The sequence below is a fragment of the Cannabis sativa genome, chromosome 3, assembly GCF_029168945.1.
Source record: "Cannabis sativa cultivar Pink pepper isolate KNU-18-1 chromosome 3, ASM2916894v1, whole genome shotgun sequence".
Taxonomy (NCBI): Eukaryota; Viridiplantae; Streptophyta; class Magnoliopsida; order Rosales; family Cannabaceae; genus Cannabis; species Cannabis sativa.
This window is the reverse complement of record NC_083603.1, coordinates 48,632,644-48,704,732: the sequence shown is the minus strand read 5'-3', so window position 1 is coordinate 48,704,732 and position 72,089 is coordinate 48,632,644. Positions and strand designations below refer to the sequence as shown.

Genomic DNA, 72,089 nt, shown 5'->3' with positions numbered 1-72,089 from the left:
ATTCAAAACGACGACTCAAAAAATAATATTAAAAAATTAAAAAAATCAGATTTCATTTATTCATATATTAGTTTTTTTATTTATATACAAATAATACAAGAAAAATCACACTAAAAAAATATTATAAAATAGTTGTTAATTTTTATGGTCCATATCAGAGTTATAAAAGCATAAACAAAATTTTGGTAAAATAATTTTTATCCAATATGAATCATAAGCACAAGGATCTCAACATAATAATATGGATTAAATCGAATCTACTAAAAGAAATTCAATTACCTCTTGATGCCTATCAGGGTATCCTTGATTCTTTTATATAACAATTGAACATCCAATCTAAGAACTTGATTTAAGAATCCACACTTTGATTTTTCAAGTAGCCTTAACACTCATGAATAGAGTGAGCTATTAGATTTTATAGGATGAATAGAAGTATTACAGTGTGTAATCAACTCATGAGACACTATAATGAAATTAGGATTAATTATCTCACACACACTTGGAATAGTGTGTACACGTGTGAGACAAGAGAGAGAGAGAGAGAGAGAGAGAGAGAGAGAGAGAGAGAGAGAGAGAGAGAGAGAGAGAGAGAGAGAGAGAGGAGTGAGAAAAATATTAATCTTATTTTCTCTCTAATTGCCTATGTTTATTTCTTTGTTTATTGGCTTACTAATTTATTGTTTTAAAACTGTTGTTATTTATGATACTATATATTTTAGGCTAATTAGGATTTTTTTACCCCCTGAACTTTGACATGTACAAAATCATGCCCCCTGAACTTTTAAGGTCGTTAAAAATGCCCCCTGAACTATTGAGATCATTGGATTTAAGGACTTTTTTTCAATTTTAGTAAAAAAGTCTAACATGGATGAAAGTTCAAGGGCCATAATTTAGTACATGTCAAAGTTCAGGGGACATAATTTGGTAGATATCAAAGTCTGGGGAGCATGATTTAGTACATAAACAATCACTGGAATAGTAAAATTGAATGAAATTAGACAAAAGTCCTTAAATCCAACAATCTCAATAGTTCAAGGGGGCATTTTTAACGACCTTAAAAGTTCAGGGGACATGATTTGGTACATGTCAAAGTTCAAGAGACAAAAATCTTAATTAGCCTATATTTTATATAATGTTATAAATAAAGTCTTTTAATCTTTTATTTAAAATAAAAAATAAATATCTAATTTGATTTGAATTCAAATCAAATCAAAATAATTATATATATATATCTAATAACTTACTATTACTATCAAAATATCAATAGATCTTTTATTTTAATAATTATCCTTTTAATTAAATAATTATCTAATAATGTATTTAATTAATAATTAAAAGATAATTAACTTAATTTAATTTAAATTATTTTAACCAAAAAAAAATAATAAATCAAATTAATCATGGACCTTTATATGTCACCCTATACGTACACGTGTAAAACGAGTCTACACATGTAGGCCATATTTATGTTAGCGCTCCCACTCAATTGTACTACCGTGTTCCCAAAATGTATGTATTACCCTGACCAAAAAGTAGGCTTAACTAACAAATCAAAGAACACGAATAACACTCTTGAGATTGAGCCTAACCATATCAGGATTTCGATCATGTGATCTAGGATCAACTTAGTGATATGGAATTGAATAGATATTTACGGTAAGTTTCATAATTCTATTTCAAAGTTCAATATCGGTCCCTTCCGATGCATACTCCATGCATCCAACCTGAGCTTTACTTTAAACAATGTTCTGGAAAGAACATAGCATTTCTCCAAATGAAAGTAAACTCTGTTGTAGATTGTCATATCAGTGAAACCCAGTGTTCTGATAAATCTAGGAATACTTTATTCACACAGTCACGTTTACTTTCCACTGTGTTGACAACACAATAAACATGATCAATTATGTGAAAGGGATTTGGATGAATTTATAAATCAAGTAGACAAACAATTGATTAAGTGAACCAAAACATACACAAATGAATGCAAAATACTTCTGTTACTTTATTGATATTGAATATTCTGGATTACATTGAAATAGAGTTTTATTTAGGGCATAAAACCCAACAGCGTCTATATGGTGGAACATATAGAGCATTCTATTAACTGAGAGTGCAATTCTAAGTTCTATGCGTGGATTCAACGAAGAATTAATAAGTTAGTGAATTTTAGTAATAAATTCTTGATCTACTTATTGGAAGCTCGGTTATATAGACCCATGGTCCCCACACTAGTTGAGATAATATTGCTTGTAAGACTCATGTAATTGGTTTTGATTAATCAATTATAATTCTCAAATTAGACTATGTGTATTTGTGAATTTTTCACTAAGTAAGGGCAAAATTGTAAAGAAAGAGTTTTAAGGGCATATTTGTTAATTATGATACTTTGTATGGTTCAATTAATAAATATGATAAATGACAATATTATTTAATGATTATTTATAGTTATTAAATAGTTAGAATTGGCATTTAAATGGTTGAATTTGAAAATTGGCATTTTTGAGAAAATCAGATGCAAAATTGAGAAAACTGCAAAATCCAAGTAAGGCCCATTAATGTACATGGCCGGCCACTTAGTTTGAATTTTTAAACTGATATTTTCATTATTTTAATGCCAAATAATTCAAACCTAACCCTAGTGGAATGCTATAAATAGATAGTGAAGGCTTCAGGAAAATTACACTAAAATTTTCTACTTTTTCATTCAGAAAAAACTGAGCCTTCTCTCTCCCTATCTTTGGTCGAACCCACTCTCTCTTTCTTCTTCATTGAAATTTCTAAATTCTTAGTGTAAGAGTAGTGCCCACACACAGCAAGTGATACCTCAATCATAGTGAGGAAGATCGTGAAGAAAGACTTTCAGCATCAAAGATTCAGAGAAAGAGATAATGCTCTGCTACAGAAAGGAATCAAGGGCTAGATATCTGAACGGAATGAGTCATATTATTTTGCTGCACCCAATGTAAGGTTTCCTAAACTTTATATGTGTTTATTTCATCGTTTTAGAAAGTTCATATTTAGGTTGTTAATAAACATACGTGTGAGTAGATCTAAGATCCTGGTAAAATAATTTCCAAAAACTAGCCTCAGAGCCATGGTAATTGATTTACTTGCAAGAAATTTGGACTTTAAAACGATTGTTTGTTTGTTTTTGGATGGTATCATGTTGCATTGAGTGTTATTTGATGGTTGATTGGTGTTTGTGAATTTTCGTTAAAAATAATTGAATATCTGTTTCTGGAATTATTTTTATTGGATAGTATGGAAAAAATTAAGCAAGTTACTTTTTTACAGAACTCAATTTCGATTTAATTTGAATTAGTTATGATTTTTTGAAGATTCGAAAAAATCGAAGTTGTGCTGAAATTCTCATGCGCGCGCGAAAACTGTCCGTACAGCTCACAATTTTTTCGTTTTTCTTCGTTTTTTCATGCTTTTTCATGGAATTAACTTCCGATTTTTTGTGTAGTTCTGTATTTATACTATTACTATTCCTAATTCAATTCTAATTATCATTATGAATTAATTTAATATTTTTTAAATTTAATTCAAGATATTAGTGTAATTTGAATTTTAAAATAGTTAGTATCTATCTTATTTGCTTAATAATCTATCTTATTTTTAAATTTGATTATATCTTATCTTATTTTTAAATTTAAGGTCAGATTTTAGATATTTTAAATTATTTTTTTTTAAATAATTTGACCTTATTTAAATTTAAAATAAGATAACTATAATCATGTAATTTTAAAAAGATGTAAGATATTTTGCTAACTTTTAAATTTTATTATTTTATTTATTTAAATTACATTTAAAATCTGAAAAAGATATTCATTTATCTTTTTAATTTTTTATTTAATTTTTATTTATAAAATAACATTTAAATTTTAAAAGTAGTTAGCAAATTTTAAAATGATATTTAGGTTGGTTGAAACCTAATTTTTAAAATTGTAGGTTTAATTTTAAATTTAATTTTTTTTTTTAAATTTCGAATTTTTCAAATTTTTTTAAAATTTTTGAAAATTATTTTTTTATTTAATTAATTGTTTTCGAAATTAATTATTTAATTTAAAATTAAATAAATCCTACATCCAACTATCCAGCTAACCTTGTTGCAGGAGTTTGTGCTTTAGCTTATGTGTAAGTTTTAAAAACCTATTATTGCTTGATTGCAAATAGCCATGGTTAACTTGTTGATAGATCTAATGATCTGATTTTAACTCATGGCTCCCTTGGTCAAGTTAATAATTTGTAACAGGTATATTTACAATCTTCTTTCATCTGTATATGACCTAGCAACATGATAGGAACCATCCAAAGTGTGCCTGTGTGAGCCTATGTGTTTAATTTCATTATAGATGCATATAGGTTGCTGTTGCTAAATAAAATGTCATAGTTCTTGATAGATTTTATTTAGGCCCATTTAGTTTTTGGGCTTAGTCAATTAATAGCAGTTGTTCATTTTAAGGTTAAATTCCTCTCTTTTGGGCCTTGTGTGAGAGTTGGGAGCCATAGTAGTGGGTACGACATACTGAACTCAAAGACCCCTCACATGAACCACCCCAATTGTGAAGGCCCATTTGCCTGATTTGAATAACTGTACTAGGTTAATTAAACTAGTTTAACCTAATAAAATTGATTAGCAACATAATTAATTTCATTTATTTTGAAATTAATTTAAGAAATTATAGTTTAAAGAATTTTTTTTTTATTCTAAGCTAAACTATATGTATTTTCTTGTATTTAATTAAATATAGAATTATAACCATCTAGATTCTTTCTGAAGCTTAATTTAAATTTTTCATTATATATTCCTATTTAAGTTGATATTTAGTTATCTCTAACTAACCAACTTAAATCTGAATATCTTTTGGATTTAAAATTTCAAAATTAAGTTGAGGAATTTTAGGCATTGGTTATTAAGATTCTTTAGATTTTTTTTAAGTTAATATCTTTTCGAATATTAACTTAAAATGGAATATTTTATATATTTTTTTAAGTTAATATCTTTTCGAATATTAACTTAAAATGGAATATTTTCAAATTAAGTGGTTATAACTTAATTTTTGATATTTAATTAAATTTAAATTTGAAAATATTTAAGTTTTAGATTTTTTCTAATACAACCTAAATTAGATATTTTTTCAAATTTTGTGAAAAAAAAAAATACTTAGTCAAATAAGATATTTTCTAAATAGTTATTTCTACACTACTTATTATTTCTAATATTAAATAGGAAAATATTATACATTGTGAAATTAATTATTTAAATAATTAATTTTGGTACAATTTATTTTAAGTATATTTTTTCCTAGTATTAAACTAGAGATTAATAATTAAGCATTCTCTACACTTAATTATTTATTTCTTGAATTTAATACATTTAATTAATTTGAAAATTAAATATCTAAGTTGATTTTCATCATGATACTTAAATATTTTTTTCATGACACTTAATTAAATAGAAAATTATTTTTAGTTGAAATTTATTTTTTCAACTAAATTTAAATAATTTTCAAAATATATTTTTTCTTTATTTTATTAATCAAATTTTGAAATTGCATTTCTTAAATGCTGGAATTTCGAATTTTATTTGAAAAATAGATTAAAGTTGTAAATTATTTATTTTAATTTTGGACCAACTTAAATCAATGATTTTTTCATTTAATGATTAATTAAAATAAATGAAGTAAAATATATTTTTTCTTTATTTTATTAATCAATTTTCGAAATTACATTTCATAATGCAAGATGATTTTGAATCTATCTTGAAAAATAGATTAAGTTGTAAATTAATTATTTATTTTAATTAATTCTTTGATCAACTTAAATCAATGATTTTTTCATTTATTGATTAATTTAAAATAAATTGAATTAAAGTATATTATTAGAAATTGAATTAATTAGTCAAAGGAAAATCTAGATAGGTGATATTTTTGCTTGAAGTATTTTTCTAGTGTATTTAATTAAATAGAAAATTAATATTTAAGTTGATTTTCATCATGATACTTAAATATTTGAAATTTTTCTTATATATATTTAATTAAATAGGAAAATTATATTTTTTGTTGTAAATTAATTTTATTAATTAATTTTGGGCCAACACTAAATTAGAATAATTTTTCCAGGATTAATTTTTTATTTTAACATGCATTTTCGAAAATTGTGTCCTTGAATACTTTAATTTTTCGAAATGCAAAATATATTTATAGAAAATTAAATTTGAGTTGTAAATTAATTTAAATAAATTTTGTAACAACTTAAATTGAATATTTTTCTAACTATTTATTGGAAATTATTACTAAGATGGAAATAATTCATGTTATTTCATATCCATCTAAGTAAAATTTATAAATATTAAATTAAAATTTATATTTAGAATTTTTCATTCTAAATTGGAAATTTTAATTAAATAAATATATATTTAAAATAAATAGATTAAATAAAGAGAATCAAAGAAAATACAACTCTCTTTAAATAATGAGCTTTATTATTAAGATATTCGATCTCCATTGTGGGTTTTACACCGCGTTTGTTTTAGTGAGTAATCCTCCCTAATGGAGGAACGTTCATTAGCAATTTCGCATCGTTTAATCTCGAATGATAAGTAGTTTGTAAGTGTTTTGTAAGGTATGGATCACCCTAATGGTGGCGACCATACTTGACTTGCAAATTATGAAACAATGGTGGAAGCTCATAAGATAGAATTGCCTTGACTCTCGCCTAAACGGGACAACGCTGAATTCCAATCTTGATCGAATAAAAGGTTGCTAGAATGTTTAACATTTTAGATGAGCTGACAACTCTATTCAATGGATGGTAGCTTTGACTCTCGCCTAAACGGGACACTGATATCAGTTTGTTGAAAACCTTGGAAATTATTTAGGATTGTATGTTTTAGTATTTTCACTTGTCATTCCTACTTGCTATATGTTTAATAATTTCTAAATTGTGTATGAATTTATATTGAACCATGTTATTTTCTGTTATTAAGTTGTAGTTTAATTTCGAATCTTCATTGTTGGTCTAACTTGGCTTGTTTATCTAATGAGATAAATCCCTAGTGGATTTTCACCATTAGACATACATAATAGTGTTAGATCTCGAAAGATAAATATTGTATATGCGACATCTAGCTTTTCATCACTTGATGACACCTTAGACTAGTATTTTTACGATATGAAATAAGAAGATTGTATAAATAAGATTACTTTGACTTTCGCTAATCGAAGCATCGTTGGATTCTTATTTTAAACGAAATTATCCTAATTCCTCTTAGCTTATTCATTTCGAATTAGCTCAATAACATATCATTGGATAAATGGTCTATAAATCATTTCATGTCATTCTATATTTTCTCTTAAGAAATTAAATGACGCATATGATTATAATCCCAAAATTCTATTCCCAATTGATATAAATCTTCAATCTTAGAAATCTCCTACTTGTATGGGCAAATCTGACTTAGAGTTTGTATTAGTAGTGCTGGTCCAAGATAGAATTACTCATTATATTTGGTATAAATTTAAGTCTTTGACTTTAATTTTAGATTCCAAATAGAAATTTTCTTATATTTCTAATTCCAGAAGACAATACAGTTACACTTTCTCAAGTGTTTAATATCCATCTTCTATTAATGGATTAAAACTGTATGGAATATGAGTTAGGTATTCTGTGACCATGATCCACTTGCACTATTCTAAGAACTCTTTGATATAACTATACCTAAGTCATCAAAAGACTCAACCACATTTTTCATTAATCTATGGCATTTGTATCTTGTTCATAGTGGATTTGACAAGATCAATCTCTGCAAAGAGTTAATATGCCTATATCAACTGAAAGCTGTTCATCTCATTCGTAGATGGATGTACATTCAGGGGTGGATATGAGTTTTTCGTTGTATTCTTAAAACGACAACTCTAGATTATACCTTATGCAAAGAAATTTGAAATGTTTGAAAATTTCATAAATTTCTAGCAGTGGTTAAAACCATTAAGGTAAGTGGTTAAGGATCTTGCGAACTGATAGGGGTGGAGAAATAATTAGTAGATATGCAGTTCAAAGATCATTAAATTGATTTTTGAATTATATCCAAACTTACCTCCCCAGAAATTTCGATTTGCATATTGATGATTAATTACTAGTCGTTGCCTAAATCCTTCTATGGTAATACAATTTCAGAATGATGTAATGGTTGTATACTTAATGTAAATCATTACTAGATTCATGGATGACCTAATCAAAATCTTAAGAAAAGCTAGAACTGTTAACCATTGTTTGTTAGCTATTCTAAGTGATTAGGGGTGGACCATCCCATTGTCAATAGATAAGAAAGTGTTTGTTCAAACAAATACTACTTTTCTAAGATAATGACTAAGTCTGAAAACAAGTAGCAAATAAAGGAGATATTTTTCTTGATTCCAAATGTGTTCTATCATCTTATATAACATATGATGATCCCACTGCCTCTGTTGTCTTGTCACAACCAAAGAGGTTAATACCATTTAGTTTTCTTCGACATAATTCACGGTACCTTGTCGTAGTGGGAGAGTTTCTAGGAACTCACCTTCTTATGACTTGGGAGACACTAGTGATTAAAATCCATTGTGAGTTTAAACAAGTAATGGATTGTCAAGATGAGAAACTAAGAAGAAAAGCCAATAGAACTATGGTTTAATCCATTCACATGGAGCAACCTAAACTTTCTATTACAAGGACATAAAAGGAAATTTTCGTTTATAAGTCTATTCAATAGACTTAACAAACTTCCTGTTCCTAGTATTATAGGTTTGAGTTTATCTAAACCTATGGCTTGTGGTATACCTGGTAATTACTTACTCTAATGCAAGCAACAACTTACTTTAGTAAGATGCTGAAGCATTTTCTTTCTAATGGCAATCTATAGAAGCTTCACAACTTCTTAAACATAGATTTTATTTATCTAAGGGAAAGTTTCAACTATTCCAGAAAAGATAAAGCCGTGAAAGAATTTCTTAAATCAACAGTGAGAGGTCTTAGATATGCTTTTGTATGCCTTAGACCAGACACCTGCTGTTGAGTGGGAGTAATGAGTAGGTATCAGATTAATCCAGGAGAAGAACATTGGAAGACAATCAAGTAAATCCTAAGATGAAGAAGATGAACTATATGTTAGTCTATAAGGGTGTGTTTAAAACTCTTAGACTACACCACATCAGATTTCGAAATTTTTCTTTGTGCTAGAAAATCTTTCTGATAAGATGGTGGTTACTCTGGGGGTGGAATAGTGATTTTGGAGAAGTGTAAAAACCTATCTGAAGTCTCTAGGTCTACCAGAAAGGGACTGAATGTTAAAGTTGCAGGAAAGGTACTTATTCAGTCTAAGGAAAGTTCTATACATCTTTGGCACCATTCCAAATTGCCTTAAACTACTAGTGTTAATTTCCTGATTAACCAAAAGTAGTTGCCAAAGGTATAGAATCCAGTATCCCAAGAGAGTAGGCATATAGAGAGGAATTTCACATTATCAATGATTTTGTGATTAAAGGAAGAGTAATGGTGGAGAAATGGTTGTGTTTAATTCAACCTTTCAGATCCTATTACGAGGAGTTTACTACTACTACACTTGATTTGTATATCAAGGTGTTGAGATTATTTGAAACGCACTTTTTGTTTTATATTAGTGCAAGTGGGAGTTTGTTGGGTTTTATGCCCTAAATAAAACTCATTTCAATATAATCAGATTTACTTATTAATATAGATCAGAAATAATATTTAATGTTGCATGGTTCACATGATTTATTTCATGATTATATGTACATAATATACAAATTCATCTGAAACCCTTTTCACATACTTGATCTTATTTATTGTGCCGTCAACACATTGGAAAGTAAACATGAGTATGTGAATAAAGTTTCCTAGATTTATCAGACATAGGGTTTTACTGATATGATAATCTACAACAGAGTTTACTTGCATTTGGAGAAGTGTTATGTTCTTTCCAGAGCATTGGTTAAAGTAAAGCTCAGGTTGGATGCATGGAGTATGCATCGGAAGGGACCGATATTGAACTTTGAAATAGATTTATGAAACTTACCGTAAATATCTATTCAATTCAATATCACTAAGTTGATCCTAGATCACATGATCGAAATCCTGATATGGTTAGGCTCAATCTCAAGAGTGTTATTCGTGTTCTTTGATTTGTTAGTTAAACCTACTTTTTGGTCAGGGTAATACATACATTTTGGGAGCACGGTAGTACAATTGAGTGGGAGCGCTAACATAAATATAGAATCTATAGCTTCTATCTGGCGAATAGTAAGCAAAGGGTGATTTCCTTCGAGCTTAACCAAACGAGATAAATAATTGAGTACTCATTTTACTTAGTTGAAATATCATTTATACAGGGTTAAGTGTTTTAAGGATAAAATACATTGTAGGGTGTTACGGTAATTGAGTCCCTTTACAGTGTAAATCATCCATATAGAGGATCATTGATCACATTAGGATTATAACAATGGATAACTAATGATGTGTCTATATGGTGGAACATATAGAGCATTCTATATATTGAGGTTTTATGCCCTAAATAAAACTCATTTCAATATAATCAGATTTACTTATTAATATAGATCAGAAATAACATTTAATGTTGCATGGTTCACATGATTTATTTCATGATTATATGTACATAATGTATAAATTCATCTGAAACCCTTTTCACATACTTGATCCTGTTTATTGTGCCGTCAACACATTGGAAAGTAAACATGACTATGTGAATAAAGTTTCCTAGATTTATCAGACATAGGATTTTACTGATATGATAATCTACAACAGAGTTTACTTGCATTTGGAGAAGTGCTATGTTCTTTCCAGAGCATTGGTTAAAGTAAAGCTCAGGTTGGATGCATGGAGTATGCATCGGAAGGGACCGATATTGAACTTTGACTTAGATTTATTAAACTTACTGTAATATCTATTCAAGTCAATATCGCCTAGTTGATTCTAGATCAAATGATCTTAATCCTGTTGTGATTAGGCTCAATCTCAGGAGGCTATTCGTGTTCTTTAATTTGTTAGTTAAGCCTACTTTTAGGTCAGGGTGATACGTACATTTTGGGAACACGGTAGTGCAATTGAGTGGGAGCGCTAGCATAAACATGGAATCTATAACTTCTATCTGGCGAATAGTAAGCAAAGGATGATCTCCTTCGAGCTTGACCAAACGAACATAATGTTGGGTTTTATGCCCTAAATAAAACTCATTTCATATAATCAAATTTACTTATTAATAAAGATCAGAAATAACATTTTTATGTTGCATGGTTCACATGATTTATTTCATGATTATAGGTATATAATGTATGAATTCTTGTTAAGTCCAGAACATATGAGTTGGTTAAAGATTACAGTGTTGTCAGCACAGTGGAATATAATCTTTATTATATGTTCAAAAGTAGATTCCCTGATTTGTCAGAACACTGGATTTAGACTGACATGGTATAATCAGCGATAGGTATTCTTACACCTTGGAAAAGTGTTATGTCCTTTCCAGGACATTGGCAAAGTTTACCAGTATCGGATGCATGGAGTATGCATTGGAATGGACCGATATTGAACTTTGAATTAGATTTTGAAACTTACCGTAAACATCTATTCAATTCAATATCATAAGTTGATCCTAGATCACATGATCGAAATCCTGATATGGTTAGGCTCAATTTCAAGAGTATTATTCGTGTTCTTTGATTTGTTAGTTAAGCCTAATTTTTAGTCTGGGCAATACGTACATTTTGGGAACACGGTAGTGCAATTGAGTGGGGGAGCATAAATATGGAATCTATAGCTTCTATTTGGCAAATAGAAGTAAATGATGATTTCCTTCGAGCTTAACCAAACGAAGATAAATGGTGGAGATCTCATTTCACTTAGGTGAAATATCATTTATACAGGGTTAAGTGTTTTAAGGATAAAATACATTGTAGGGTGTTACGGTAATTTAATTCCTGTACAGTGTAAATCATCTATATAGAGGATCATTGATCACATTAGGGTTATAACAATGGATAACTAATGACGTGTCTATATCGTGGAACATATAGAGCGTTTCTATATGACTGAGAGTGCAATTCCAAGTTCTAAGTGTGGATTCAATGAGGAATTAATAAGTTAGGGAATTTACTTGGTAAATTCGGTTCGACTTATTGGAAGCTCGGTTATATAGACCCATGGTCCCCATACTAGTTGAGGCCATACTGCTTGTAAGACTCAGTTAATTGATTTTAATTAATCAATTATAATTCTAAAAGTTAGACTATGTCTACTTTATGAATTCTCACAGTTTAAGGATGAAATCGTAAAGAAAAGGGTTTCTAGGTTTAATTATTAATTAAGAGACTTTGTATGTCTAATTAATAATTATTTTAAATGACAATATTATTTAATAATCTATTTTAGTTATTAAATAATTAGTTTTGGCATTTAAATGATTAGAATTGGAAAAATGACATTTTTGGAGAAATAGAAATAAAATTGAGGAAACTGCAAAATCCAAGTGAAGCCCATTTCCCTCTATGGGCCGAGCACTCCCTTTGTGTTTCCCAATTATTATTTTTATTTTTTAATTGCCATGTAATTGCTAATCAAAGCCTAGCTATAATAGGAAAGTGGTGGATCACACTAAATAAGGCAGTTGATTGATTACACAGTAATTAAGGAAACTGTTTTATTTGGAAAGTTGTGCTCTCCCTTCTCCCTATATATAGCAGCCCTTGTTCTCTTCTCTTGCACATGTCTTTGTATGCTATCAGCCACGAAATTAAGAGAGAAAAGAGAGAGAATTTTCGAAATCCTTGTGAGATGAGTAGTGCCCACACACATCAAGTGGTATCTCAATCATAGTATGGAAGACTATGGAATTTCTGCATCAAAGAAGGAGAAAAGAAGATCCAGGTTCAGATCTTGGTGATGCTCTGCTACAGAAAGGAATCAAGGGCTAGAGATCTGAACGGAAGGAGTCATATTATTCCGCTGCACCCACTGTAAGGTTTTCTAACTTTATATGTGTTTATTTTCATTGTTTTAGAATTCATATTAGGTTGTTAATCCAACATACTTGTTAGTAAATCTAGATCCTGGTAAAATAATTTCCAACAACTGGTACCAGAGCCATGGTAATGATTTACTTTCATGTAATATGAATTAAAACGATGATTGCATGTTTCTTTGTTGATTTGGATGGTTTCATGTTGGTTTATGTGCTTATGTGATGAATGTTAATGTTGTACGAAATTTTTTCATGAAATATATTTTTTCAATTTTTGAAAATGTTTTATTTGGATTCCTTGTGAAAAATTAAGCAATTTTATTTTTTATGGAACTCGATTCCGATAAAAATTGAGAAAGATATGAATTTTGGAAGATTGGAAATCATGGTTGCTGCATGCAGCCTTTCCTCGCAGTTCCCACAAATTGCGATTTTTTTAGGTTTTTTCCCCAAAAATCCAATTTTTTCATGGGATTGTTTCCCAAAATTTATTTTTCCAATTTTAAATATTTCTAAATTGAAATGTTTCCAATTTTAAATATTTTCAATTTGGAATTTTTTCTAATTTTAAATATTTCTATTTTGGATTGTTTCCAATTTTTAAATATTTCCTATTATGGTCAGATTTAAAAATTTGTTAACTTCTTTAATATTTATTTATTATTTAATTATAAGATTAGATATTTTGATATTTAAGATATTTTAAATTAAAAGATAACTTTGTCTTTTTATTTAAAATATTATATTAAAATTATCTTACATGACAAATTAAATAATTAATAAATTTGAAATTAACATAGATATTTTTATAGATATACTTACCATAATGTTTTCAAATTCAAAAATTTGTTATTTTGTTAAATATTTAATTATTTATAAATTATAAGTATAAAAATGATATTTTTTTCTGTATATATCATTTTTTCCTTATTAGAAATTTATAAATCATATCTTAAATATTTAAATAACATAGATATTTTTGTAGAGATTTGAATGTTGCTTAATTTGAGATATTTTGACATATAATTATTGTAATTATTATCTAACCAAATCTATTTTAAAATTGGTTTATTTTATTAAATTATAAGATCTGAAAGTGATATTGGAGATTCTTTCCTTTTAAATCATTGATCTTATTAGATATTTAATTTAATTTGATTCAAATAAACCTAGATATTTTAAAATTAGTTTCCTTTATTTGGTTAGTTTAAGAATAATAATTTAATTATATTAATATCTTGATTCACATCTGTTACATGGACAATGTTTGTTTATAGTGTTTATTCAAAACTTTTTAACAAACCTATTATTTATCTGGTCTAAATTGCTATGATTAACTTGTTGACAGATCATGATCCAATGATCTGATTTTAATCATAGTCCAATTGACGATAGATCTTATAAATAATTTGTAACAGGTAAATTTTGTACTTCTTTCATCTGTGTAAACCTAGTAACATGATAGGGTCCATCCAAATCATTTGACCTGTTTGAGCCTATATGTTTGCTTTTGGGCTTAGATACATATAGGGAGCCCATTTAAGTTTTTACTAAGTAAATGGACTAGGTTGCTAAAATAAATTTTGACATAAGGAAATTTATTTAGGCCCAATTAGATTTGGGCTTATTCAATGAATAATAATTGTTTATTTTAAGGTTAAATTCCTCTCTTTTGGGCCTTGTGTGAGAGTTGGGGGCCATAGAAGTGGGTACGACATACTGAACCCAGCTCCCCCTCACATGAACTACCCCAATTGTGAAGGCCCATTTGCCTTATTTAAATAATTGTATTAGGTTAATTATATTAGTCTAACCTAATTAAAATTGAATTAGCAACATAATTAACTTTTAAAATATATGAAATTTATTTTTCATTGTAATATTTTAAAGTTAATTTTAGAAAAACACTTAGTCAATGATATATTCTAGACAGTTATTTCTAGTACTAGTTATTATTTCTAATATTAAATAGGAAAATATCATTGATTGTGAAATTAATTGTCTCTTAATTAATTTTGGTACAATCTAAGTTTAGAATATTTTCCTAGTATTAAACTAGAATTAATAATTAATTTTCCTCTTTACTTAATTATTTATTTCTTGAATTTAATACATTTAATTAAATTGAAAATTTCAATATCTAAATTGATTTTCATCATGATACTTTAATATTGTTATTTTCATGTTATTTAATTAAAGTTGAAAATTATTTTAAGTTTGGAATCTTATTTCAGAATAACTTAAGTTTGAATAATTTTCAGAATATATTTTATTTTATTTTATTAATCATTTCCCAAAATTTCGAAATTACATTTCTTTAATGTAGAAATTTCGAATTTTATTTGAAAAATAGATTAAAGTTGAAAATTATTTATTTAATTTTGGACCAACTTAAATTAGTAACTTTTTCATTTGATGGTTAATTAAAATAAATGAACTAAAATATATTATAATTAGAAATTGGATTAATTAGTCTATGAAAAGTCTAGATAGTTATTATCTGTTTTGCTTGAAGTATTTTTCTAGTGTATTTAATTAAATAGAAATTAATATTTAAGTTGATTTTTTAATCATGATACTTAAATATTTGAAATTTTTCTTAGATATTTAATTAAATAGGAAAATTATATTTTTTGTTGAAAATTAATTTTTATTAATTTTGGGCCAACATAAAATTAGAGTAATTTTCCAGGATTTATTTTATTTTATTTTAAAGCATTTTCGAAATGCAATATATATTTATAGAAAATTAAATTTGAGTTGTAAATTAATTTAAATTAATTTTGAAACAACTTAAATTGAATAATTTTCTAAATATTTATGGAAATTATTACTAAGATGGAAATAATTCACGTTATTTTCATATCCATCTAAGTATAATTTATAAATATTAAATTAAAATTTATATTTGGAATTTTTCATTCTAAATTGGAAATTTTAATTAAATAAATATATATTTAAAATAAATGGATTAAAATAAATATTAGAAGAAAATACAACCTTCATTAAATAATGAGCTTTATTATTAGGATATTCGATCTCCATTGTTGGTTTTACATAGCTATTGTTTTAGTGAGTAATCCTCCCTAATGGAGGAACGTTCATTAGCAAGTTAGCACCGTTTAATCTCGAAAGATAAGTAATCTTGTAAGTTTTTTTTATATAGTTTATGACCACCCTAATGGTGGCGACTGTATAAGACTTGCAAGAATATGAAACAATGGTGGAAGCTCATAAGATAGAATAGCCTTGACTCTCGCCTAAACGGGACAACGCGGATTTCAATCTTGATCGAATAAAAGGTTGCCAGAATGTTGATCATTTTAGATGAGCTGACAACTCTATTCAATGAATGGTAGCTTTGACTCTCGCCTAAACGGGACACTGATATCAGTTTGTTGAAAACCTTGGAAATTATTTAGGATTGTATGTTTTAGTATTTTCACTTGTCATTCCTACTTGCTATGTGCTTCATAATTTCTGAATTGTGTATGAATTTGTATTGAACCATGTTATTTTCTGTTATTAAATTGTAGTTTAATTTCGAATCTTCATTGTTGGTCTAACTTGTTTTGTTTTTCTAATGAGATAAATCCCTAATGGATTTTACCATTAGACTAACATAATAGTGTTAGATCTCGAAAGATAAATATTGTATATGCAACATCTAGCTGTTCATCAATTGATGACACCTTAGACTAGTGTTTTACAATATGAAACAAGAAGATTGTATAAATAAGATTACTTTGACTCTCGCTAATCGGAGCATGGTTGGATTCTTATTTAAAACAAAATTATCCTAATTCCTCTTAGCTTATTCATTTCGAATTAGCTTAATGACATATCATTGGATGAATGGTCTATAAATCATATAAAGTCTTATTTTCTCTTAAGAAATTAGATGACGCATATGATTATATTCCCGGAATTCTATCCCTAAATGATATAAATCCTCAATCTTAGATATCTCCTACTTGTATAGGCAAATCATAGAGTTAGATTAGTAGTGGTGGTCCAAGAGAGAATCACTAATTATACAGTTACACTTTCACAAGTGTTTAATAACCATTTTCTATCAATGGATTCAAACTGTATGAGTTTAGTATTCTGTGACCAGAATCCACTTGCACTATTCTAAGAACTGTTTGATGTAACTAAAGTAAGTCATCAAAAGATTCAACCACATATTTTATAAATCTAAGGCATTTGTATCTTGTTCATAGTGGTTTTGACAAGATCATTCTCTGCAAAGAGTTAATATGCCTATATCCACTGAAAGTAATTTCATCTCATTCGCAGATGGATGTACATTCAGGGGTGGATATGAGTTTTCGTTGTATTCTTAAAACGATCACTCTAGATTTTACCTTATGCAAAAGAAATTTGAAATGTTTGAAAATTTTCATGAATTTCTAGCAATGGTGAAGGTAAGTGGTTAAAGATCTTGCGAACTGATAGGGGTGGAGAAAAAGTTAGTAGATATGCAGTTCAAAGATCATTAATTTGATTTTGAATTATATCCAAACTTACCTTCCCAGAAATTCGAGTTGCATATTGATGATTAGTTACTAGTCGTTGCCTAAATCCTTCTATGGTAATTTCAGAATGATGTAATGGTTGTATACTTAATGTAAATCATTACTAGATTCATGTATCACCCAATCGAAATCTTAAGAAAAGCTAGAACTGCTAACCCTGGTTTGCATGTTTGTTAGCTATTCTAAGTGATTAGGGGTGGAGCATCCCATAGTCATTAGATAAGAAAGTGTTTGTTTAAACAAATACTACTTTTCTAAGAAAAAGACTAAGTCTGAAAATAAAGTAGCAAATAAAGGAGATATTTTTTCTTGATTCCATAAGTGTTCTATCATCTTATTCGTTGCAAGATGATCCCACTGCCTTTGTTGTCTTAACACAACTGAAGAGGTCTATACCATTTAGTTTTCTTAAGACATAATTCACGGTACCTTGTCGCAGTGGGAGAGTTTCAAGGAACTTTACCTTCTTATAACTTGGAAGATACTAGTGATTAAAATCCATTGTGAGTTTAAACAAGTAATGGATTGTCAAGATAAGAAACTAAGAAGAAAGCCAATAGAACTATGGTTTGATCCATTCACATGGAGTAACCTAAAGTTTTCTATTACAAGGACATGAAAGGAAATTTTCGTTAATAAGTCTATTCAATGGACTTAACAAAACTTCCTGTTCCTAGTATTATAGGTTTGAGTTTATCTAAACCTATGGCTTATGGTATACCTGGAAATTACTTACTCTAATGCAAGCAACTTACTTTAGTAAGATGCTGGAGCATTTTTCTTTCCAATGGAAATCTATAGAAGCTTCACAACTTCTTAGACATAGATTTTATTTATCTAAGGAAAAGTCTCAACTATTCCAGAGAAGATAAAGCCATGAAAGAATTTCTTGAATCAACAGTGAGAGGTCTCAGATATGCTTTAGTATGCCTTAGACCAGACACCTGCTGTTGGGTGGAAGTAATGAGTAAGTATCAGATTAATCCAGGAGAGGAACATTGGAAGACAATCAAGTAAATTTTAAGATTAAGAAGAGGAACTATATGTTAGTCAATAAGGGTGTTTTTGAAACTCTTAGACTACACCACATCAGATTTCAAGACTTGCCTTTGTGCTAGAAAGTCTTCTGATGAGATGGTGATTACTTTGGGGGTGGAGTAGTGATTTTGGAGAAGTGTAAAAACCTATCTGAAATCTCTTGGTCTACCAGAAAGAGACTGAATGTTAAAAGTTGCAGGAAAGATACTTTTTCAGTCTAAGGAAAGTTCTATACATTTGTGGCAGTGTTCCAACTTGCCTTAACTACTAGGGTTACTTCCTGTATAACAAAAGAGTAGTTGCCCAAAAGTATAGAATCCAGTATCCCAAAAGAGTAGACATATAGAGAGGAATTTCACATTATCAAGGATTTTGTGATTAAGGAAGAGTAATGGTGGAGAAGAGGTTGTGTTTAATTCAACCTGTCAGATCCCATTACGAGGAGTTTACTACTATTACACTTGATTGATATATCAAGGTGTTAATGATTATTTGAAATGCACTTTTTGTTATATATTAGTGCAAGTGGGAGTTTGTTGGGTTTTATGCCCTAAATAAAACTCATTTCATATAATCAAATTTACTTATTAATAAAGATCAGAAATAACATTTTTATGTTGCATGGTTCACATGATTTATTTCATGATTATAGGTATATAATGTATGAATTCTTTTTAAGTCCAGAACATATGAGTTGGTTAAAGATTATAGTGTTGTCAGCACAGTGGAATATAATCTTTAGTATATGTTCAAAAGTAGATTCCCTGATTTGTCAGAACACTGGATTTAGACTGACATGGTATAATCAGCGATAGGTATTCTTACACCTTGGAAAAGTGTTATGTCCTTTCCAGGACATTGGCAAAGTTTACCAGTATCGGATGCATGGAGTATGCATTGGAATGGACCGATATTAAACTTTGAATTAGATTTTGAAACTTACCGTAAACATCTATTCAATTCAATATCATAAGTTGATCCTAGATCACATGATCGAAATCCTGATATGGTTAGGCTCAATTTCAAGAGTATTATTCGTGTTCTTTGATTTGTTAGTTAAGCCTAATTTTTAGTCTGGGCAATACGTACATTTTGGGAATACGGTAGTGCAATTGAGTGGGGGAGCATAAATATGGAATCTATAGCTTCTATTTGGCAAATAGAAGTAAAGGATGATTTCCTTCGAGCTTAACCAAACGAAGATAAATGGTGGAGATCTCATTTCACTTAGGTGAAATATCATTTATACAAGGTTAAGTGTTTTAAGGATAAAATACATTGTAGGGTGTTACGGTAATTTAATTCCTGTACAGTGTAAATCATCTATATAGAGGATCATTGATCACATTAGGGTTATAACAATGGATAACTAATGACGTGTCTATATCGTGGAACATATAGAGCGTTTCTATATGACTGAGAGTGCAATTCCAAGTTCTAAGTGTTGATTCAATGAGGAATTAATAAGTTAGGGAATTTACTTGGTAAATTCGGTTCGACTTATTGGAAGCTCGGTTATATAGACCCATGGTCCCCATACTAGTTGAGGCCATACTGCTTGTAAGACTCAGTTAATTGATTTTAATTAATCAATTATAATTCTAAAAGTTAGACTATGTCTACTTTATGAATTCTCACAGTTTAAGGATGAAATCGTAGAAAAGGGTTTCTATGTTTAATTATTAATTAAGAGACTTTGTATGTCTAATTAATAATTATTTTAAATGACAATATTATTTAATAATCTATTTTAGTTATTAAATAATTAGTTTTGGCATTTAAATGATTAGAATTGGAAAAATGGCATTTTTGGAGAAATAGAAATAAAATTGAGGAAACTGCAAAATCCAAGTGAGGCCCATTTCCCTCTATGGGCCGAGCACTCCCTTTGTGTTTCCCAATTATTATTTTTATTTTTTAATTGCCATGTAATTGCTAATCAAAGCCTAGCTATAATAGGAAAGTGGTGGATCACACTAAATAAGGCAGTTGATTGATTACACAGTAATTAAGGAAACTGTTTTATTTGGAAAGTTGTGCTCTCCCTTCTCCCTATATATAGCAGCCCTTGTTCTCTTCTCTTGCACATGTCTTTGTATGCTATCAGCCACGAAATTAAGAGAGAAAAGAGAGAGAATTTTCGAAATCCTTGTGAGATGAGTAGTGCCCACACACATCAAGTGGTATCTCAATCATAGTATGGAAGACTATGGAATTTCTGCATCAAAGAAGGAGAAAAGAAGATCCAGGTTCAGATCTTGGTGATGCTCTACTACAGAAAGGAATCAAGGGCTAGAGATCTGAACGGAAGGAGTCATATTATTCCGCTGCACCCACTGTAAGGTTTTCTAACTTTATATGTGTTTATTTTCATTGTTTTAGAATTCATATTAGGTTGTTAATCCAACATACTTGTTAGTAAATCTAGATACTGGTAAAATAATTTCCAACACATAAATGGTGGAGTACCCATTTCACATAAGCTGAAATATCATTTATACGGAGTCAAGTGTTTTAAGGATAAAATACATTGTAGGGTGTAACGGTAATCTAATCCTTTTACAGTGTAGATCATTCATATAGAGGATCATTGATCACATTAGGATTATAACAATGGATAACTTATGATGCGTCTATATGGTGGAACATATAGAGCATTCTATTAACTGAGAGTGCAATTCTAAGTTCTATGCGTGGATTCAACGAAGAATTAATAAGTTAGTGAATTTTAGTAATAAATTCTTGATCTACTTATTGGAAGCTCGGTTATATAGACCCATGGTCCCCGCACTAGTTGAGATAATATTGCTTGTAAGACTCATGTAATTGGTTTTGATTAATCAATTATAATTCTCAAATTAGACTATGTCTATTTGTGAATTTTTCACTAAGTAAGGGCGAAATTGTAAAGAAAGAGTTTTAGGGGCATATTTGTTAATTATGATACTTTGTATGGTTCAATTAATAAATATGATAAATGACAATATTATTTAATAATTATTTATTGTTATTAAATAGTTAGAATTGGCATTTAAATGGTTGAATTTAAAAATTGGCGTTTTTGAGAAAATCAGATGAAGAATTGAGAAAACTACAAAATCCAAGTAAGGCCCATTAATGTACATGGCCGGCCACTTGGTTTGAATTTTTAAACTGATATTTTCATTATTTTAATGCCAAATAATTCAAACCTAACCCTATTGGAATGCTATAAATAGATAGTGAAGGCTTCAGGAAAATTACACTAAAATTTTCTACTTTTTCATTCAGAAAAAACTGAGCCTTCTCTCTCCCTATCTTTGGCCGAACCCACTCTCTCTTTCTTCTTCATTGAAATTTCGAAATTCTTAGTGTAAGAGTAGTGCCCACACACAACAAGTGATACCTCAATCATAGTGAGGAAGATCGTGAAGAAAGACTTTCAACAAGAAGGAGTTTCAGCATCAAAGATTCAGAGAAAGAGATCCAGGTTCAGATATTGATAATGCTCTGCTACAGAAAGGAATCAAGGGCTAGATATCTGAACGGAAGGAGTCATATTATTCCGCTGCACCCAATGTAAGGTTTCCTAAACTTTATATGTGTTTATTTCATCGTTTTAGAAAGTTCATATTTAGGGTGTTAATAAACATACTTGTGAGTAGATCTAAGATCCTGGTAAAATAATTTCCAACAATACTGTGTTAAACTTATCAAAATTTAATACATCAATTAATTTTTTACTTATAAAAAAATTAAACCTCTAATAAAGTCAACAAAAATAATTAACATATTTAATATAAATTAAGTGGCGTTTGGTAACACTTTTTTAATCAGTAATCTGTTTTTAAAATTGGAAAAGTGAAAATATTTTTTAAAAACATGTTCAAGAAAACTGTTTTCACTTTTTAATTTTTTAATTGATAATCAAAATTTTAAAAACAAAAGAAAATTACTTTCAATATTTTTTTAAACAGTTTTTTTTTTCTTAATTAATATTTTGGACTCCGACTAGGTTCGGACCCAAATCCCCCCACAGTCTTGGCACTAAACCCGACCTCTAACCTGAACTTGAATTCGATCCCGAACCTAGACCCGACTTAAATAAAATCAAAAAAATAAAAATGAAAATGAACTTTACAGAACACACTTTTGTTTTCTGTTTTTAAAATTGAAAAACAAAAATAGTTACAAAATGCATTTTTGTTTTTCAAAAAAAAAAAAAAAATTAAATACAAAAATTTTACTTTCATTTTGTGATTAAAAAATTAAAAAATAATAGTGTTACCAAATAGCACTAATTAATTGATGTGTTAAACTTTGATAGATTTAATAAGTATGAAACACTAATTTTTAATAGAAGTTCTTAATTCGTTCATATGTCCCCATAATTGAAAAGAGCATTGCTATTAGGTACCAGTGGTGCTTAGCACTTTCTCGATATGTCGCGTTGCGATTGGCTAACGATACTTCCTAATAGCTATTATATTAAATTATATGAGACTCAATACTTAATTAGACCAATAGCGATATTGACAGGTAGGGTTAGCATTTCTCAATTGAAAAATAAGAAGATCCAATGCGATTTTTTTTTCTTTTTTTTTTTATCTTTAAAATGAAAAGTGATACAAAATGAGGGTAATCTGAATATTTACGTCATTATTGGAATTAAATGGACAAAAAAAAGGTGTCCAAATGTAAATTTTCCTTCTTTTTACCCTCATCTACTTTCTTTCTTTCTTTCTTTCTTCACTCTCTGGATATAGCTCACCCAAAACCCATAAACCCATGACCCCTTTCCGCCCACAAACCCCATTTCTTTCGTCTTCTTCTTCTCCTGCCTCCGATGACCCATTTCCGGCCATCCTTCTTCCCCGTGCAAACCCCGAAACCCACCTTCCATCCTCTCCCTCCTCTCTCCCTCCATCTGTCTCTTCCACTCTCGGTCTTCCTTGTTCTTTCAATTTTGCATGTGGCGTGGATCATGAGCTCTGCCTGAGGAAATTCTGGTAAGCCCTAAATATCTCCATAGCTATGTATATATATATTTTATGTTATCATGATTGGTGAATTGTCTCTGATTTTATATTCTTGGGTACTGATTGGTGAATATTTTTATCTTATTAATGCTAAAGGGTTGAGTTACATATTCCATGTTTTTATAAGGCTTTGCATTTTATTTTATATATTCATTGAGTAATTCTGTGTATTGTGTGTGCTTGGGAAAGATAAGTTTCTGGATTTTCGAATTTCTGGGATTGTTTGGCTGCTGGGGAAATGCAGGAAAAAGAAGAAGAAATATATATATTTGTGTGAGTATATACATAGAGAGAGTAGAAGATGAGGAAAAAATTAAAATGAATTTATAATGATTTTTTAAAATATAAAATAAAAAAAAATCTACACCACTGAGTCACTTGGCTATCTCCATACCTTTCTAAATAGAATTCGCACCACAAAAATTTATATATATAAAAAATATTCTTCATTCATTATTTAACACGCACAAAAAAAACCAAAAAAAAAGAGAATAGTGACAGTACACACCAAGTACAGTGTAGTTGCACACGTATTTGGTGGAATGATGGTCTCAATGTTAGAGAGGAAAGGTTGAAAATATCATCAAATATGATGCATGATTGGAGTTGGTATTAACGGAGCTATACTTATTATTGCAGCACAATACTTAGGCCAACTCCAACGCTGCACTATATTTGGTTATTTGGTGTTGGTGTCCACTTTTTCTCTCTAATGTTGACACTATGTTTGGCCCAAATATAGCGTGTAGCTATAGTATATCCCATATTTGGTGTGCTGTAGCCGCACTATCACTTTTCATTTTTTTTTTTATATATTCTTATATTATATTTAGTAGTATTTTTTAAATATATATTATTATATGATTATTAAGTAATGTAATAATAGAAGTATCTTTTTTTTTTTTGTAAGTTGTAGTATTGTGGTTAGAATGGAAAGATAACATCTTGGTGTTGGTGCAACATCATATTTGGTGACATGGTTGGACATAGCCTCATAGAATCAAAATTGTTAGATAGTACAATTGGTTATTGACAGTGTAGCCCTGGCCATACATTATTTTGCCAGAATTTCACCGTTTCAAATCTGCAGTACCAATAAAAAATGGTTGTAAAAGATTCATTTTTTTTTTGTTATAAAAGATAATAGAATATTTACGGCACAAGTACTTATTTATGATAATAAGCGGCATGAATCTAATATTTACCGCACAAGTAATTAATGTTAGTAAAACAGTAAGTTTGTTCAATTCTGTTAATATATATTTTGTTAATGTATTGTTTGGTACATGTGTAAGGTTCAAATTAAAACCAATTTAACTAGGGATTTCAATAAAAGAAATTAAAAATGTGATTTAATATGGACCTTATATGTGTACCATTCAACATACTAACAGAATCTATACTAATAGACGAACTTATTTTAGCCGCTAAAAAACTTATTGGTTCTATGCCGATTTTTTTTTTGAACAAAAATATCCCAATGAGAATTGAATGAACAAAAACCAGTCAATGTGCAATTGAAAGACCCCCCAGATTGATATATAAGTTGGATCTTTTCAGTTTTCCCTGTGAGAACAAAAACGGTTACAAAAAAGAATTTTTTTAAAAGGATACAGTTTGAATGGCTCTGAACTTGTTATGCCCTGCTGAAGTGAAGGTTCTATCCGTTTTGGACTCCATCAAGTCCACCTGCTTCCCTAAGCTGTGTCCAGGTTTTGCTTCCATTCTTGATATTCTCTATTTGGCTACTCAGAAAGTACGAGGGAGATTACATAAAATCAAGGCTCTTATTTTTTTTAGTGGGGAAGCATTAAGTTATGAGCTCAGCTGAAGAGGGATGAGTGGTTTTGTCAATGCTTTCTGAAATATGACAAAGAAAATAAAGAGCAAAAATGTCAAGTTTTGTGATTTTTTTTTCCTTTTCTTTTAGTTTGAAGCTATTAACTTCTTGCTTATACTAAAGAATTCTTGTCCCAACAAACTAAACTGTGTTTTGTGTCCAAGTTTTCATTGTTTAGTATAGATTTTAGAAGTGATTCTTATGTTGCTTAAAACACGTAATTGATTCTTATGTTGCCTATATTTAATATGATTATTACCAGCATTATTTGGGTTTGAACCCCAATGAGGGTATTATTTATGGTGTTTTGATGTAGTTGATACCTTAGATTTTCTGTTTTTGTTTATGCTGCTCCCAGACTATGACAGCTTGAGTTTATGCCATTCTCTTATTCGTTTTCTTTAGGTGGAAGTAGTTTCCATAGAAAGGATTGCAGAGTACCACTTAGAAGAAGAGTTCATTGTTCGGTGCAGCAACCTCCTCCAGCTTGGCCAGGAAGAGCTATTCCAGAGGAAGGTCTCTGTAATTGGAATGTCCCAAAGCCTGTTTCAATTCTAGGCTCCACTGGCTCTATAGGGACTCAGGTACAAAATCAAACCAAAAGACTAAGGAAAGAAAAAGAGTGAATTTTGTCTGTGTGATTAACCTGGGAATCATGGTTTAAAGGTCCTATCTGAATGCCCTTAGTCAAAAATAGTTCCTGTTTCAGAATATGACATATTAAAGGCCTAGTCATAAACTTTATATGGGAAAAGGATTCACAAAAACAATTTGTAAAGATTTAAGTTGTGAAAAAAAAAAGATGGGTCCTTTCATTACCCCAATCATGTTTTAGAGTTACTTGTATAAATATTTTTTTAGCAACAAATGAAACATAACTTTTATTAGCCAGGTTTCTGTAACTTGACTCCAGTCAGAGCTACCTATTTCAAGAGAGTTTGAGTTCTCTTTCTTCAGTTCAGGTCTTTTTTGTTTGAAAACAGAAGACATTTTCTGTATTTGATTTTAACAGTATTTGGTTTCTTGCCTTATTATTATTATTATCTCTTCATACATTCCTTGTAACTAGAGTATGTTGATTTTCAGACACTGAACATTGTGGCAGAGAATCCAGATAAATTCAGAGTAGTGGGACTTGCAGCTGGTTCCAATGTAACCCTTCTTGCCGAACAGGTATTCTGTTAACCTGACCTAAATTCACAGATCATAACTATGATCGTTAGTGTATGAAGATTTAAAGGTTCAAATTCAAAAACTTCCCATATATATGTTAGTTTCATCATTTTGACAGGTGAAGAGATTCAAGCCTCAAATAGTTGCTCTTAGAAATGAATCATTAATTGGTGAACTAAAAGAGGCCTTAGCTGATGTGGAAGAAATGCCCGAAATTATTCCTGGGGAACAAGGAGTCATTGAGGTGATCTTGTCTCTAACAGTCTGATGATAAAATACATCTTTTCTTCTAGATTATTATTATTTTTTTATTATTATTAATGCCATTCTATCAGCATAAATATTTCTAACAGCATAAATATTTCTATTTTTAGGTTGCCCGGCACCCAGATACAGTCACAGTGGTTACAGGAATAGTAGGTTGTGCTGGATTAAAGGTAAGTCCATAAAGGTTTAGATGCACACTATTTTTATAGTATGATATCGTATATATGTAGAATCAACTGAAGTGTTCTTCCTATTAGCTTTATATTTTTTTACCTTTTTTGAGGAGGTTTATTTAAGATGTGGCCAGCATATTTCTGGTACTATTACCAGTTGAAGTATATCTTGCTTTTTCTTTTTTCTTAGCCTACAGTTGCTGCAATTGAGGCAGGTAAATACATAGCTTTAGCCAATAAAGAGACCCTGATTGCTGGAGGTCCATTCATCCTTCCTCTAGCTCACAAGCATAACATAAAAATTCTTCCTGCCGATTCAGAACATTCAGCAGTATTTCAGGTACATATACAAACAAATTTCAATGGATCTTGTCTACCCTATTCATTATTTCTCTCACATCCATTAGACTATGTTGTCAATATGTGAAGCATTGGTAAATGTCAGGACCAATATTTTCATGGCATTGTCATCATTGTGCCACATGTTTTCACTATAGTTCATTAGAAGTGAAGGTTAACGAAATCTGTTTTCTTCAGTGTATCCAGGGTTTGCCTGATGGTGCACTACGGCGTGTCATTTTGACAGCATCTGGGGGAGCTTTCAGGTGTGAAATAAGTATTTTAATTGAATTTGGTAGCGGAATATTAAAATTGTTTTAGGCCGTTGATAGGACACGGACTTTACTACGGGCTACTGCATCAGCATTTAAGTTATATATTGATTTGGTGCTATGATTTACATTTTGAAGTTAAAAAACTTGCATAAATTATTTTTTTAAAAAAACATGCTTGTAGATTGTCTTATTTTCTTTGAATAAGAAAGTTAAAACTTAAAATTCCATAATCTCTTGTCTCGTGTACAAGATCTATGTGTATTATCCTTTTCAAAATTCTTTGGACATGATTAGTCATTAAACAAGTATCTGGTTAGACTGCCAATTTTGGTGATTTCAATTTTTGAACCCAAGCTCATTTGTTAAGATTCTGATTTGGTGTTATATTAAAACTCCTTTATGACAGAGATTGGCCAGTTGAAAAGCTAAAAGAAGTTAAGGTTGCTGATGCTCTGAAACATCCAAACTGGCCGGGTATGGGAAAGAAAGTCACTATTGATTCTGCTACCCTTTTCAACAAGGTTTGATACTTGTTTTCATTGTTTTCTAATGTATTTTCTCTTTCATTTTCAACTGCGAGCAGTAAAAAAAAGGTGTCTTTGTTTTTTCTTTTTATCAATTCTGAAACAGGGTCTGGAAGTCATTGAAGCCCATTATCTATTCGGAGCAGACTATGACGATATTGACATTGTGATTCACCCAGAAGCTATTATACACTCTATGATTGAAACACAGGTATAAAGCTAAAACTAGTAGTCTTGGTTCTTCTTTTGCTAGTTTGCAATAGGACTGTAAATTACAAAATGGAGAGTCTATTATACAAAATTACGGTCTCTTCAATTTGTCTTGCAGGATTCTTCTGTTCTGGCTCAGTTAGGGTGGCCTGACATGCATATACCGATTCTCTATACTATGTCATGGCCAGACAGAATATACTGTTCTGAAGCAACTTTACCTCGACTTGATCTTTGCAAGTAATCGTCTTTTTCCATAATATTTTTCCACAATCTTTTTCCGCATGTTTTATCGAAAGATATGCCTACAGTAAGCCAAAATTCAGCTTTTACATGTAAATCCAACAAAGTCTACTGCTGACCTTTATATCTAATTTGTGACTTTCAGAACCAATGTGAACTGAGGATTTTCCCCCCTTTATGGACATCCGTAATTATTCAATAAATTAGCATATTTCTGGGTTTTTTTAAATAAATTTCTCAAGTGAAAGTCATGTTTATTCTTTCCTAGATGCCTTTTTCATTTTTATTATTTTTAGTTCTTTTCCTACAAAAAATTTGGGCTGAGTGTATAAATGGAATCGACATTGATGCAGGCTTGGTTCGCTGACCTTTAGGAGTCCTGACAACCAGAAGTACCCATCCATAGATCTTGCCTATTCTGCTGGACGTGCTGGGGGCACCATGACTGGAGTTCTCAGTGCAGCCAATGAGAAAGCTGTAGAGATGTTTGTTGATGAGAAGTAGGTTTTCTATTTCATCATCTTTCATTGATAAGATTGTCACTTCAAATCCCAACTTTGCACTATCTATCAACACACTGCTATCTGTTATATCTTCCTCATTCCAAATTATATTCCACCCATGTTTTCAGGATAAGTTATCTTGAAATCTTCAAAGTTGTTGAGCTAACATGCGACAAGCATCGGTCAGAGATGGTGACTTCACCTTCTCTCGATGAAATTATCCACTACGACTTGTGGGCACGCGAGTATGCAACTACTACTTTGCAGAGTTCTTCCAATCCAAAGCCTGTTCCAACGGCATAAGAGGAGACAACTTTTCCATTGTTGACCAGGGCAGCAAAACTTTATTGGGTTTGAATTTATGCTTAGATATTATCATGATTTCCCTCTAAAAGTGGCAAATAAAAAAAGTAGTGTGTGTTGGGGTTTGGATGAGTTAACAAATTGTATCATGTAAATAATATTCATCCAAAATGTTGTTCCCCAATAGAGAAAAAACAAGGTAGTTAAAATGCTTAAAAGCATATTCCCTGGTCTTAAAAGAGAACGAAACAATAAGACAAAATTAATGCAAATCAATGATTGCGTAATGCGATTCCATTTCATTCTCTTCTAAGTTTCATATTGTTGATTGTCCAACTAAAGTTACCTCATGTTTTATACTTTGATTCTAATTGGGCGATTTGCCTAATGTTTTGACTGAATTTTATTTGTAGAAGAGAAAATTATAAGGTTTTATTTTTATGTTATATTTTTGTAAAAGAAGATAGAAATTATACATTTGTAAAATAATAATAAGTTTGTCGAGAAAGTCATCGGCGCTGGAAAAGTTAGTGATGCGAAAAAAGTTGCCAGAAAAGTTATTGTTGCCAGATAAGTCGCCGTCGTTAGAAAAAGTAACCTGAAGTAAATGTCTCAATTATAAACAAAAAAAAAAATCGGTTCTATTACATAATGAATAAAAACAAATAACACAAAATAACTTAAACCGGTTATAATTGAAATATAACAGGTTCTGTAACATAATGAATAAAAATAAATAACTCAAATTAACTCAAACCAGTTATAATTAAAATAGAACCGGTTTTATAACAGTGTTATAATAAATAAAAACAAATAATACAAAATAACTCAAACCGGTTATAACTAAAATAGAAAAGATTATATAACATAATGAATGAGTATTTTTGGGATAAATATTGTATGTGTGTGATTATTTGGTGGGTTGGAGCATGTTGAATGGATGTTTTTGTTTGAGTTATTTTATTTGACTGATTTTTGTGTGTGAATTTTTATCTTAGTTGCTTTACGGAACCAATTTTTTTGTCTCAAATTTTTAACTATTTGATAAATTTAACCAGATTCTTTATATTATATTTGAGTTATTGTGTGTTATTCTTTGTGCTTATTTATTTTGTTATGGAACCGATACTTTTCATATATATATATATATGCCTCAAATTTTTTTGGAATTGATCCTTATTTTTTTTTTATAAAAAATTATAATCATTTTATGAGGTATTATGTATTATGAGATATTTTTTTTGTGGAACTAGTTTTGTTTTTAATTTATGTTTCAGTGTTCTAGGATATGATTTCCTCTTTAATTTTTAATTGTAATTGGTTTGAGTTATTGCGTGTTACTTGTTTGTATTCATTATGTTATATAACCGGTTCTATTTTAGTTATAACTGGTTTGAGTTATTTCATGTTATTTTTATTTATTATATCATTGTTATAGAATCGATTCTATTTTAATTATAACTGTTTGTATTCTATTGTTCCGTTAGTTGCAATAAGAGTTTCTATGTGGAATTCCATAAAAATGTAAAAAAAAAAAAAAAAAAAAAAAAAAAAAAGCTGTTTTGAAGTGTAAAAATGAAAAAAAACAATCTATTTTTTTCAAAAGTTTTTAGTTTGTTTAAATTATTTATTGGATTTTAATAATTTTGGTTCGATTTTTTAAGATTTTTGTTTATAAATAAAATAAATTTGAAAATATTAATATTTTTTCGGAGAATTATTTAGGTTTTTTTTAAGTAAATTTAATATATATTTTTTTTATTTTTTAATAATTTTATCAGGCTTTTCTATATAAAGGCCTTAAGTCTAACCTAGAAATGCTAAGTTTAATCTTAGCCTGCAAACCACTCTAAGCCTGAAACCCTAATCTCTCCTCTCTCTCTCTCTCTCTCTCTCTCTTGTACACGCCCAAGGGGCTCTCTCCTCCTCTCTCTCACACGCCTCTAAGGCTATAGCTTTCTCTCATTAGAGATTTGCCTACTTAATTCATGCTTTGTAACTTTATAGAGAGATACATTAGATCCCACCTATAGTGATTTGAATAGTATTATCTTTAAGTATCAATACAAGTGTTTTACTTTTTTATGACATAAATAAATATTATATAAAAATTCAGAGAAGTTGATTTAAAAAAAGAATAATTAATAATTTCATTCTTTAAACTTTCGACAATAGTATTGATCTTACTCTTAAAATATACGACTTGTTAAGAATTTCTTCTAAACTTTTACATTTACAAAAATTTAGTCCTTTTGTTAGATTTCATCTCATTATTCTATTTAAATGCTGATGTGTCTTTGTAAATTAGTAACTTTGTCTCTTAAACTTTGACAACTATTAAATTGTACACCCTCAAAATTAAAATGAGAAAACTTTAACATTTTTTAGTAATTCTTAAAAAATTAATTTAGATCTTAAAAATAATTATTTTAAATGATTAAGAAAATTTTAAAAAAAAATTAAAATTTTAAAATTAAGTAAGCAATTTAAAAAAGATATTTATTTTTTTATTTAAAAAAAATATATTAAAATATTAGTTTTTGTAAGAACTAAATTTTACGAGAACAAGTTTGAGGATATTTTTTTTTCTCCAAAAATGTAGATTTGTTTAAGTAAACATAATATTTTTTTTTAGTTTAATTTTTAATTTTTTTTCAAAATAATTTATATTTTTACTGAATTTTTAATTATTTTTCTTTATTTTTTAGATATGAGTTTATTTTTTTGAGATGAAATATCAACTTCATTGAATAAATTAACATTCTGAATACAAAAGATGTAAGAATTCACCAGAAATAAAAGTATTAGAAATGCTACGATCAGATTGATACCAAGAATGTCTAACAACATAATGTATTAATCGGTTTGATGATCGTCTAATGAAAAATAAATTAACATTTGGGAGGGTAGATAACAAAAGTTGGCAGTCTTTGATTAAAAGACCGAAAGTGGACTTCATTGCTTGGTTGCTTCGAATATCTTGTACTGAAACAATACTGTTCGTCTCAATTTGAACATGATGGTAGATATGAGTTTATAAATATAAATCAAATTGATTTTTTCTTCAAAAAATCTTAATTTATTTACATTATTTATTGGATTTTCAATAATTTTAAAGTTATTTTTTAAGATAAGTGTTTATAAATAAAATAAAATTTGAAAATATTTATTTTAGGAATAAGTTAGGTTTTTTAAGTAAGCCTAATATTTTTTAATTAATTTACTATTTTTATCTTATTTATCAATAATTTTTTATTATTTTTTCTTAAAATTGACAGAATATTATAATTTTTAAAATTAATTTTTTTAATAAAAGGGGGCAAGATTTTATATTGGTCAAAATTTAAGGGGTAAAAATACTAATTTTTAACGATAAAAGATACAAAACCTAATAGAATAGACATAATTATGTAGCTGTTATATTTTACGGAAAAATTTTTAACAAGTCGTATACTTTAGGGGCAAGATCAGGTAGAGTTGAAAGTTTAGGGGTAAAAATACTAATTATTTTATAAACAAATATAAAAAAAATAATTTGTAAAAAAATGTAAGAGAATAATTAATAATCATTCATAACAAAAAACAAAAAAAGTTTACATTTAAGTTTTGCGATTGTGTTTTGGAGCATAATACTAAAAATTGATGTAAATATATCACAATTTTTTTTTCCACCAAATATAATACAATTTTACGTATCACATTGGAGATGTTCTTGAAAACTTATATATAATAATAAAAAAATTAAAATTTTAATCGATATATAAAGGTAACAAGCACCACAAAAGATATCATACCGTTATTAATGCATTTCAATATCAACCACTGAAAAAAAAATTAATTCAATAAATGATTTAGAAAACTGCTAATCAATTATTGGGTACTACATAGATATAATATTAAGCACCTTAAGGTGTCACATAACAATAATAGTACAAAAAATCATTTAATAAAAAAATAATAATACAATGATCATTCATAACAAGGAAAGAAAAAATAAAAAGAAAATGATAATCGAAATTAATAAAGATATGTATATATTAATAATGACAATATTGAATGGCACGTTAAGGTGCCAAGCACCACAAAAGAATGTGATTAGTGTATTTCAATATCAGTTCCCACAAATTTTAATTTAATAAATGATTTAGAAAATTGATAATCAATTATTGTGTATGTGAATCAGTATGATATTGAACACCCTAAAATGTCACATAACAATAATAGTACACCAAATTATTTACAAAAAAATATATTACAAAGATCATTTATAAAAAAATAAAAAAAAAATCACACACAAAAGATAAAAAAATTGTTAATTAATACAAAAGACCAAAAAAATTACTATCTAATTATTAGATACCATATCGGTATGACATTAAGCATATTAAGGTGCCAATAACAAGTACAAAAAAATTATTTACCAAAAACCGAAAACAATTATATAAAAAAAAAACAAAAAAGATAAAAAAACAAAAAAAAAGATAAAAACAAGTTGTTCTTTCTATTTTTAATAACATCCATGATTCATATATATTAATTTATATATATATATATATATATATATATACTAGTTAGGAGATACATGCGTTGCATGTGCATGCAATTTAGAAATTATATATGAAATTAAAATATTAGTATATTTTCAGATAAAAAATTTAAAAATAATTACTTGAAAATATTATATATAATCAACAATATATACATAATGATTTAAAATGACTTAGTTTTTCGTAAACTTTTACATTTATAGAAATTTAGTTATTCTGTTAGGTTTCGTCCAATTATTCTATTTATATATTGATAATTTTTTTTTATAAATTAGCTGCTTTTTCCTCCTAAATTTTAATAACCACAAATCGAACCCCCTTAAAATAAAAATGAGAAAGATTTAATATTTTTTTTTTCCAGTAAATCTTAAAATATTAATTTAAATCTTAAAAAAAATCATTTGAATCATTAAGAAAATTAAAAAAGAAATTAAAATTTTAAAAATAATTATGTGAATTAAAAAATTAATTATTTTTACTAAAAATTAATTTAGATAAAAAAAAAGTATATTAAAAATTCAATTTTTTTAAAAACTAAATTTCACAAGAACAAGTTGAGTCTATTTTTTTCTTCAAAAATCTAGATTTGTTTATGTAAATATAACATTTTTTAAAATAAATTTATAACTTTTTTTAATAGATAATTTTATATTTTCATTAAATTTTCAATTATTTTTTGTTATTTTTCTAAATATGAGTTTATAAATATAAATAAGTTTGATTTTTTTTTTAGAAATTACCCCATATGAGATCTGCCTACTTGATCCATGCTTTGTAACTTTATAGAGAGCTATATTAGATCTCACCTATAGTGATCTAAATAATATTATCTTTAGGTATTAATACAACTAAAAGAAAAGTAGGTCATTACCTGCTAACTAAGGGGGTCAAACATCAAATTTATACGACCCCACTGTTGATTGATCAATTTTTGAAGTCAACAATGTACATTATGATTTAAAATGACATAGTTCCTCGTAAACTTTTATATTTATAGAAATCTAGTCATTCTGTTATATTCCGTCTCATTATTCCATTTATATGTTGGCAAGTCTTTGTGAATTAGCTATTTTGTTGTCCTAAACTTTGATAACTATTGAATCGAACCTCCTCAAAACGAAAATAAAAAAGATTTAACATTTTTTTAATAAATCTTAAAAAGTTAATTTAAATTTTAAAAAATTATTTGAATTATTAAGAAAATTAAAAAAGAAATCAAAATATTAAAAATAATTATGCGAATTAAAAATGAATTATTTTTACTAAAAACCAATTTAGATAAAAAAAGAAACATAATTTAACAAAAGAGTTTTAATTATGTAATTGTTGTATTTTAGATAATTTTTCTTAACAAAATCTATATTTTAAGAGTAAGATTAAGTAGTGTGGAACATTCATAGAAAAGAAAATGTTAATTATTCAATTTATAAAGTATAAATATAAATATTTTAATGAAAATAATTATTATAAATATAGAAATAAATTGATGAGAAATAGAATCAATCACTGTTAAATTAGTAATTACAGTTCACATCATCTACAATGAATTATTCTATATTTTGTAATAAGTAATAATAATATAATAATAAAAGGTTGTACACAATACAACGGTAAAGATAGAGAAAATGATAAATATATATAAATAAATTGATGAGAAATAAAATCACTCGAGTGAATACAACACGTCATCTACAACTTATTAATTAATAAGTATAATACAACTTATTGTGTAATAAATAAATAATAATACAATAATAAAATACAACAGTAAAAAGGTTGTTGTGATAGAATACGGGCCGTGATTTGTATATTTGAATTCATCATCACTATTTCCTTATTTCGTTTCCCTCCTTTACAACTTACAACGGTATACAGCTGTATATATCTATATATATATACACACAGACACAATACAACAGTACTCAACACCAAAAATGTCACGTGGGTAGAATATAGATGAGTTAAAAATAAATAACAATGTGATAAGATACTACAAAAATTTATTACAATTGGATTAAAAATTAAAGGCTATAAAAATGCTCTTACTTGTGAGAACAAAAGTGATGCTCTCACATAAGGAATACCCTATACTTTAATAGAAATACTTATTATAAATATAAAAATAAATTGATGAGGAATAGAATCAATCACTGTTAAATTAGTTTGAGTAATTACAGTCCACGTCATCTACAATGTATTATTCTATATTTCGTAATAAGTATTAATAATAATATAATAATAATAAAAAAAGTTGTACAAAATACAACAGTAAATACAGAGAAAGTGGTAAATACATATAAATAAATTGATGAGAAATAGAATCACTCGAGTGATTACAAGCCACATCATCTACAACGTATTAACTAATAAGTATAATACAATTAAGTCGTGGTTATACCTTGTTTCCCTATTCTGTAATAAATAAATAATAATATAATAATAAAATACAACGGTAAAAAAGTTGTTGTGATAGAATACGCGCCTTCTTTTCAGTTGACTTGTTGTTGTATTTTAGAATTTTTTTTAACAAACTCTCTATATTTTAAGGGTAAGATTAAGTAGTGTGGAACATTCATAGAAAAGAAAATGTTAATTATTCAATTTATAAAGGGTAAAGATATATATTTTAATGGATATACTTATTATAAATATACAAATAAATTGATGAGGAATAGAATCACTCTTAGCTTGAGTAATTACAGGCCACGTCATCTACAATATATTATTCGTATTAATTAATAAATATAATACAATTAAGTCCTAATATACCTTTGTTTCCATATTTTGTAATAAATAAATAATAATATAATAATAAAATACAACGGTAAAAAATTGTTGTAATATAATACGCACTACCAAGTTTAGTTACCAACAGCTTATAACATTTAATTTTCCTTTAAAATTTTTGTATTGTTTTCTCTTCATACTTTATAATCCAATACTTTTATAAAATAAACATTATATTTAACTAACTAACCACGTGCCTTGCACGTGACAATTAATCTAGTAATAATATAATACAACGGTAAAAAATGGTTGTGATAGAATAGGCTCCTTGACTTGTATATTTAAATATTAATTATATATATAAAAAATCAACAACAAATATTAATATAATGTAATTAATACTTGTTGGCATTCTAACTATAACTATTTTATACATGTGGCAAAAATGACATCTTCAAATATTCTAATTATTTAAGATGTGTAATTTAAATGCTTCTATGAATTTATAGGGTGTTAAAAATAAATTATAGAATATTAATGAATTTACCAAAATTGTATAAACTGTATTTGTTACATCAAAAATATATGATCCGTTTTTTTTTTTTTTTTTTTTTAAAAAAAAAAAAAAAAGCATGGTGTTATATACATACATAAGGAGTAGAACACATCCTAAACTAATTAATTATTCCAAACTAGACATTATACATGTATATTTACCAAATAAAATAAAGAAAATGGCAAAAAAAAAAAAAAGAGCCGGTTACCAGTTTTAGTTATTATTTTACCCTTACTTTTTGATTGACATCTTCCTACCGTTAGATCTTAATAAATGTTTGCTTTTTGGTATCCAACGGACTGTCATGTGTTGAGGTATGTAATAATTCAAAAGTCAATTGAGGTTCTACATAATTAGCTATAATAATAATATAATAATAAAATACAACGGTCAAAAAATTGGTGTGATAGAATACGCGCCTTGACTTGTATATTTGAATTCATCATCACTATTTCCTTATTTGGTTTCCCTCCTTTACAATTTACAAGGGTATACAGTCATCACCACTAAAATTATTGAGTCAAGATAAAGAAGCATTGTTGAAAGTTCCAGTTTTATTTGCTTCCTTCGATCAAACGAGCCGATTAGCTTCTGGATACGGCGCTTGTTCCGTGATAGCAATATTCATTGCTCACTGGCTTCACTGCAACCCAAAATTAATGCCCACAAGGGTACAATTTGAATCCCTAATCCTTGAAGGCTCTTCTGAGTGGCGAGCACTCAGCAACGAATCCTCTTATTGCCAGAACAAATTTTCTAACAATCACTTCGATATAGAGACTGTGATAAATGCTGGTATCAGACCAGTCTCTATTTGCACAGATAGATCAGTTACGGGGATGTTCGGGGTTGAAAAAATCAACTTGTTGAAAGATATGTTCTCTTTAGACAATATGTGGGAGACCATAACTAAAGATTTAACAACAGAGCCAAAAAATTTCGTCGTGGGTTGGAACGATCACTTCTTTGTCTTAAAACTAGAACTTCATGTTTGTTATATTATTGATTCATATGGAAGTAGATTATTTCGAGGGTGCAACCAAGCTTATATGCTAAAATTTGACGATTCAAGTGTAATTTACAGCACCGATCAACAAATTCTTTGCACGGGCAAAGATTGCTGCAAGGAATATATGAGAAAGTTTTTAAGTAGTAATATTGTTATGAAACTGGAGAAGGAATACAAGAGGGGATACATTCAATTACCTTATCTATATGAGAAGTTGCAAGTAGACATGAGCTATATGTGCTTAAATGCTCCATCGCCAGTATCATCTTCATCGACGTCTTCCTATGATGCCCCATCTTCCATTCAATTGTGATGATTCTTCTTTTATTAGTGATGCTCATCTTCCTAATGAAGAGTAAATAAGAGTTGTGTGTTATGTAAATGTTCAGTTAATATGTAAATTTATTTATTTTATTATTTTGTGTTTATGTAAAGATTTGATTAATATGTAAATTTATTTATTTTATTAATTTTAATGGAAATGTTTAAATAAATTTAAAATTTAATTATATGTGAGGAATTAAATTTAATTAGTACCTCAAACAGTCTTCAATAGTGACTAATGTACATCATCACTTTAATCTAAGAAAATAAATTAAAGTATATGTAAATAAATCTTAGCATTTTGCCTTATAATTATAAATAAGTTAAGTTTGATATGATCATGCCTAATAACGAAGACCATATTATATCTCCAAGGAATAAACATAGTAAAGTATTTTTCGATATTCAAAAGCTATTTATTTAGCCAATTAGTATACTAAAAAAATTTAATAAACCCAACATGTTCATTTTGAGTCTAACTGCCTTAGTATGGTAAATAACCTCTAATAAAAATTAATGTTAAGATATAAATTCCAGTTTATAAATTACATGGATGTAAAACAACACAACAAAGATTCTTACAATAATTTACCTTAAGATCTTGATTAACCAACCAAGATTCTCTCTTAGATTCGAAGACAAACTTCCCTTGCTTCGATTGAGTTGAAATCCTTTTAGCTATTTGAATTTGAACTCCTTTCAGATGAAACGACTTCCATTATCACTTCACCACAAAAGCTTAAACTTTTCAACATTGAAGGAAACTAGAAGAAGAAGAAGAAGAAGAAGAAGAAGAAGAAGAAGAAGAAGAAGAAGAAGAAGAAGAAGAAGAAGAAAAAAGAATTCTATCCTAACAAAGAAAAAATCTCTATCAAAGAATCAAATGAGTGATCGTTAGATTGACAGCTCACATGCCAACACACGACAGCTGTCCAACCTGTCAAAAATAAAATATAAACCAGTAGTATGCATGCTCAGATGAAACTACCGAGTGTCCATATAACACAAAACTCATAAATTTTCTATACACAAAAATATTGTTCTTACAATCTCCCCCTAGCTTGAAAAATTATGATGAATGAATTAACCACAATGCATGAAGATATGCAACATAAACTACAACAATCAAAAACAACATACACCGAGTATGACCACATAAACAACCATGAGACACACACAAAGATATGGTTCCTACATTCTCCCCCTTAAAAATTTATGATCAATGCAACAACAATATAAGAAAGCATGACTAATGGCTAATGAAAAACTAACAAAAACCAAAAACACCAGAAATGCTAAATTGTCACATAATAATCACCAATACAATTAATATACAGTACCTTTCCCTCATTAAGCATAATGAAACACTCCCATTATAGAAACTCCCCTGGTAGATGGTCTGTAGGTGGAATAACAAAAGGACCAGTGTGTTCGCTCTTGTTTACACCAAGAGTAGCCTTGATGACTTAAACATCAATGTTTGACTAGTGGCAAGAAAGATGACATTTTGGAGTTAATTAGTCCCGAGTCATAGCAAGTCGACCTAGTAAGGGTCCCTAGCCCTGCGCCTAGGCTGACTTCGGGAACTCCAGAATGGAAGTTCGGACTTCAATAACTTGAATCCAACTCACTATATATCGTTCATTATTTTACATCATGAAGACATGGAGCAACCTAATCCAAGCCCCGACAGCTGAAATGATACGAACATGCAACCCAGAAGCAAAGCTGGGCACCTAGGGTTTCACCTGGCACCCAAATTGACATCATAAACTAGGGTTTTAGATTTTGAAACAGTCTTAATGTAAAAGGGTTAAAACTTGCATTCGGACATCAACTAGACATACCATAGACAAATTCGAATTTCCCAAATTATATATGTAATTAATTATCATCAGCAACAACAAATTGTACAAGGTGTCATGTCGTTATTAGTGTAATTAGTATTGGATCTCATATAGCATAAGAAAATAATTTTTAGGAAATATCACTAATAGTACTGCCCAATAACAATGCTCTTCTTTAAACATTAGTGTCAATTAACTAAGGGCTAAATAAATAATTAACTACCAATTTAAAATTAAATTGCATACTACATAGGATATAAATCACTTTGGTGATAAGTGGAATAGCTCATGTTCTTATATATGTAGGACAATGTTCTACAATATTCCTCCTTAAGTTCCATGAACTCAAGCTTGTTTTTTCACAACCAAATTCTCAATTAATCCACTTACAGCAGCTAGCAAATATTAAGGATTTAAAACACATTATCAAGCATTAAAATCCAGCAACAAACCCTCAAGAATTCAGATAGCAAAATCACTTTAAAATCATGCATATTCATGGTACTTTAAGCTCTTGAACAAGAGCTTCAACTTCTATATTTCAAATAACTTCCAGCCAAGAAAACAACTCAAAAATACATGATTCTAAGTTAGAAACTACCTTGCAATTATAATCCATGCACAACATCACAAATTATGCAATTTATACTAAAACCCACCAAGATTACCATTCAAAACTATGAACATGCAATCCCACTACTCAACAATTCAACATATGCTTTTCTAAGCTTTTAACACCATAAATTCAATAGGGAAAACAAAATTAAAAACAACAAGAGCTACCTCAAACAAAGCTTGAATTCCCTTAACTCTAAGCTCCAAAAATCTTCCAATCCCAAGCTTCAAATCAACGAATTACCAAAGCCACAAAAAGAAATTTTAAGAGAGGTTTGAGAGAGGGAAAGGGTCGGCCAAGAGAGGGGTAAACACAGCCAGAAACTGACATTTCATTTCCTCAAAAATCACATTTTCCAAACATAGTAATTAGGGGTCAAATGACCAAAATGCCCTTAGGGCTTAATATTCACACCTACACCCTCACAAGGGTAAATAAGTCATTTCATGCATAAATAATTCACAATAATTTTAGATTATCACTCATCAAATAAAATTCCAATTAAATCAATCCAATTTACATTTCGGGCCCGAACCCGGTTCCGCCCGAAATTCCCGGTTGTGACTATACCGCGCTAACCTGTCAAAACACACCTGAAAAGACAACACATGCATACTATATAATAATATAGTTCTATTAAGCAGGTAATTAAATTAATTTCATCATTTTACCCTTCTCGGGTCATAATTATCAAAATGCCCCTGGCTCACCAACGGGGTCTTTAATATATTAAAATTCATATAAATCACATATATTGAACTATATAATAATATAATTCCTCCATTATACATAATTATCTAGTTAGGGTTTTGCTAATCCATTTCTTAATTCCGAGTATTACAATTACCCCCTCCTTATAGAAATTTCGTCCCGAAATGTACCTGAACAACTCCGGATATTTCTACTGCATATCTGTCTCGAGTTCCCAGGTTGCCTCTTCTACCTTACTGTTCTTCCACAGTACTTGCACCAGTGCCACTGTCCTGCTTCTCAAGACTTTCTCTCTTCTATCAAGTATCTACACTGGTTGTTCCTCGTATGACAAGTCCGGCTGAAGTTCCAATGCTTCATAACTCAGAACATGGGACGAGTCTGAGACATACTTCTGAAGCATTGAAACATGAAACACATTATGTACAGTTTCCAGCGCTGGGGGCATAGCCAACCTTTATGCTACTTGCCCTATCCTCTCAAGGATTTCAAAAGGTCCAATGAACCTCGGGCTAAGCTTTGCTTTCTTCCCAAAGCGTTTTATGCCTTTCATCGGAGATATTCGGAGAAATACCATGTCCCCAACCTGAAAATCAATATCTCTGCGCTTTGGATCGGCATAACTCTTCTGCCTACTCTGAGCCGCGAGCATTCGCGCTCTAATCTTATCAACTGCCTCACTTGTTTTCTGAACAGCTTCGGGACCCAAGAACTTTCTTTCACCCACTTCATCCCAGTGAATAGGTGATCTACATTTATGATATTCACATTTAAATTTACACAAAAAAAATATTATAAGGTGCTTTTACAATGTATTCATCTAAATAAAAGAGTCACGCAACAGAAATTTTGAATTCTATTTTCGGCATGTTAAATTTTTTTAAATTTTGCAGGATGTTTTAAATAACTATAATGTACACGACCATAAAAAAAAGACTAAACAAGTCTCCCGAATGCCGAAACAGGTAGGAGTAAATCAGTGGACCACTTTTAAAGAAGTGCATTATTTTCGGCGTATTAAATTTTTCTAAATTTTTTTAAATTTTACAGAATGTCTTAAATAATTATAATATACACTACTATATAAAAAAAAATAGACTAAAAAAGTTTGTCGGTGCCGAAATAAATAGGAGTAGATTCGTACATCACTTTTAAAAATGTGTATTAAAAAATTTCTCAAAAAATAATTCTTAATTTACAAATATAATAATATAAATATTAATTAAATTATAAAAAAAACTAACAAAAAAAAAACATGCCGTGACTACAGTGCACAACATATATGTCGTGCACTGTAGAGAAACCTAGAAAATGATGCTCAATTTGCAGCCTCCTTGGAACAAATATATACACCATACTATCAATTTGCAGTCTCCTTGGAGCTGCTCTAATTATTTATTTGATGTCGATTTTTCTATTTTTGTTCCATCTTGCTGGAATTAATGGTTGTTTTCAAGTTTCTCGTATTACTGGGGTAGTTATGTATGTAGGTGTGGAGGATAGAGGCTTGGTATGTGATTTTTGGCATCTACAGTATAAAAGGAAAAGAAAAAGACAAAGACAGCATAAATGTAATTTTTACCGTGTGACAGTAATAATGTAAACAATTAATCTAAAATGTGTCATATCCCACAAAATTTAAATGTTATGTGTTTAGAGAAAAAATATTAGGTGTATGTAAGTATAGAAAATCAAATTTCTCTTTTAAAATTATTTGATCAAATTAAACAACAAAATGTGTATGAGAAAAAATTATCTTGAAATAATTTTTTTTAATAAAAAGTAACTAACTGATATATTATTTACATCAAAAGTAACTAAAATGTTGCTTTTTTAAAAAAAAACTTGCAAAATACTGAGCTTTCTGGAAGCGAGAATTTTTAAGTTTCTTCCATTTTCGATAATAATTTTGAATTTCGGTATTTATGCTGACGTGACACATCAGTATTTGTGCAAATAAATTTGTTAAAAGTATTTTTACAAATAAAATTAATTTTAGGGATAATATTGAAAAAAACTCTTATATTTTAATGGAAATTCTTATTATAAATGTAGATATAGATTGATGAGGAATAGAATCAATCACTCTTTAATTAGGTTGAGTAATTACAGTTTACGTCATCTACAATGTATTATAATAAATAATAATAATAATATAATAATATAATAATATAAAAGGTTGTACAAAATACAACGGTAAATACAGAGAAAATAGTAAATACATATAAATAAATTGATGAGAAATGGAATCATTTACAAGCCACGTCATCTACAACATATTAATTATTAAGTCCTAGTTATATCTTGTTTCCCTATTCTGTAATAAATAAAATAATAACATAATAATAAAATACAACTGTAAAAAAAATTATTGTGATATACACACAGACAACTTACAACGGTAAAAAAATACAACGCTTCTTTTCAGTTGACTTGTATATTTATTGAAAGTATTTTTACAAATAAAATCAATTTTAGGTATAATATTTAAAAAAAACCCCTAATTTTAATGAAAATACTTATTATAAATATAGAAATAAATTGATGAGAAATAGAATTAATCACTGTTTAATTAGTTTGAGTAATTACAGTTCACGTCATCTACAATGTATTATTCTATAATTTGTAATAAATAATAATAATATAATAATAAAAAAAAGTTGTACAAAATACAATGGTAAATACAGATAAAAGTGTTAAATACATATAAATAAATTGATGAGAAATAGAATTACTCGAGTGATTACAAGCCACGTCATCTACAACTTATTAATTAATAAGTATAATATAATTAAGTCCTGGTTATACCTTGTTTTCCTATTCTGTAATAAATAAATAATAATATAATAATAAAATACAACAGTAAAAAATTATTGTGATAGAATAGCGCTTCTTTTCAGTTGACTTGTATATTTAAATTAGTTTGAGTAATTACAATCCACGTCATTTACAATGTATTATTCTATATTTTGTAATAAATAATAATAATATAATAATAAAAAAAGGTTGTACAAAATACAACGGTAAATACAGAGAAAGTGGTAAATACATATAAATAAATTGATGAGAAATAGAATCATTACAAGCCACATCATCTACAAAGTATTAATTAATAAGTATAATACAATTAAGTCTTGGTATACATTGTTTCCACATTTTGTAATAAAATAATAATATAATAATAAATACAACGGTAAAAAAATTTCAGTTGACTTGTATATTTGAATTGATCATGACTATTTTCTTATTTGGTTTCCCTCCTTTACAACTTACAAGGGTATACAGCTGTATATATGTATATATATACACAGAGACACAATACAAGAGTACTGAACACCAACAACACTCTTCTTAGAATCCATTATCAAGACTATGGTAGGGAACTTTTGCTCTGGCCCTACCATAGTCTTACCCTATATATCTATATATATATATTTAACTTTAGATACAAATTATTAATATTTTTAATATTAATTCTTATATAATTATGTTGATAGTTTTTTTTTTTTTTTTTTTAAGAATGTTGCATATTAATTGGGTAGCTCAAACAAGTGAGTTTTACATAATTATATAATTATGTGTTTAATATTAGTTATTATATATTGATGGTTTCTTAAGAGTGTAGGATATAAATAAGGGAAGTTGAAAAGATTTTGAATTTTATGAAGATATATTGTAAATATGTTTTTAAAACCATAAAATATTGTAATTAATGAAGAAAAGATTGTGAGTGGGAAGATTAAAAAATAAACGCAACTAACTAACAGAGAAAATGTTTAGCAAAAAGTGAGCAAATGATGTAGAAAAAAAAAAATAGGTGGCAATTAATTATTGGAGGGACAGGAATGGGATAGAAAATTGGGGACAGGTGATTTAAATGTTTCTATGAATTCAACGGTAAAAAAATTTCAGTTGACTGGTATATTTGAATTCATTATCACTGTTTCCTTATTTCTTCCCTCCTTTACAACTTACAACAGCTGTATATATATGTACACCAACAACACTCTTCTTAGAATCCATTATCAAGAGTTGTTTCCTTAATTTCCCTCCCGCCTCCTCTTCCATTTGAAATCCCCCAGAAAGAAAGTTGTTATCTTTGGCTTCCTAGTGACCGTTAATTTTGAATTTTAATTTTACAATGGCGGCACTGCCTCTGTTTGATTGTCATTACGACATAAACGTGGTCTGTAACGATGGAGAAGCAGTCTTACAGCAACAACAGCAGCAACAACGGCGGCCAATAGTGACGACGAATGATAAATTCATAGCCTTTCATGTCAACTTTCGCCACATACTCCTTGATATCCACCGCCTCATCGACAGTCGTCACTACTATACGGTGGTTCCTTTTGCCCAATACTTATCTGATTATTTAGCAATCACTGAATATATTCTGGCTGGAGTAATGGGCACCCCTTCCATCCAAATCCCATCTTCATTAACTTCACGAATTGCTACTGCTTACGTTTTGCCCATAATTCATGATTATTATTCTAATAACTCCCAAGCTTTGGGTCTCAATATCTGTCTCGATATCACTGCCCTAACTGCTAGTATTGAATACCAACACCAACAACAACAAGAGCAAAATCAGGAGAATATAAATATTAATGTCAATATTCCTGCAGCGAAAGACTCCATAAGGGCTCTCAAGGAGTTAAACGATGTGGGTCTGATGAGTACTTGCAATTGTACCATATGTTTCGAGAAGATGGTGCCGTCGTTGGGTGATTCGTGTGATGATGATGATGATGATGATGAGATTGAGATGAGCAGCAGAGTGGTTGTTGAGATGCCTTGTTCTCATGTGTTTCACAAGGATTGTATTGTTCGATGGTTGGAGACCAGTCATTTCTGCCCTTTGTGCCGTTACTCAATGCCCACTGCCAATTGATTTCATCCTCTTCATCCTAATCCTAATCCTAATCCTAATCCTAATCATAATCATAATATTACCGTTGTCTATAGCTACCTACTATACATACTGATCAATTTTCAATACTATATCTTTGTGTAATTTTCAATTTTGTCATGATTAACACATGAATTGTTCTAATATTAGTCCTCTTCTAAAGGGAAAATGATAGTGATATCTTTTATTGGACAAGAATGTATGTGTTCACTTACTCATTTGAATATAAGTTTGATTTGTTATGATTCATTTACTCTGTTCTTGTACTTTCAAGGTCCAGAATTAAGAAATTAATGTCTGTTGTGTGTGCAAATTTCAATGATTCAATGTAGTCTTTTTCTTAGTTAGAAAAGGGAAGATGATAGTGAAAGCTTTTCTTGGCCGAGAATGAGTTTATTTACTCATTTGTAATGAGGAAACAATCATGATGGAGAAAAGTTTGAATGGATAAAGATAGGGTAATGAATAAAGGTTTTGTTTTTTCTATAATTGTGTTGATTATGATTAGTTTACTCTGTTCTTTCACTTTCAATAAAGTTTAGAATTAAGAAAACAATATAGTCCTTTTCTTAGTTAGAAGATGATACTAAAATCTTTCCTTGGACAAGAATGTGTTTATTTACTCATTTGTGAGGAACAAAAGTTTGAATGTAATAAGTTAGATTGGATGAAGACAAGATGATGAATAAAGTTTTGTAGTTTTGTTTTTCTACGACGACCACAACGACCCTCGAAACCTCTCTCTTCTCCGCTTCAGCGCTCTATGGGAAGCCTATTACTGCCCTGACTCTCTTCTGGTTTTTTCAACTGGAAGATCGCCCAATTCTTTACCAACTTTTAAGGGCCGAGAAATCCTTGTTAACCCCTGATATCACTGTTATGTCTGTGGGAACTGAGATTGCATATGGCGAATCTATGGTGCCCGATGTTGGGTGGGAGAAGTTGCTGAGTCAGAGATGTTGTGGAAGAAACCTCCAAGTTTCTTGAGCTTCTTCCTCAGGTTAATTTCTTCGTTTGATTAAACATGTCAAAGATTTGTGACCACTAGAAAGATTGTTAAAATTTCAGCACTATTTTACTCAATTGCTCATTGCATTGTAGCAACATAAATTGAATTTCAGCAATATTTTCTTCTTATATGAAATATTGGCAAAACAACTTCTGCAAGGAAGAAATCTAAGAAGACTTGAAATGAAATATGAGATTTTTGTTGTAATGGTTTGATTGATTTTTTTTTATATTTGGAACTATTTCTTGAAATGAAATAGTGTTATTTTTTCTGATTTTGATCAATTTTCGGCTTAGTTAGATGTAAAGATAATCCATAGTAGTTGGATAGCTTTGGACGTTTTACCAAAAACTTCCTGCCAATAATGCTTGTTTGTGGTGATTGTGACAATGATGCCGAACTGTTGAGAATTCGTCAAGTTTATGGAGTAATGGTCTGTAGACATACAATCTCATGTTTCCTGAGTTCATTATTAGTTTTTGTCATAGTTCTAAATTGAATTATTACGATTCAAAGCTTTCTTATTTCTTGGGCATGTAGGTCAGTAATGCACAAGAAGAACTGTTAAGAGTGTATTCGGAAAATAGGTCACACATTTCTAGCCTATAGTCTTTCATGATGTTTCAATCATTTGAGATAAATGTATGTTGAATACAGTAATTGCTGTAAAGTTTTGTTAAGGGTTGATCACAAAGGAATATAGATAAGCCCCCCCCCCCCCTCTCTCTCTCTCTCTTACTAAAATCTCTGTTTTTATCGATGGCGGCTTCCCCATCTCATTCTCAGTCCGATGCTCAACAGATCAAAGCTCATCCGTAACTCCGAATCTCAGCTCTCATCTCTCGTCTACGGTCAGTTCTTCTCGCTCTTACTTAGAATCTTGCGCAACTCGATTCTTAAACTTTGTAATTCAATTCATTAGGTTTAAATGTTAGATAAATTAACAATTAACCCAAGATCATTTGTATATAACATAGAACACAATAGTAGTATATGATAATTGAGTATGTGTACCTGATTGATCCATAGCAATTATCTATGTTTGATCCACAGCAGTTACTCCAATTTGATAGTGCAATACTATCAACTAAGTCTTCCTCCCTAGATCTCTAAATCAGAAGCAGTTTATTTTCTCTGATTATCAAAAGGTATACAATTGTGATGAGACAATATGTATTTATAGAGTTAGGGAGGGGACTTAGCTACAAAACCCTAGTTGGCCGGGCTCGCTCATCAAAGGCTTCGAACAACTAGAAAAGCCCACACTTCTGCTTCACCTAGACTTTACTCACAGATGCTAAGCCCATTAACAATTGATCACCAACAACATGGGCTAACACAGCAAAGAACTATCCAATCAACCCAAGTTTTAATAAAACCAATAAAATTTAATGTAAGCCCAAATAAAAGTCTAACATTCTCCCACTTGGGCTACATTGATTTTAATACATATATATTATATATCAAAATAATTTTGTTTGAAAACGACTCATGGGTTGAACAACAGGAAAACATTTGTGGCCACTTTAAAAAATGATAGTTCTCTGATAGCATCTCAACATACCGGTCTAATTTAACCTTTGATAATGAACTATGACAGTCATATTGTTTTTAGCTCAACAAAAGACATTCATAATCACAAATACCAAAGTATTAAATCGACATGGTCAATAAGTCTAGTAGTGTGGTAAGGAATTATGTTCAACATGTGATCAATTTAAAATAACATAATATCCTTATCAGTCCTCAATTTCACTGATACCGTGATGCTTAATAAATAAGCCAGTGAAATTAAACATACACCACTTAAAATAAGTAAGTGTCACTAAACTTGCTTAAATAATTAAGCCAACAACATATCATTGTCAATAAGCAAATAAATTTAAAAGACAATGATCACAACAATATGAACCACATGCTTTCAATTCAATCATTCTCGAGAATATAACAAAACATAATTGAAAACATATCCATTCAATAATAAAAAAATATTGAAACATAAAATGTAGTTCATAACTTTATTCAGAAAATTATAAATAATAATTTCTAAAAACAAACAGAAAACAAAACTCCCACTAACCCAAAAGATCAAAAGATTCTAAAATGCCCATATTAACAACATGTTTATTAAACAGCACGGCACTTAACCCTTTGGTTAGAGGATCAGCTAACATCGACTCGGTCTTGCAATTTTCAATAACAATGTCTCCTTTCTTGACCAAGTCTCTGACAGTGAGATACTTTATTTCCATATGTTTAGAAGCACTACTAATCTTGTTATTCTTTGAAAAGAAAACAGCAGCATCATTATCACAATAGATTAGCATAGGTGTGGAAATAGAATCAACCACTCGTATCTCCGAAATAAAATTCTTCAGCCACAAAGCTTGCAAAGATGCCCCATAACATGCAACAAACTCAGCATACATAGTAGATGACGTGATCAAAGTCTGTTTGACACTCTTCCAAGAAATAGCAAAGACTCGCCAAGGTGAAAATATAGCCGAAGTTGACTTTAAATCATCTACACAACCACCAAAATCCGAATCTGAATAACCAACAACTCGAAGATTGTCAACATGCTTATACACAAGCATAAAACTCTTCGTTCTTTGCAAATATCTCAAAACTTTCTTGGCTGCAACCCAATGATCAAGGCCAGGATCAGATAAATATCTCCCAAGAACATTTACTACGAAAGCTATGTCAGGTCGAGTGCAAACACCGAGCATACATCAAACTCCCTACTACACTTGCATAACGGATGTTCTTCATTGCTCCTCTTTCCAAGTCGTTCTTAGGACATTGCTGCTTAGTGAACTTGTCCCCTTTCGGAATAGGAACGAACCAAAACTTTACACAAATCCATGTTGAACCTTTTGAGCACACGATTAATGTAAGCTTCTTGAGATAAGCCAAGAACTTTTCGATTCCTGTCACGATGGATCTCAATCCCCAAAACATAGGATGCCTCTCCAAGATCTTTCATATCAAAATTGGAAGACAGAAAATTTTTGGTCTCATTTAGTAGTGACAAATCACCGCCGGCAAGTAAAATGTCATCTACATAAAGAACAAGAAAAATATAACGACTCCCATCGATCTTCATATAAATACACCGATCAAACTTGTTCTCTACGAAACCAAACGATGTCACAACCTTGTCAAACTTCAAGTACCACGGGCGAGAGGCCTGTTTGAGACCATAAATGGATCGTTTCAACTGGCAAACTAAGTGTTCTTTTCCTTTCTCATTGTAGCCTTCAAGTTGAGACATATAGACTTCCTCATTCAATTCTCCATTCGAAAAGCGAGTTTTAACATCCATTTGATGCACCTCTAAATCAAAATGCGCAACTAAGGCCATAATAATTCGGAATGAATCTTTAGTGGAAACAGGTGAGAAAGTTTCAGTGTAATCAATACCTTCTCTTTGAGTAAAGCCTTTAGCCACTAAACGCGCTTTAAACCTTTCAATCTGTCCCTTTTTATCCCTTTTAGCCTTTAAAATCCACTTACAACCTATTGGTTTAAAACCATCAGGTAATAAAACTAGCTCCCATACACCATTTTTCTTCATGGAGTCGATCTCATCATCCGTATTCGCTAACCATTTTGAAGATTGTGGACTATTAAGTGCTTCACTAAAAGTGACAGGATCCACAAAATGATCAATATCATATTCTCCTTCTCCAAGATAAACAAAATTATCATGACACTTTGTTGACTTCTTTTGTCTTTGAGATCTTCTTAGAGGAGGTACTTCTGGAATAACTTCTCTTTGTTGATCATTGTTTTGAATAACATCTTCCACAACTGGAATTTCTTCAATAACAGGATTCTCATTAACAATAGGAGCTTCATCATTAATAGGCCCTTCATCAATAATAGGACCTTCATCATCTTCGATATCGGGAGCAATATATTCATCAACAATGGGAGCATTACCAACTGGAGTAGGATGGAGACTACTGTTATCATCTCTTGAAAATGACATAGGAATACAAATTCCTTTAGAGGACTCCCCATTTCAAGAGATGTTGAAGGAATTTTTTCAAAGAACATCAAATTCCGTAAATTTAGCGATGCGAGATTCAACAATTCGCGTACCACGAGTGGGACAGTAAAAGCGATAGCCTTTTGAGCGCAGTGGATAACCAATGAAATAACAGCGATTTGTTCTCGGATCTAACTTTTTCAAATTAGGATCATAAATCTTTACTTCAGCTGGACAACCCCATACTCGAAGATGATTAAGACTAGGCTTCCGCCCAGTCCATAACTCAAAAGGGGTCTTGGGAACAGATTTACTGGGAACACGATTTAAAATATAAGTTGCAGTCATAAGTGCTTCACCCCATAAAAACTCCGGAAGATTTGTTCTACTCATCATACTTCTAACCATATCCATGAGAGTGCGATTTCTCCTTTCAAAGCAACGCCATTTTGCTCGGTGAACCAGGCATAGTGTATTGAGCAACTATACCATTTTCTTGTAAGTACTCTGCAAAAAGCCCCATGTGTTGTCCAGATTCTGTATAACGACCATAATATTCTCCTCCACGATCAGAATGAACAACTTTGATGACTCTTCCTAATTGTTTCTCAACCTCATTTCGAAAAATTTTGAGTTTATCAAGGGCGTCAGATTTTTCTTTAATTAAATAGGTGAATCCATAACGAGAAAAATCATCGATAAAAGTGATAAAATACTTGTTTCTGCAGAACGTGGTGGAATAAGGACCACTGATGTCTGTGTGGATAATTTCCAATAAAGATTGACTGCGGTTTGCAGTCTTCTTTCTTGTTTTAGTCAATTTTCCACGAGTACAATCAACACAAGTATCCCAATCAGAAGCATCAAGAGGAGGAAGTATTTCAGATTTAATTAAACGATCAACCCTTTCTCTGGAAATATGACCCAATCTTTTGTGCCATAACAATAAGGATGTTTCCTTAATATGAGGTCTTTTACCCACGTATTCACAACATTAAAAGAGGAATCTAAAGGAGCCAATGACAACTTGTAAAGACCATCAGAATAAAAGCAATTTCCAATAATTCGAGAGTCAAGCATAATGTCAACATTATCATTTGCAAAATGAAAAGAATATCCTTGTTTAACCAAAAGCGGAAGCGAAACTAAATTCCTTTTAAAAGTAGGAACATAAAAAGTATTGTTCAGAATAATCTTATCACGAGACTGTAATTCAAGAATAAATGTTCCAACATAAATAACGTGAACTCCAACATCATTGCCCACTTTAAGCTTGGACTCCCTCTCACTTGGCTTCCTGAGATCCCTTAGCCCCTGTAAGGAAGCAGAAACATGAACAGTAGCACCACTGTCTAACCACCAAGAATCAATAGGAACATCAACTAGATTAGATTCAAAACAAACACATGCCAATGGATTACCTGATTGTGCTTGCTTCTTTTCTAACCAAGTCGTAAATTTGTGACAGTCCGTTCTCCGATGCCCCAATTTTTCACAAAAGTAACACTTCACATTAGAGTATTTGGACTTTCCATTGTTATTCTTCTGTTTATTCTTATGCTCCTTACCATTACCATTCTGTTTAGTAGCACCATCATTTTTATTCTTGAATTTTCCTTTTCCTTTGTTGGGCTTGAGGTGAGAAACATAGTTAGCAGATTCATTCTTCTCCCTTTTAAGCTTGCTTTCTTCAGCTACACACTGAGAAATTAGGTCGCTGATAGTCCATGTTTGATTGTAAGTGTTGTAGGCTGTCTTGATAAGGCTGAAAGAGGCAGGAAGAGCATGAAGAGCTCGATGAATTATGAAAGAGTCAGGAAGAGGAATATTATGATCTTTCAACTTGGACTGAACATTCACCAATTTCAGAATAAAATCTCGCACTCCTTTTAATTCATCATACTTAATGGTTGTCATTTCATCCATAAGATGTCCACTTCGCCGTTTTCACCGATGTCGTATAATTTTTCTACAGCATTGAAAAACTCTTTGGCATTTGTAGTGTCTGGCAAACCACTCAATAGATGTTCAGGAATGGATCTTTTCATAGTAAGAAGACTAAGACGACTTGACTTTTCCCATTGTGCATGATGAGTTCTCTCGGCAGCTGTACTAGAGTCAGTAAGATCAGCAGGTTTTTCTTCTCGTAGGCACAAGTCCATATCCATTATGCCTAAAGTAAATTCCACATCTCGTTTCCATGTCTTGTAGTTGGAAGCATTCAAAATATGGATGGAAGCATTATTGTTGTTCACAGAAAAGGAGACTGAAAAATTCAAAAATTAAAACTTGAATAAGCAATATGAGCAATGTATTAGAAAATATTGTAGAATCAACTGGTCATTATAAACTCCCCTTTGGGGTGAGAATATAACACACACATGATCAACCTTCATGAAGTTAACAACAAAGAAAAAATACATATCATTTAAGAATTTTATTACCTTTGGGCAAATAAATTTCTTAAAAATATGTATTAATTCAAGCAAAAAATAATAATAAATTTATATATTTAAATTATTACCTTTGGGCAAATAATTAAAATATATACATTTAATATTAACTCACTTCATGGAATGTGAACTAATATATGTAAATACTACCTTTGGGCAAGTAATTACACATATAGTCAACCAAAAAATATAATATTTTCTTCAACATGTGAAATTTGGTGATAAAACAATCATTGAAAATTAATAATTTTCAACCAAATTTCCAAAAGAGATATATAATTGCTTTTATTATATTGATAATCAAAAAAATAAAGTGTCCACCATAACACATTATTTTTGTATCAAACAACCAAGTTTTATAATTTTAGAACAACAAATAATTAAAAGATGTGAATATAAGAAAATTGGTAGAGACTACATAGTCAAAATAAATTAAACAAGAGAGTGACTATGTCTTATGGAACGAGAAGAAACTGAAATTTTTTCTATGATTTACGGATTTTGAAAAATCATCAAAAATTATTTTTAATAATTTTTTAACTGCATAATTATCATTAAAATAATAATAATTATTAAACGGAGTCAAAAAATTAATAAAAAATCATAGAAAAATCAGAAATTAAATTCTAAGCACGCTGAAAAAAAAACGTCGAAAAAAGAACTCCCACGCGGCCACACGCGCCCCCACGCGCCGCCTGCGCGAGTGGGCTTTGCGGCTGGGAGTTGTCTTCTTCCTCCAGCCGGATCCAGATGCGAGTTAGACGACCCGGTTCGGTCCCAGTCGGGTCTGTCCCGTTTTCCGGCCAAAAAATCGACGAAAACACGCGATTCTTGATGGGTTTTGTTCGGGATGTAATTTCTAATCAATCTAAGCTACTAATTTCGGGTATTAGTTGCTAAAAAACAATAGATCTAAAGAAAAGCTATACAAAAATAAAGAACATAAAAAAAAATTGATTTGGAATATCAATCTTAATCAAAATACAAAATTAATCATTTAAGAACATTCATAAACAATTAATAATGAGATATCTATAATCAATTTTAGATTAAAAACGATAAAATCAAAATACACAATTATAATTTCACATTATAATCATATAAACCCTAAAACTTTAAATTTAAAATTCTCTTAATATACACAATGATTTTATGCATATAATATATCAATTGATAGAGAATTTAACGATCAATAAAACACCTAAAGTTTTAAGATTTATAAACAAAAAATTGCACATAAAATAATAACGAAATTGATATGAAATTATGGATAATTAACATATACAAATTAATTATACTAATTATAGGTTCTAAATCATATACAATAGGCAATCTGATACCACATGTTAGATAAATTAACAATTAACCCAAGATCTATTTGTATATAACATAGAACACAATAGTAGTATATGATAATTGAGTATGTGTACCTGATTGATCCATAGCAATTATCTCTGTTTGAACCACAGCAATTACTCCAATTTGATAGTGCAATACTATCAACTAAGTCTTCCTCCCTAGATCTCTAAATCAGAAGCAGTTTATTTTCTCTGATTATCAAAAGGTATACAATTGTGATGAGACAATATGTATTTATAGAGTTAGGGAGGGGACTTAGCTACAAAACCCTAGTTGGGCTGGGCCTGCTCATCAAAGGCTTCAGTCAACTAGAAAAGCCCACACTTCTGCTTCACCTAGACTTTACTCACAGATGCTAAGCCCATTAACAATTGATCACCAACAACATGGGCTAACACAGCAAAGAACTATCCAATCAACCCAAGTTTTAATGAAACCAATCAAATTTAACCCAAATAAAAGTCTAACATTAAATTCTTGAACATTTTGACGATTTTTTGTAAGATCGGGTTATCTAAATGTACGCTTTCAGATTTCAATTTGTTAAAACCGTGAATTCATTTGCGAAGTTGTTTGATCTGAAAATTTATTAAATGCAGATATGTCACGGCAAGTCCAAGGGGTCATGGAGAACATGCTTAAGATGATCAAGTACGAATACCGTCCATGTTTGTAAAAATGTGTAGTTTTGTGTAATGTGTTTACTTTCATGACCTGTTTTCGCAAGCATAGATAGTCCGTAGCTCTTGACTGCTAAAATATATCTTATGTTACTGGCTTCCACTCAACTGAATCTGCAGTGAAATTGACGAAAACTCTTCTGGGATAATGGAGTATATAGAGAAGTGCAAAGAGTGCTATTGATAGGAAGAGAGTCTTAGAGGAAGAAAGGGTACGTTTTCAGAAAGCTGCTTTCGCTGTCTTAGACATGCTCAACAACGGAGAATAGATGCGGTAAGCTTAATATTTTCTTGCCAGTAATTGGTATTTCACTCTGGATGTGTGGATTCAAGCGTTTTTTATTTTATTTTTAATTGCTGGTTACTTCTTCTGTTAATGATTACATGGTTTATAAGTTATGTTAGATTTTTGGAACCGGATGGATGGTTTACTTGCTATTGATCTAGTATATTTGTCCACCTTTCTACATTTAAATCTGTTCAAATATGCAATTACTGAGCTGCGAAGTGACGAAACCAAGGTCGGAAACAGCGGAAGCATTGGTCTTTAGAGAAACTCTAATGGATGATGATGAGTCCACTTTTGGGAAGAAAATTCGAGTGGAAGTGTTTCCAGAAAAGACTCCGAGAGTGGTGGAAGCAGCCCTTGTTGAGGTTGGTAATGAGAAGAGAGTGGTTGTTGTTATTGGTTATCTCTCAATTCTAAGGACCATTTTAAATCACATTTATTACATAAACACACAATAAATTCGAAGTTTACAAAATTAAATTATGATAGTTTAAAATAATTAATTTTATTGAATAAGAAAAATCATTTGAAAATGATGTCGGTGAAATATCTATCTTTTTTTAAATAAAAATAAATTAAAAGTTAAATATAAATCCTAATTTGAGTAGAATTATATTAATGATATTCTTTATATAGATAAAGCGTAGGTGTAAGTGTTAATAAGAGAAAAGAAAAAAATTATTAATATTTGAGTGTGTGTTGAAGTTGAAGTAGTAATTAAGTATAGAAACAAAAAAGGCATCCTTTAGAGAAATCTTGATGGTGAGTAAAATGTTCTTCTTCTATTCTTCTTTTTTTCTTCTTTAATTCATTCATTCACGATTTCTTCATCTATTATTAGTGAAAGAGAATTAATTAACTTTAAGAGAGTGAAGTGATGATGAGTGAGATATATTAAGTTTAACATATATACCCCAAAAACAATTAAACCAAAGTAATAATTCTTGTTTTCTGTATAAGAAGGAAGAAGATGAAGAGGATCTGTATCAATATGGGCTCCTCTCAATTCTAAGACCCATTTAACATCACATTTATTTCATAAATACCTAATAAAATCAAAGTTAGTGTAAAAATTTATGATAGTTTGAAATTATTATTATTATTATTTTAAAAAATCATTTGAAAATGATGTCGGTGAGGAGAAAATTTGATAAAATATCTATCTTTTTTTAAATAAAAATAAAGTAAAAGTTAAATATAAAACCTAATTTGAGTAGAATTATATTAATGATATGGTATATATAGATAAACCGTAGGTGTTAAATGTTAATTAGAGAAAAGAAAAAAGTTATTAATATTTGAGTGTGTATTGAAGTTGAAGTAGTAATTAAGTATGGAAACAAAAAAGGCATCCTTCAGAGAAATCTTGATGGTAACTAAAATGTTCTTCTATTCTTCTTCTTCTTTCTTCTTTAATTCATTCATGAATTCTTCATTTATTAGTGAAAGAGAATTAATTAACTTTAAGAGAGTGAAGTAGTGAGTGAGATATATAAAGTATAACATATATACCCCAAAAGCAATAACAAATTAAACCAAAGTAATAATTCTTGTTTTCTGTACAAATTAAGCTCATGACTTTATAATTACAAACGAAAATGGATTGATCATATATATGGCTACTTTAATTATGCTTTGTACAAAAAACTAGATTGGAAAACTTCTTATCAGTACAACTTAAAATTTGAGTTAATTAATTCAATAACTTGATTAAGCAAAATTATGACACCACCATTTTTTATTAATTATTAATCTTGTTATTTTAAGATTTTTTATTATTATTATTATTTTTTGACCAATGACAGTTCATTTTTTTTTTTGATTGGAAAATATATGATCAATTCATTGAAAGAGAGTAATTTATAAAAACTAATATTTTTTTTTCTTCTTGTAATGGTCTGTAGACATACAATCTCATGTTTCCTGAGTTCATTATTAGTTTTTGTCATAGTTCTAAATTGAATTATTACGATTCAAAGCTTTCTTATTTCTTGGGCATGTAGGTCAGTAATGCACAAGAAGAACTGTTAAGAGTGTATTCGGAAAATAGGTCACACATTTCTAGCCTATAGTCTTTCATGATGTTTCAATCATTTGAGATAAATGTATGTTGAATACAGTAATTGCTATAAAGTTTTGTTAAGGGTTGATCACAAAGGAATATAGATAAGCCCCCCCCCCCCCTCTCTCTCTCTCTCTTACTAAAATCTCTGTTTTTATCGATGGCGGCTTCCCCATCTCATTCTCAGTCCGATGCTCAACAGATCAAAGCTCATCCAGAACCTGAATCTCAGCTCTCATCTCTCGTCTACGGTCAGTTCTTCTCGCTCTTACTTAGAATCTTGCGCAACTCGATTCTTAAACTTTGTAATTCAATTCATTAGGTTTAAATGTTAGATAAATTAACAATTAACCCAAGATCATTTGTATATAACATAGAACACAATAGTAGTATATGATAATTGAGTATGTGTACCTGATTGATCCATAGCAATTATCTATGTTTGATCCACAGCAGTTACTCCAATTTGATAGTGCAATACTATCAACTAAGTCTTCCTCCCTAGATCTCTAAATCAGAAGCAGTTTATTTTCTCTGATTATCAAAAGGTATACAATTGTGATGAGACAATATGTATTTATAGAGTTAGGGAGGGGACTTAGCTACAAAACCCTAGTTGGGCTGGGCCTGCTCATCAAAGGCTTCAGTCAACTAGAAAAGCCCACACTTCTGCTTCACCTAGACTTTACTCACAGATGCTAAGCCCATTAACAATTGATCACCAACAACATGGGCTAACACAGCAAAGAACTATCCAATCAACCCAAGTTTTAATGAAACCAATCAAATTTAACCCAAATAAAAGTCTAACATTAAATTCTTGAACATTTTGACGATTTTTTGTAAGATCGGGTTATCTAAATGTACGCTTTCAGATTTCAATTTGTTAAAACCGTGAATTCATTTGCGAAGTTGTTTGATCTGAAAATTTATTAAATGCAGATATGTCACGGCAAGTCCAAGGGGTCATGGAGAACATGCTTAAGATGATCAAGTACGAATACCGTCCATGTTTGTAAAAATGTGTAGTTTTGTGTAATGTGTTTACTTTCATGACCTGTTTTCGCAAGCATAGATAGTCCGTAGCTCTTGACTGCTAAAATATATCTTATGTTACTGGCTTCCACTCAACCGAATGCAAGTGAAATTGACGAAAACTCTTACGGGATAATGGAGTATATAGAGAAGTGCAAAGAGTGCTATTGATAGGAAGAGAGTCTTAGAGGAAGAAAGGGTACGTTTTCGAAAATTTGCTTTATTTGTCTTAGACATGCTCAACAACGGAGAATAGATGCGGTAAGCTTAATATTTTCTTGCCAGTAATTGGTATTTCACTCTGGATGTGTGGATTCAAGCGTTTTTTATTTTATTTTTAATTGCTGGTTACTTCTTCTGTTAATGATTACATGGTTTATAAGTTATGTTAGATTTTTGGAACCGGATGGATGGTTTACTTGCTATTGATCTAGTATATTTGTCCACCTTTCTACATTTAAATCTGTTCAAATATGCAATTACCGAGCCGCGAAGTGACGAAACCAAGGTCGGAAACAGCGGAAGCATTGGTCTTTAGAGAAACTCTAATGGATGATGATGAGTCCACTTTTGGGAAGAAAATTCGAGTGGAAGTGTTTCCAGAAAAGACTCCGAGAGTGGTGGAAGCAGCCCTTGTTGAGGTTGGTAATGAGAAGAGAGTGGTTGTTGTTATTGGTTATCTCTCAATTCTAAGGACCATTTTAAATCACATTTATTACATAAACACACAATAAATTCGAAGTTTACAAAATTAAATTATGATAGTTTAAAATAATTAATTTTATTGAATAAGAAAAATCATTTGAAAATGATGTCGGTGAAATATCTATCTTTTTTTAAATAAAAATAAATTAAAAGTTAAATATAAATCCTAATTTGAGTAGAATTATATTAATGATATTCTTTATATAGATAAAGCGTAGGTGTAAGTGTTAATAAGAGAAAAGAAAAAAATTATTAATATTTGAGTGTGTGTTGAAGTTGAAGTAGTAATTAAGTATAGAAACAAAAAAGGCATCCTTTAGAGAAATCTTGATGGTGAGTAAAATGTTCTTCTTCTATTCTTCTTTTTTTCTTCTTTAATTCATTCATTCACGATTTCTTCATCTATTATTAGTGAAAGAGAATTAATTAACTTTAAGAGAGTGAAGTGATGATGAGTGAGATATATTAAGTTTAACATATATACCCCAAAAACAATTAAACCAAAGTAATAATTCTTGTTTTCTGTATAAGAAGGAAGAAGATGAAGAGGATCTGTATCAATATGGGCTCCTCTCAATTCTAAGACCCATTTAACATCACATTTATTTCATAAATACCTAATAAAATCAAAGTTAGTGTAAAAATTTATGATAGTTTGAAATTATTATTATTATTATTTTAAAAAATCATTTGAAAATGATGTCGGTGAGGAGAAAATTTGATAAAATATCTATCTTTTTTTAAATAAAAATAAAGTAAAAGTTAAATATAAAACCTAATTTGAGTAGAATTATATTAATGATATGGTATATATAGATAAACCGTAGGTGTTAAATGTTAATTAGAGAAAAGAAAAAAGTTATTAATATTTGAGTGTGTATTGAAGTTGAAGTAGTAATTAAGTATGGAAACAAAAAAGGCATCCTTCAGAGAAATCTTGATGGTAACTAAAATGTTCTTCTATTCTTCTTCTTCTTTCTTCTTTAATTCATTCATGAATTCTTCATTTATTAGTGAAAGAGAATTAATTAACTTTAAGAGAGTGAAGTAGTGAGTGAGATATATAAAGTATAACATATATACCCCAAAAGCAATAACAAATTAAACCAAAGTAATAATTCTTGTTTTCTGTACAAATTAAGCTCATGACTTTATAATTACAAACGAAAATGGATTGATCATATATATGGCTACTTTAATTATGCTTTGTACAAAAAACTAGATTGGAAAACTTCTTATCAGTACAACTTAAAATTTGAGTTAATTAATTCAATAACTTGATTAAGCAAAATTATGACACCACCATTTTTTATTAATTATTAATCTTGTTATTTTAAGATTTTTTATTATTATTATTATTTTTTGACCAATGACAGTTCATTTTTTTTTTTTTGATTGGAAAATATATGATCAATTCATTGAAAGAGAGTAATTTATAAAAACTAATATTTTTTTTTCTTCTTTTGATATAGGGAACTCCATCAAACCAACTAAAGCAAATTACAACAGAAGAGAAAAATTACTCTCAACAAGATTTTATAATATGGGAAAGACAGGAAAATTTCAAGGTAACAAAAATTCTCTAAAAAATTTCTTGGAACATTATTTAAAATAAATACAATATTAATAATTTGTGCAAATCATGTCTTATAGTAACGTTTGGATTATTAGATTAACAATAACATAGAATTTTTTTTTTTAAATGAAACTATTGTTATTGTATTAAATTCATAACACAACTAGCTAGCTATGAGATTCACATATATATATTTTTAATTATGTTATGTATATTTATGAATGAGTTTTAGAGTATATGTATAATTCATTAATAAATTTTTGTTAATGATTACAGGAGCAAAATTTAAGTGAGTGGTCATCACCACTAAAATTATTGAGTCAAGATAAAGAAGCATTGTTGAAAGTTCCAGTTTTATTTGCTTCCTTCGATCAAACGAGCCGATTAGCTTCTGGATACGGCGCTTGTTCCGTGATAGCAATATTCATTGCTCACTGGCTTCACTGCAACCCAAAATTAATGCCCACAAGGGTACAATTTGAATCCCTAATCCTCGAAGGCTCTTCTGAGTGGCCAGCACTCAGCAACGAATCCTCTTATTGCCAGAACAAATTTTCTAACAATCACTTCGATATAGAGACTGTGATAAATGCTGGTATCAAACCAGTCTCTATTTGCACAGATAGATCAGTTACGGGGATGTTCGGGGTTGAAAAAATCAACTTGTTGAAAGATATGTTCTCTTTAGACAATATGTGGGAGACCATAACTAAAGATTTAACAACAGAGCCAAAAATTTTCGTCGTGGGTTGGAACGATCACTTCTTTGTCTTAAAACTAGAACTTCATGTTTGTTATATTATTGATTCATATGGAAGTAGATTATTTCGAGGGTGCAACCAAGCTTGTATGCTAAAATTTGACGATTCAAGTGTAATTTACAGCACCGATCAACAAATTCTTTGCACAGGCAAAGATTGCTGCAAGGAATATATGAGAATGTTTTTAAGTAGTAATATTGTTATGAAACTGGAGAAGGAATACAAGAGGGGATACATTCAATTACCTTATCTATATGAGAAGTTGCAAGTAGACATGAGCTATATGTGCTTAAATGCTCCATCGCCAGTATCATCTTCATCGACGTCTTCCTATGATGCCCCATCTTCCCTTCAATTGTGATGATTCTTCTTTTATTAGTGATGCTCATCTTCCTAATGAAGAGTAAATAAGAGTTGTGTGTTATGTAAATGTTCAGTTAATATGTAAATTTATTTATTTTATTATTTTGTGTTTATGTAAAGATTTGATTAATATGTAAATTTATTTATTTTATTAATTTTAATGGAAATGTTTAATAAATTTAAAATTTAATTATATGTGAGGAATTAAATTTAATTAGTACTTCAAACAGTCTTCAATAGTGACTAATGTACATCATCACTTTAATCTAAGAAAATAAATTAAAGTATATGTAAATAAATATTAGCATTTTGCCTCATAATTATAAATAAGTTAAGTTTGATATGATCATGCCTAATAACGAAGGCCATATTATATCTCCAAGGAATAAACATAGTAAAGTATTTTTCGATATTCAAAAGCTATTTATTTAGCCAATTAGTATACTAAAAAAATTTAATAAACCCAACATGTTCATTTTGAGTCTAACTGCCTTAGTATGGTAAATAACCTCCAATAAAAATTAATGTTAAGATATAAATTCCAGTTTGTAAATTACATGGATGTAAAACAACACAACAAAGATTTTTACAATAATTTACCTTAAGATCTTGATTAACCAACCAAGATTCTCTCTTAGATTCGAAGACAAACTTCCCTTGCTTCGATTGAGTTAAAATCCTTTTAGCTATTTGAACATTAGTGTCAATTAACTAAGGGCTAAATAAATAATTAACTACCAATTTAAAATTAAATTGCATACTACATAGGATATAAATCACTTTGGTGATAAGTGGAATAGCTCATGTTCTTATATATGTAGGACAATGTTCTACAATATTCCTCCTTAAGTTCCATGAACTCAAGCTTGCTTTTTCACAACCAAATTCTCAATTAATCCACTTACAGTAGCTAGCAAATATTAAGGATTTAAAACACATTATCAAGCATTAAAATCCAGCAACAAACCCTCAAGAATTCAGATAGCAAAATCACTTTAAAATCATGCATATTCATGGTACTTTAAGCTCTTGAACAAGAGCTTCAACTTCTATATTTCAAATAACTTCCAGCCAAGAAAACAACTCAAAAATACATGATTCTAAGTTAGAAACTACCTTGCAATTATAATCCATGCACAACATCACAAATTATGCAATTTATACTAAAACCCACCAAGATTACCATTCAAAACTATGAACATGCAATCCCACTACTCAACAATTCAACATATGCTTTTCTAAGCTTTTAACACCATAAATTCAATAGGGAAAACAAAATTAAAAACAACAAGAGCTACCTCAAACAAAGCTTGAATTTCCTTAACTCTAAGCTCCAAAAATCTTCCAATCCCAAGCTTCAAATCAACGAATTACCAAAGCCACAAAAAGAAATTTTAAGAGAGGTTTGAGAGAGGGAAAGGGTCGGCCAAGAGAGGGGTAAACACAGCCAGAAATTAACATTTCATTTCCTCAAAAATCACATTTTCCAAACATAGTAATTAGGGGTCAAATGACCAAAATGCCCTTAGGGCTTAATATTCACACCTACACCCTCACAAGGGTAAATAAGTCATTTCATGCATAAATAATTCACAATAATTTCAGATTATCACTCATCAAATAAAATGCCAATTAAATCAATCCAATTTACATTTCGGGCCCGAACCCGGTTCCGCTCGAAATTCCCAGTTGTGACTATACCGTGCTAACCTGTCAAAACACACGTGAAAAGACAACATAGGCATACTATATAATAATATAGTTCTATTAAGTAGGTAATTAAATTAATTTCATCATTTTACCCTTCTCGGGTCATAATTACCAAAATGCCCCTGGCTCACCAACGGGGTCTTTAATATATTAAAATTCATATAAATCACATATATTGAACTATATAATAATATAATTCCTCCATTATACATAATTATCTAGTTAGGGTTTTGCTAATCCGTTTCTTAATTCCGGGTATTATAATTACCCCCTCCTTATAGAAATTTCGTCCCGAAATGTACCTGAACAACTCCGGATATTTCTGCTACATATCCGTCTCGAGTTCCCAGGTTGCCTCTTCTACCTTACTGTTCTTCCACAGTACTTTCACCAGTGCCACTGTCCTGCTTCTCAAGACTTTCTCTCTTCTATCAAGTATCTGCACTGGTTGTTCCTCGTATGACAAGTCCGGCTGAAGTTCCAATGCTTCATAACTCAGAACATGGGACGAGTCTGAGACATACTTCTGAAGCATTGAAACATGAAACACATTATGTACAGTTTCCAGCGCTGGGGGCATAGCCAACCTTTATGCTACTTGCCCTATCCTCTCAAGGATTTCAAAAGGTCCAATGAACCTCGGGCTAAGCTTTGCTTTCTTCCCAAAGCGTTTTATGCCTTTCATCGGAGATATTCGGAGAAATACCATGTCCCCAACCTGAAAATCAATATCTCTGCGCTTTGGATCGGCATAACTCTTCTGCCTACTCTGAGCCGCGAGCATTCGCGCTCTAATCTTATCAACTGCCTCACTTGTTTTCTGAACAGCTTCGGGACCCAAGAACTTTCTTTCACCCACTTCATCCCAGTGAATAGGTGATCTACATTTATGATATTCACATTTAAATTTACACAAAAAAAATATTATAAGGTGCTTTTACAATGTATTCATCTAAATAAAAGAGTCACGCAACAGAAATTTTGAATTCTATTTTCGGCATGTTAAATTTTTTTAAATTTTGCAGGATGTTTTAAATAACTATAATGTACACGACCATAAAAAAAAGACTAAACAAGTCTCCCGAATGCCGAAACAGGTAGGAGTAAATCAGTGGACCACTTTTAAAGAAGTGCATTATTTTCGGCGTATTAAATTTTTCTAAATTTTTTTAAATTTTACAGAATGTCTTAAATAATTATAATATACACTACTATATAAAAAAAAATAGACTAAAAAAGTTTGTCGGTGCCGAAATAAATAGGAGTAGATTCGTACATCACTTTTAAAAATGTGTATTAAAAAATTTCTCAAAAAATAATTCTTAATTTACAAATATAATAATATAAATATTAATTAAATTATAAAAAAAACTAACAAAAAAAAAACATGCCGTGACTACAGTGCACGGCATATATGTCGTGCACTGTAGAGAAACCTAGAAAATGATGCTCAATTTGCAGCCTCCTTGGAACAAATATATACACCATACTATCAATTTGCAGTCTCCTTGGAGCTGCTCTAATTATTTATTTGATGTCGATTTTTCTATTTTTGTTCCATCTTGCTGGAATTAATGGTTGTTTTCAAGTTTCTCGTATTACTGGGGTAGTTATGTATGTAGGTGTGGAGGATAGAGGCTTGGTATGTGATTTTTGGCATCTACAGTATAAAAGGAAAAGAAAAAGACAAAGACAGCATAAATGTAATTTTTACCGTGTGACAGTAATAATGTAAACAATTAATCTAAAATGTGTCATATCCCACAAAATTTAAATGTTATGTGTTTAGAGAAAAAATATTAGGTGTATGTAAGTATAGAAAATCAAATTTCTCTTTTAAAATTATTTGATCAAATTAAACAACAAAATGTGTATGAGAAAAAATTATCTTGAAATAATTTTTTTTAATAAAAAGTAACTAACTGATATATTATTTACATCAAAAGTAACTAAAATGTTGCTTTTTTAAAAAAAAACTTGCAAAATACTGAGCTTTCTGGAAGCGAGAATTTTTAAGTTTCTTCCATTTTCGATAATAATTTTGAATTTCGGTATTTATGCTGACGTGACACATCAGTATTTGTGCAAATAAATTTGTTAAAAGTATTTTTACAAATAAAATTAATTTTAGGGATAATATTGAAAAAAACTCTTATATTTTAATGGAAATTCTTATTATAAATGTAGATATAGATTGATGAGGAATAGAATCAATCACTCTTTAATTAGGTTGAGTAATTACAGTTTACGTCATCTACAATGTATTATAATAAATAATAATAATAATATAATAATATAATAATATAAAAGGTTGTACAAAATACAACGGTAAATACAGAGAAAATAGTAAATACATATAAATAAATTGATGAGAAATGGAATCATTTACAAGCCACGTCATCTACAACATATTAATTATTAAGTCCTAGTTATATCTTGTTTCCCTATTCTGTAATAAATAAAATAATAACATAATAATAAAATACAACTGTAAAAAAAATTATTGTGATATACACACAGACAACTTACAACGGTAAAAAAATACAACGCTTCTTTTCAGTTGACTTGTATATTTATTGAAAGTATTTTTACAAATAAAATCAATTTTAGGTATAATATTTAAAAAAAACCCCTAATTTTAATGAAAATACTTATTATAAATATAGAAATAAATTGATGAGAAATAGAATTAATCACTGTTTAATTAGTTTGAGTAATTACAGTTCACGTCATCTACAATGTATTATTCTATAATTTGTAATAAATAATAATAATATAATAATAAAAAAAAGTTGTACAAAATACAATGGTAAATACAGATAAAAGTGTTAAATACATATAAATAAATTGATGAGAAATAGAATTACTCGAGTGATTACAAGCCACGTCATCTACAACTTATTAATTAATAAGTATAATATAATTAAGTCCTGGTTATACCTTGTTTTCCTATTCTGTAATAAATAAATAATAATATAATAATAAAATACAACAGTAAAAAATTATTGTGATAGAATAGCGCTTCTTTTCAGTTGACTTGTATATTTAAATTAGTTTGAGTAATTACAATCCACGTCATTTACAATGTATTATTCTATATTTTGTAATAAATAATAATAATATAATAATAAAAAAAGGTTGTACAAAATACAACGGTAAATACAGAGAAAGTGGTAAATACATATAAATAAATTGATGAGAAATAGAATCATTACAAGCCACATCATCTACAAAGTATTAATTAATAAGTATAATACAATTAAGTCTTGGTATACATTGTTTCCACATTTTGTAATAAAATAATAATATAATAATAAATACAACGGTAAAAAAATTTCAGTTGACTTGTATATTTGAATTGATCATGACTATTTTCTTATTTGGTTTCCCTCCTTTACAACTTACAAGGGTATACAGCTGTATATATGTATATATATACACAGAGACACAATACAAGAGTACTGAACACCAACAACACTCTTCTTAGAATCCATTATCAAGACTATGGTAGGGAACTTTTGCTCGGTCCTACCATAGTCTTACCCTATATATCTATATATATATATTTAACTTTAGATACAAATTATTAATATTTTTAATATTAATTCTTATATAATTATGTTGATAGTTTTTTTTTTTTTTAAGAATGTTGCATATTAATTGGGTAGCTCAAACAAGTGAGTTTTACATAATTATATAATTATGTGTTTAATATTAGTTATTATATATTGATGGTTTCTTAAGAGTGTAGGATATAAATAAGGGAAGTTGAAAAGATTTTGAATTTTATGAAGATATATTGTAAATATGTTTTTAAAACCATAAAATATTGTAATTAATGAAGAAAAGATTGTGAGTGGGAAGATTAAAAAATAAACGCAACTAACTAACAGAGAAAATGTTTAGCAAAAAGTGAGCAAATGATGTAGAAAAAAAAAAATAGGTGGCAATTAATTATTGGAGGGACAGGAATGGGATAGAAAATTGGGGACAGGTGATTTAAATGTTTCTATGAATTCAACGGTAAAAAAATTTCAGTTGACTGGTATATTTGAATTCATTATCACTGTTTCCTTATTTCTTCCCTCCTTTACAACTTACAACAGCTGTATATATATGTACACCAACAACACTCTTCTTAGAATCCATTATCAAGAGTTGTTTCCTTAATTTCCCTCCCGCCTCCTCTTCCATTTGAAATCCCCCAGAAAGAAAGTTGTTATCTTTGGCTTCCTAGTGACCGTTAATTTTGAATTTTAATTTTACAATGGCGGCACTGCCTCTGTTTGATTGTCATTACGACATAAACGTGGTCTGTAACGATGGAGAAGCAGTCTTACAGCAACAACAGCAGCAACAACGGCGGCCAATAGTGACGACGAATGATAAATTCATAGCCTTTCATGTCAACTTTCGCCACATACTCCTTGATATCCACCGCCTCATCGACAGTCGTCACTACTATACGGTGGTTCCTTTTGCCCAATACTTATCTGATTATTTAGCAATCACTGAATATATTCTGGCTGGAGTAATGGGCACCCCTTCCATCCAAATCCCATCTTCATTAACTTCACGAATTGCTACTGCTTACGTTTTGCCCATAATTCATGATTATTATTCTAATAACTCCCAAGCTTTGGGTCTCAATATCTGTCTCGATATCACTGCCCTAACTGCTAGTATTGAATACCAACACCAACAACAACAAGAGCAAAATCAGGAGAATATAAATATTAATGTCAATATTCCTGCAGCGAAAGACTCCATAAGGGCTCTCAAGGAGTTAAACGATGTGGGTCTGATGAGTACTTGCAATTGTACCATATGTTTCGAGAAGATGGTGCCGTCGTTGGGTGATTCGTGTGATGATGATGATGATGATGATGAGATTGAGATGAGCAGCAGAGTGGTTGTTGAGATGCCTTGTTCTCATGTGTTTCACAAGGATTGTATTGTTCGATGGTTGGAGACCAGTCATTTCTGCCCTTTGTGCCGTTACTCAATGCCCACTGCCAATTGATTTGATCCTCTTCATCCTAATCCTAATCCTAATCCTAATCCTAATCATAATCATAATATTACCGTTGTCTATAGCTACCTACTATACATACTGATCAATTTTCAATACTATATCTTTGTGTAATTTTCAATTTTGTCATGATTAACACATGAATTGTTCTAATATTAGTCCTCTTCTAAAGGGAAAATGATAGTGATATCTTTTATTGGACAAGAATGTATGTGTTCACTTACTCATTTGAATATAAGTTTGATTTGTTATGATTCATTTACTCTGTTCTTGTACTTTCAAGGTCCAGAATTAAGAAATTAATGTCTGTTGTGTGTGCAAATTTCAATGATTCAATGTAGTCTTTTTCTTAGTTAGAAAAGGGAAGATGATAGTGAAAGCTTTTCTTGGCCGAGAATGAGTTTATTTACTCATTTGTAATGAGGAAACAATCATGATGGAGAAAAGTTTGAATGGATAAAGATAGGGTAATGAATAAAGGTTTTGTTTTTTCTATAATTGTGTTGATTATGATTAGTTTACTCTGTTCTTTCACTTTCAATAAAGTTTAGAATTAAGAAAACAATATAGTCCTTTTCTTAGTTAGAAGATGATAAGATGATGAATAAAGTTTTGTAGCTTTGTTTTTCTACGATGACCACAACGACCCTCGAAACCTCTCTTCTCCGCTTCAAAGTTCTATGGGAAGCCTAATACCGCCCTGACTCTCTTCTGGTTTTTTCAACTGGAAGATCTCCCAATTCTTTACCAACTTTTAAGGGCCGAGAAACCCTTGTTAACCCCTGATATCACTGTTATGTCTGTGGGAACTGAGATTGCCTATGGCGAATCTATGGTGCCCGATGTTGGGTGGGAGCAGTTGCTGAATCAGAGGTGGGACAGAGGCATTGTCGTGGAAGAAACCTCCAAGTTTCTTGAGCTTCTTCCTCAGGTAAATTTCTTCCTTTGATTAAACATGTCAAAGATTTGTGACCACTAAAAAGATTGTTAAAATTTTCAGCACTATATTACTCAATTACTCATTGCATTGTAGCAGCATAAATTGAATTTCAGCAATATTTTCTACTTATATGAGATATTGGCAAAAGAATTGGCAAAACAACTGCTGCAAGGAAGAAATCTAAGAAGACTTGAAATGAAATATGAGATTTTTGTTGTAATGGTTTGATTGTTTTTTTGAACTATTTCTTGTTTTCAAGTGTTATATTTTGAATATCAATTTCTACAATTATTTACAACTAGTTAAAAAGGTTTACAAAACAAGGTTAGCTTTTAATGTAGAGAAGGTTAAAGCGCTCAAGATAATTGTTGTTCTATCAGAGCGTTTAAAGAAAGGAGGGGTAAGTTAAGAGATTCATTTTGTTTCTATACCTTATCACTCTATAGTCTATAGTCTTTCATGATGTTTCAATCATTTGAGATAAATATGTTGAATACAGTAATTGCTGTAAAGTTTTGTTAAGGGATGATCACAAAGGAATATAGAAAGCAGAAATAAGAATGACCTAAATAGTTTTACACTGGATGTGTGGATTCAAGCGTTTTTTACTTTATTTTTAATTGCTGGTTACTTCTTCTGTTAATGATTACATGGTTTATAAGTTATGTTAGATTTTTGGAACCGGATGGATGGTTTACTTCCTATTGATCTAGTATATTTGTCCACCTTTCTACATTTAAATCTGTTCAAATATGCAATTCATGCACACTTTTATTGAGTGATCTTGATACACACCAGAAGTGTATCGATCCAAACCAGAAAGATATATAGAGAAACAGAGAGTATTTACTGAAAATAAGAAATTGCCCAGACATTCGAGAGACCTGGTTTCTCTCCAAAAGTCTAACCTATTTTAATTCTCTAACTTTCCAAACAAAGCTAATCACAAAAACAGAAACAAATAATTCCAATTAAATCATTAGGCAAAACAAATCATAAACTTCCCTAAATAACTCATCTCAATTACTGTTAGATCTTCTAGCATAGGTATACGAATTGATGGCTTATTTTTACCTGCTGCCCAAACTTTCACCTTGTCCTCAAGGTGGAATTATGGGAATTGCTGTAGCAAGTTGTTGTAGTTTTCCCAAGTAGCTTCAAACATTGGCAGGTCCTTCCATAAGATTAAGACCTCCATTTCTCCCATTCCATTAGATTGAGTGTTTCGTACACCTAAAACTTCAGCTGGCTCAACTGTCATATCCAAATCAGGATTGAGTTATGGTGGTAGTAATGAAGAAGAGTGAGTCACCCCATGAGCACGCTGCAACTGTGAAACAAGGAACACGGGATGCACCGAGGAAGTGGCTGGTAGTGCAAGCTTAT

General features: G+C 29.9%; 4 protein-coding genes and 1 pseudogene across 4 annotated transcripts; all 5 read left to right on the top strand.

The window, feature by feature from the left end:
• The first annotated feature begins 25,019 nt into the window (after positions 1 to 25,019).
• On the top strand, positions 25,020 to 29,782 carry LOC115709371 (1-deoxy-D-xylulose 5-phosphate reductoisomerase, chloroplastic). Its single transcript, XM_030637457.2, has 12 exons — positions 25,020 to 25,342; positions 25,876 to 26,054; positions 26,557 to 26,643; positions 26,762 to 26,887; positions 27,018 to 27,080; positions 27,274 to 27,423; positions 27,621 to 27,688; positions 28,104 to 28,218; positions 28,328 to 28,432; positions 28,550 to 28,671; positions 29,028 to 29,174; positions 29,306 to 29,782. The coding sequence occupies exons 1-12, from the start codon at positions 25,252 to 25,254 to the stop codon at positions 29,478 to 29,480; spliced, it is 1,428 nt and encodes a 475-aa protein (XP_030493317.1). The 5' UTR covers positions 25,020 to 25,251; the 3' UTR covers positions 29,481 to 29,782.
• Positions 29,783 to 45,958: 16,176 nt separating this feature from the next.
• Positions 45,959 to 46,714, top strand: LOC133036131 (E3 ubiquitin-protein ligase SGR9, amyloplastic-like). The gene has a single exon (XM_061112624.1). The coding sequence runs from the start codon at positions 45,959 to 45,961 to the stop codon at positions 46,712 to 46,714; it is 756 nt and encodes a 251-aa protein (XP_060968607.1).
• An 11,993-nt stretch (positions 46,715 to 58,707) lies between these two features.
• Positions 58,708 to 59,872, top strand: LOC133036130 (uncharacterized; annotated as a pseudogene).
• A 217-nt stretch (positions 59,873 to 60,089) lies between these two features.
• Positions 60,090 to 63,019, top strand: LOC133036129 (uncharacterized). The gene is made up of 3 exons (XM_061112623.1): positions 60,090 to 60,257; positions 61,794 to 61,889; positions 62,174 to 63,019. The coding sequence occupies exons 1-3, from the start codon at positions 60,090 to 60,092 to the stop codon at positions 63,017 to 63,019; spliced, it is 1,110 nt and encodes a 369-aa protein (XP_060968606.1).
• Positions 63,020 to 68,998: 5,979 nt separating this feature from the next.
• Positions 68,999 to 69,754, top strand: LOC133036128 (E3 ubiquitin-protein ligase SGR9, amyloplastic-like). The gene has a single exon (XM_061112622.1). It carries the CDS (start codon positions 68,999 to 69,001, stop codon positions 69,752 to 69,754), a length of 756 nt encoding a protein of 251 aa, XP_060968605.1.
• Positions 69,755 to 72,089: the final 2,335 nt, after the last annotated feature.

What these genes read in the sequence shown, in the direction of transcription:
- LOC133036131 (XM_061112624.1), top strand. Translation starts at nt 45,959, where the DNA reads ATGGCGGCACTGCCTCTGTTTGATTGTCATTACGACATAAACGTGGTC.
- LOC133036129 (XM_061112623.1), top strand. Translation starts at nt 60,090, where the DNA reads ATGCAATTACCGAGCCGCGAAGTGACGAAACCAAGGTCGGAAACAGCG. An exon ending in TGGAAGCAGCCCTTGTTGAG is followed by an intron (nt 60,258 to 61,793) that starts GTTGGTAATGAG and finishes CTTTTGATATAG; the next exon opens with GGAACTCCATCAAACCAACT. An exon ending in AAAGACAGGAAAATTTCAAG is followed by an intron (nt 61,890 to 62,173) that starts GTAACAAAAATT and finishes TAATGATTACAG; the next exon opens with GAGCAAAATTTAAGTGAGTG.
- LOC133036128 (XM_061112622.1), top strand. Translation starts at nt 68,999, where the DNA reads ATGGCGGCACTGCCTCTGTTTGATTGTCATTACGACATAAACGTGGTC.
- LOC115709371 (XM_030637457.2), top strand. Translation starts at nt 25,252, where the DNA reads ATGGCTCTGAACTTGTTATGCCCTGCTGAAGTGAAGGTTCTATCCGTT. An exon ending in CTTCCCTAAGCTGTGTCCAG is followed by an intron (nt 25,343 to 25,875) that starts GTTTTGCTTCCA and finishes CGTTTTCTTTAG; the next exon opens with GTGGAAGTAGTTTCCATAGA. An exon ending in GGGAACAAGGAGTCATTGAG is followed by an intron (nt 26,888 to 27,017) that starts GTGATCTTGTCT and finishes TTCTATTTTTAG; the next exon opens with GTTGCCCGGCACCCAGATAC.